The sequence below is a fragment of the Camelus bactrianus genome, chromosome 9 (assembly GCF_048773025.1).
Source record: "Camelus bactrianus isolate YW-2024 breed Bactrian camel chromosome 9, ASM4877302v1, whole genome shotgun sequence".
NCBI classification, from domain to species: domain Eukaryota; kingdom Metazoa; phylum Chordata; class Mammalia; order Artiodactyla; family Camelidae; genus Camelus; species Camelus bactrianus.
Window position 1 is genome coordinate 16,802,761 of NC_133547.1, and position 69,729 is coordinate 16,872,489.

Genomic DNA, 69,729 nt, shown 5'->3' on the forward strand with positions numbered 1-69,729 from the left:
ACAACTTCACTATGGGGAAGTTGACTTTATTGTTCCCATTTTACAGATAAGAAAACTGAGCAAGAGGGATTAAGCCACTTATCAAAGTCACTGGGCACAAGCGGCATTCAAACTGGCTGCTCACTCTACAGCCCATTTTCTTTCTCAGTCTGGCTGTGAGACACAGCTTGCAAGGAGGACAAGTTCACAGGACCAAGGCCATAGCTGGAAGAAGAAGGTGGAAGGAGTCATCTATGACTCTGATCTTGGCCCAGTCCTCATTAGTCATCCAAGTCAGAGGCTTATCCCAGCTGGGTATAGCCAAAAGAATCGACTCTAGCTAACAAGAATGAGGTCCAAGAAGAGTTCGAGAGTATGTTAGGGAGTTGGCAACATCTCTAGAAGGGCCAGAGGACCCAGTAAGGGGGCTGTGCAGCCACTTACAATGCCCAGGGCACCCCAGACCCGGTCCCTGCTCTAGCTCCTCACGCTTCTCGCTCGTGCCCTGGTGGCTCTCACCAGCGTGTGTGTTGTCAGATCCTTCCTCTCCTGCCTCATCCCAGCTGCAAAGGAAGCTGTAAGGGAGCATTTCTGGCTTCTAAATGGCAAAATGGGACATCTCTGGAAGTTGGAAGAGGGTTCAAATGCTGCTGAGCAACCAGAGTTCCCCTGATGTGCGCATTCCATGTCAGTGAGCCACCGGGCAGATGCCCTGTGACCTGCTTTTCTTCTAATAATGTCTCCCAGTAAGAGGCCAGAACATCCCCTTTCTAGGCTGCTTGACTTTGAGTTTTCCTCGTTTCGAGAAAAGCCAAACTCTGTAAGCAGACGGTTTTATGGGGGCATGACTCACGCTGGTTTTCGTTTAACTGTTATTGCACCTTGACTATGATAAAAATGACTGCATTTGGAATGTAAGCTAGATTTTCTAATTATTACAATAAAAACTGGATTCTAAAGATATGTGTTGAAACTCTTCAATTTCAGTGTCACTTCCAATTGTGGGCCAAGTAGACAAGGACGTGTCACAGCACTCCCCTGATTCCCAGGATTCTGAGTTGGGATCGGGGCCTTGGGGGTTGGGGGGGAGGTTATCTAGCCAGAAGGGAGTGTCTGGAAAGCTTAGTGGGTTATGTGCTTTCCAAGTGACCTTTGGAATTTTGACTGAAAATGGTAGAGACAGAACCAGTTGGAGGCATAACCCTGCCCTGCCTGCAGTCCCTGAACTGCTAAATCAATATGGACAGGAAACTCAATTCCCTATTTGGGGGAAATAGGCTCCTGTTGTACAGAAGAGTTTTACTGTAACTGACTGCCTTATAGATTTTCTCGGGGACAACAATAAAAATAAAGTACTATTTGGGCTTTTATGATCATTAGTTCTGTTCAGTTACATAAAAGCTGAAGTCAAACCTGTCTCATTACCGTAAGGCTGGTGTTTTCCGGGTATGTTCAGCAATCACATGTTTTGGGATTTTTGGAGCAATCTCAATTATTTATTATTTATGCATCATTTAATTCTTTTATTTATCTTTATGTATAACAAAAATTTCTCAACATCTGCCATTCCCTCTGTAGTTCCCCTGCTTACATGCCCTTCCTGAGATGTTCTAGGCAGAGATAGCACATATGTAAACCCTCCTCCTTCTTTTTCACACCCATGGAAGCACATTTTCTGCAGTGTCTTTATATATGTATATATTCATATGCATACGCGTATGTGTATTTTATAATATGTATGTATGTATGAATGAATATATCAGAGCTCTTTCCGTATCTGTTCATAGACAGATTTTCCTCCTTCTTCTTAACAGAGATACAAAGGAGTATTTAACAGCGTGCCTGTGGTTATTTAACCAGCTTTCTATTAATAGACACACAGTTCGTTGTTTCCAGTCGTTTGTAACTATAAACAATGTTTTGGTCACTATCCATGTGCACATATAAGAGTTTATGGGATTAAATTTCCGTAAGTGGAGTTGCTAGGTGAAAGGTTAACAACGCTTTCAAGTTAGATAGGCATTGCTAAATTGGCCTCAAAAGAGGTGGTATCAATATATAATCCTACCTGTTTGCCCTACCCATTTATCAGTACAGCACATTACACCTGTCCAACTGGTGTAGTTTTAATTTGTCTCTCTTTTATTCAGAGTGTTAGCCCTTTTAAACACGTTTAAAGTCCATTTGCACTGACTGATTTTTTAAAAATAAACTCTCTGACTATGTCCATTTTCTTTTGGATTATGATTCTTTTTCATATTGATTTGTAGAAGTTCTTTATATATAAGTAGATGAGCTTTTCTCATTTAAAGGAAAGATGACTTATTACATGTAGAACTAGATGTGATTCAGTGTCTATAACTAGATGTGGTTCTTTTTTTTTTGATTTTCAATTCTGGAATTTATTAGACATCATCTGTAACATTTATATTATTATGACTCTGTAAATATTATTATTATATCAAGTAGTGTACCAAAATTACATTTTTTCTCAAAGTTTAATTGTGATTATTACTGTGACAATGCAGTTTTAATGGAGCCCTTTTTCCTTATACTACATCAGTAAATCAAATTCATGCTGCATTCTAGTTTGCCAAATATTTGGACCATGCCTTTTGTGGTAACCAGCCTCCAAGATGGCCACCTGTAACCCTTGTCTCCCGCTATTCACACCTTTGTGTAGTCCCTTCCCAGGGACTGGTCTGTGTGACCAATAGCATAAGGAAAAGTGACAGTGTGTCATTTCTGAGATTAGGTTGTAAAGGCTGTGGCTTCTCTCTTAGGTGTAGTTCTTCATATGAGCAAATCCACAAATCAGAAACAATTCATGCTTAGAGCATGTTTCCAGATTTTTTTTTTTAATTTGGAAAACAGGGCCATTAAAAAGCATTTTGAAGTATTTTCAAAACTATTCAAATCATTACAGCATTATATATTTGCAGAGTCAAGTAACTTTGAAACATTTTATAGCTTATAAAACTATAAAAATTATTAAGCTATAAAATTAAAGTAACAAAATATTTTTATAGTTGATAAAATTAGAAAAGTGATAAATATACACTCATAGGTTTTTTAAAGTCCAATAGACGTATTATAAATTTAAAAGTACAAGTTATCTCCCTTCCTACCAAAGCAGCATCACTGTTAACACCTCTGTTAACAGGTGTGTATTCCTCCTAACTTCTTTATAGACACCAACAATATGTATTTAAATAATTGTTTCCCCGAAAAGTGGAAGCTACATGCTGTTCTGTAACTTGCTTTTTCCAGTTAAGGATTAATCCTGCATGTCAAGAATGGTAACCCTTGCAAATCAGTTTTTTTAAACTCCGTAAGCTGACAGTATATCACCACGGCTTCCTTTGGGAGTAATCTAACCCCAAATAATGGACTAGAACAGATAAGGCCTTTGGAGACATAGCAAGCAGTCCACTGCGTGCAGATCATTTCTCCTGTAGCTCCAATGTCTGCCCTCGGGGGATGTTTCACACACAGGGTGGAGGGGCTCAGACTTGGGAGGGGGGCTGAGTATAATCACAAGGAAAGAGGGCTAGAATTGAGGCCTTCATGAGCCAGCACCCTAAAAACTCATTTTGATTTTCAAAAGATTTGGCTTCTTACCTTATTTAAGTTTTGTTTTTGTTTTGGACGATGCAACTTGAGGCCTAAACCCTTGGAATTCACAAGAGAGGGAACGGGGTCAAAATGGTGGCTGCACAGAAGTGGGCTTCAAGGAGCCCCACCCCATCTCTTGAGAAGTGAGGCTGTCTGGTCTACACACTGGAGCTAACCCTGCCTCCTGTTCCTCTGGGTGGATCTGATGGTGTCCAGTCACCTCCGAGGATTAAGTCGCGCTCTCTCGGGGCATGGTCCCAGCAGTGCCCTGCAGATAGGGGGTGCTCTGGAGCCAAGGTGGAGGGGGCGCTCCAGGGCTGTCGTGCAGGCCTGAGAAGTTTGCACAACACAAACGAGCCCAATTCAGGAGGCCTCCACTCACCAAGCCTTGTGCCCTGGCTGGGCTGCCTCTCTCCAGAGAAAGGGGCCCTTTTTCCTTTCAACAAAGGCACTTTCTGCTCAGCCAAGCCCCCGGGAGCTGCATGTGCCCAAGGGGGGCTTCTTCCGAGTTCACCCAAAGGCACTGAGCAGACTCTCCAGGCCCTGGCAGCCTTGCCTGGCACAGTTTCAGGAGGCTCCGGATGGGTCTGTCCTGGACAGCCCTGACCCAGGGGGTCAGGTCTTCCCCAGCATCCTTTGGGGCCACCCCTGAGCTGCCCTCCTAGGCTTGGGAACAAACTGAGTTCTGGGAGGGTGGCCGGGTAGCAGTTTTCTTGAATAGAATCCATTCTGTGTTCATTCAACAAATATTTGAGGCTCTCCCATATGCCAAGGCCTGTTCTAGCTCTGGAAATAGGCAGAACAGGACAGACAAGGTCCTGTCTTTGTGGAGCTGGCATTCTCGTGGGGGAAGCCAGACAGGGAACAAGTCAAATAAGTAAACAAGACCATTTTCCAGAAAGCACTGTGAGGAAAAGAAAATGCACAATGGCCTTAGAAGCGGTGGGAGAGTTGTGCCACATGTACCTGGAAATTCTTGGAGAAGGTGAGACTAAAATGGCAGGAAGGAAGAAGTCATGCCAACGTCTGGGAAGAACATTCTGGGGAGCCAGCAGAGTAGAGGGGAGTGCCTTGAGGCTGGGAGCTCAGTGGGGAGCCAAGAAGAGTCTGCGGTGTAAGGCGAGGCGAGGGCCAACCTACGCAGGGCCTTGCGGCCAAGCCCAGGCCGAGGCGCTGCGTGTCGTCTTCCGCACGTGATGGGCCGTCACGGGAGGGTGAAGTCGGGGAGTGCCCTGACCTGAGTGCATGTTTAAAGAGTAACAGCCTGCTCTGTGGGGAGAGTTGGGGGCCAGGGAGGGCAGAGGGGAGACAGTTAGAGGCTTGCTGTGGTGGTCCAGGTGAGAGAGCATGCCAGCAGGACGTTTGCCATGAGACGGAGAGAAACCATGAACTGGGATACAGGTTTGGGATTACTGCTGACTGACATGTCCTCCAGAAGCAGGCCTGAGGCAGTGGGATCACTCCTCCCCTGCTGGCACTGAATGAGTGCTGGCCCCTCCAGGGAGCTAAGACCTTGCCTGCTGGACCCCCCATATCATCGTTCAACTCAGGTACGAGGGCCCCTGAGCTGGACCCCCATATTACAGGCTGCTCCCTTCCCTTAGGGTAAGGACCTTACAGACCAAGGAATTTCCTTCCCAAATATCCCAGAGCCAGCCTCCTGGGCCTACAAAGGCCACTTTTCAAAGGCACTTGGCAGTGTGCACAAGATCAGGGTGATGGGACAATTTTCAGGGGATACGGACAAGCAATTTTCCGGGGGTGTGGGCAACAATGAAGCCCTGTGCTGGGAACCATCCAACCATCCTTGGGGGGATGGCACAGGGGTGGGAAGAGTAGGGGGTGGCTGGCTCTCCTGACATCACCATGTTCCAGAGTCATATTCTAAATTCTAGGACATTGTGAAGATTCATTTGTCAAGGCAGGAAGGTAGAATATATTTTATCTAACCGCTTCTTCATTTGATTGATAACTTTTAATGTTTCAACAGATGGTATGGGGGCTGCCATATATAATCTCATCCCAGATCCCACAAAAATGTGGGGTAGGTCCACCCACATCCACTGCTTCCTGCAGTGTTCCCCAAATGCTGGATAGGCAGTTCTGGGGTCCATGATCTACCAAAGGAGTTTTCTACCAAAATAGAACAAAGGACATTTCCCAACTTGCTAAATGAAATTGAGATAATGGATAGAACTTTCTGAACTTGAAATTTTGACTCAATTTTCTTTTTCTAAAATCTTTGCTACCTGCTACCACTTATCTGTGAGGAGTGGCAAGCACATAAAATAAACAGGAAACACACACACATAAAAGGAACCATACACACATCAGAATAGATGAAAATTGAGGGAAAACTGGAAATAGCTGAATCTGACAATTTTTTTTTCTTTTTATTGAAGTATAGTTATTGAAGTATAGTTGATTGAAGTATAGCACCAGGACTCTCCCTTACCTCTGGATTTCTTATAGATCTGAGTACTCCTGGTTGTGATTTCATCTGATTTCCTAACAGTTAAATCATTTCCAGCTCATGATGACAGAATTAATTATGCCCTGTAATGTTCTGTGTGACTTCTAGGTGCTTTGTCTTAGACAAGCTGAGAGCTCCCTACAATGAATTATTGGCCCCAATTTACAGAAAAGAAAACAGAGGTTCAGCGGCAAAATTCAATAACTTTCCCAAGGTCACCCCTGTAAATGGGGAAGTAAGGGTTTTAATAGGTCTGAGGAATCCTCCACACCCACAAGGCCTCCTGGTGAACTAGAATATGTAATTTATTGCGTAATAAGAAAGTCTTCTCCAAGTATCCGGAGCAGACACTCTTACTGTTGGTAAGAAACACTAGACTCTTGGTTGACTGTTCCGTTATGTGTCATAACATAAAACAAATTAGTATAAACCCATTAGCCAGTGCATTTGTAATAAAAAGGAACTCTTGTTTTAAGTTTTAGGAAGGTCTTTGAGAGTATTTTGTTGAACTAGATATACTGTATGATAAATATACTTTAGATATACATTGTATTAGATATACTATATTAGATACTCATGCCCTCTAGCCAGAACACAAATCATGCCTGAAAATTATAGCTCTTTTCTTTTATCTTAATTAGTCCTGCTTTGAAGTGACCAGTCTTAGATCCATTTAGCTGTAGATAAAGTTAGAAACGAAATCCGAAGTGTTCATTCCAGCTGTGTGACTGAGTTTCAAACTTCCATGCTAATTCTCTTGCCTGCATTGCATTAGGAAGATTGAAGCAAAGTAAAATAAAAACTTCCTCGCTCTGTTTGCCTTCTCAAAATGGTTGGCGTTGTGAGTGACCCTGGAAACAGGCTCCATTCCGGAGCATCCAAACCTCAGGACCACAGTTCATGGAAGAGAGGGCCCTTGCCCACCCTCTCCCCACCAGCTCAGCAGCCTCCTCTCCTGAGCTGTCCAAGTACAATTCACACCTATGAAATGCATTTTTACTTCTGTTACTGATTTTCTCCTTTGCAAAAAGTAGAGCTAGGGCACACCTCTCCTCTCCCTGGGCCCTTGCAGTGGCAGAAGTGAGCCCCAGTGAGCTGGTGGCCTGTCTGAGCTGGGGTCCCTGTGCCCTGCACCCCACCCTGCCCCCACCGAGCACACTGAGGCCAGGGCTTATGTGGGAATGCTCCCTCCCTCCACGTGTGCTCCTCAAGGACTGCCAGGTGCCATCAATCAAGATGAAGCGGGATCATAAAGGTGGTAAGAGAGGATTTATGAGCTGCTCTTATTACTGGCTCTGTCTTAACTGAGCGTGAGACACAGAACCATCTCCTTCCCAAGTGATTCCAGCCAAAGGCTGGCTGCCCACGTGTCCTGTCAGGCCACAGAGCCCCTGCAGCCGTGGGCACCTCCCATGGAAAGTGAATCCACCAACCCTGGGGTCTCACCCAGGTTCTGTAGCCAATTCTTGTTTCACAGCTTGGACAGCACCAGGACTCTCCCTCACCTCTGGAAAGCTCATCCACAAACCCACTCCTTGCCCTCTAAACCTCTTCCTCCTCATCCCAAGGTGTTCTCTTAGATCTCAAAGGAAAACTAGAATATGGAGGTGGATATTGGTGGCTGTTTCTAGGTCATGGTCCTCTCCTCCAGAACCACATATCAGGCAGGGGAGCCCCATGGCCCCCAAAGGCTTGGAGGGGACCCTCTATTTTCCCTGCATTACATATGCTGGGGGATGGTAACCCCAGCCAGAAGCCTGGCATTCAGCCCCCACCCAGACTCCAATCCTGACATCTAGTTCAAATTCATCCCTGCCCCCTGTATCCCATCCTGGGGCCTCAGGTCTCCAGTGCTTCTCATCTGGCCATCGCTCCCTCTCTAGTCCCTACCAGAGTGGCCTTTCAGGAATCCAAACTGGATCACGGCGCTCCCCTGCTAAATGCTGTGAGATGGCAAAAACCTGGGAGATAGGCTCTCTCCTTCACCTGCAGCCGCCTTGGCCATGAACCCAGCCCCGTCTGTGGATCCAGCCTTATCTAGGCCCCTCCCAGGCAATCCCAGCACTCCAGCCTGTCAAACATCTTGTCCTTTGTCACCAGACAAGCCATGCACTCATAGCAGCTCCACCTTTGCACCTGCCGTTCTGCAAATTGCACCTATCATTCTAGCAAATTCCTACTCATCTTTCAAGGTGTGGCTCAAAAGTCCACTCCTGCATGAAGCTCTCTCCGACCTCCTGTCTCAGTCAGCTCGGGCTGCCATTACAAAATACCACAGACTAGGGGACTTGTTCAGAGCACCTTGCACAGAGCACATCAGAGCTTTCTGGTTCTGCTGTGGGAGACCGGCAGCCCTGGCTGTGGGCCCCCCTCGGTGCCTCTCTCACCTCCACACACCCTTAATGACAAGGCCTTATTCCAACAAGGCTCCCCTAGCCTCAGAAGCCTCTGTGGTTTCCCCAGATACTAAAAGGAGATATTCCTGCTGGTTGCACAGGACAGCAGGTGTATGTGCTAGAACAGGTCACTTTCAGTAGCCTTTTCTTTGTTCCTGCACTGAGACAGGCTGTTATTTTAAACTCTGCAGAAAAAAAAAAAATCTCCATCCATGTTTCTGGGTTTCCCTCCAGGGCTCCACGGGTGCATGGTGTATAAATGATCCAGCATTTACATCCAGAGAGCAGCTCCTCAGCTCACATAGGTTATTTAATATATCTACTTTTACTCCCATTCCAAAAGCATCAAGCTAAAAATACATATGAGCTCTGGACCAAAAAAATGAACTGGGCCATTAATCACCAGGACTATGTTGAATAGGAACTTGATTAAAGCACAGTATGGGTTCCCCAGACGAAGCTGCTTCTTTACTGTGACCACAGTGGAAGCTCGGCCTCCCCGGGCCTTGCTTTTGCGCTGCGCCTCCTTGAGGGCTTCTGGGCGGGTTGTGGCGTCTTGCCAGCCTTTGGATGGCCGCTATCCGGGAAGGGGTCTTGACCCGCGAAACCGGGCAATTCTCAAGTAGGAACATTTCCAAACAGCACCCAAGCGGCCTTGGGCTTCAGCGCACTTAGTCGTAAGGGGCGGTGGGGGTAGAGGCGGGAGCAACTTGCAGTCCCACGAGGCCCCATGGGAGCCGGCTGTCCCCGCGATCCCGAAGTTGAACGCTCGAGGCGCCACGTGGCTGGAGAAATGCGCTGCCACAAGCCCTTTCTCCAGCAGTAGTGAATGCAAAGGCAGCACGGCGCCCAGGGGTAGCCCAGGATTCCGGGGACCCAGCGACCTGCGAACTATCCTGCAGGGTTCTCCCAGTAGGTGCTTGAATACTGGGCCGCCGAGACTCTAAGGCCCCTGCTCCCTTGACATCCCAGCTCCCGCACTGGAGCCCACCCGAATGGGAAGCTGAGGAGAAGGCGATGGATTCCAATCCAGTTGACCGCCGGCCCTGCTTCAGGATCCCAGTCCCAGAGTCAAATTCGCCTCCTCCCTCTGTGCGTCATTCCTAGTCCCGGTACCCCAGCCCCAGAATCCAGCTCGGCCCGTCCGGCAGGAAAAAGTTGGCGGCCCCGCGCCGGGCAGCAGAGCCAACTCCGCGCGCCTAGCAACACCTACAGCTCCGGCTATAAGTAATTAGGAAGAAAAAGTTTTCCAGCCCAGGCGGATGGACCAGCCGAGTTCTCTGAACTCCCGGACTGCGGGCGCCTGCCCTTCCCTCCGTTCCCTGCAGGGTCCTAGCGCCCAGCAGTATGTAGCCCATGGGACCCCAGAGAACTGAGAGAGGCGGAGCGGGGGAGAGAGAGTTTTGCGCGGAATCTGTTGGGGCGCCTAGAAATCAGAGGGCAAAATCCCCGCTCTCCGGGCCTCTCCCCTCGGCTCCTCCACATGCTGGGCAGTGTGCACGGGGCCACACATCCAAACTGTTCCCTGCCTCCTCGCCCCTCCCAACCTCATCCCCGACCCCTTCTCTACACCGCCGCCTTCCAGAGAGCCTGGACCCGGACAGCACTGGTTCTAGCTTTTAAAGCAAGTACGCGCCACAAAAGCTCAGAGACCAAGGCTTGCCCCCACCCAACACCAACCCCCTGCGCGGCGTCTGGGTGCTCCCGGGCTCCCCGGCCGTTGGCTGGAGGTACGTGTTCTGCGGAGGCTAGAGGAAAGGGCCCCACCACCGACCACATGTGCGTAGGAGCGACAACTCCACTGAGGGTGGGACACCGCGCATGCTGTTCACAGTTCGCTTCACGGTGCAGGGGGTAGTGGGCGTTGCGCCGTGGCCCCTCCCCGCCAGCGCTGCGCTCCAGCCTCACACGCCGCCCTCTCCAGACCGCAGGCGCTAAGACCCAGGAGGCTCCGCTCTGCTGTAGCTGAAGATCCGAAGCCGGTTTGGACACTAGAGGGCGACTGCCGCCCCGGTATAAATGCGGGGCCCGCGCGGGCCTGGCCATTCGCGACCTGGAGCTGCGCGGGCGCGAGGGAGTAGGGGCTCCGGGTGGGCGGCGGCAGCAGCGGCGCCCCGCGCAGGCTGGAGGCCGCCGAGGCTCGCCATGCCGGGAGGACTCTAGCTCCCCCATGGAGTCGGCCGACTTCTACGAGGCGGAGCCGCGGCCCCCGATGAGCAGCCACCTCCAGAGCCCCCCGCACGCGCCTAGCAGCGCCGCCTTCGGCTTTCCCCGGGGTGCGGGCCCCGCGCAGCCCCCTGCCCCACCTGCTGCCCCGGAGCCGCTGGGCGGCATCTGCGAACACGAGACGTCCATCGACATCAGCGCTTACATCGACCCGGCCGCCTTCAACGACGAGTTCCTGGCCGACCTGTTCCAGCACAGCCGGCAGCAGGAGAAGGCCAAGGCGGCCGCGGCCCCGGCGGGAGGCGGCGGCGACTTTGACTACCCCGGCGCCCCCGTGGGCTCCGGCGGCGCCGTCATGTCCGGGGGGGCGCACGGCCCCCCTCCCGGCTACGGCTGCGCGGCGGCTGGCTACCTGGACGGCAGGCTGGAGCCCCTCTACGAGCGCGTCGGGGCGCCGGCGCTGCGGCCGCTGGTGATCAAGCAGGAGCCGCGCGAGGAGGACGAGGCGAAGCAGCTGGCGCTGGCCGGCCTCTTTCCCTACCAGCCGCCGCCGCCGCCGCCACCACCGCACTCGCACCCGCAGCCCGCACACCTGGCCGCCCCGCACCTGCAGTTCCAGATCGCGCACTGCGGCCAGACCACCATGCACCTGCAGCCAGGCCACCCCACGCCGCCGCCTACGCCCGTGCCCAGCCCGCACCCAGCGCCCGCACTTGGCGCCGCTGGCCTGCCAGGCCCCGGCGGCGCGCTCAAGGGGCTGGCTGCCGCACACCCCGACCTCCGCGCAGGGGGCGGCGGCGGCGGTAGTGGCGGCGCGGGCAAAGCCAAGAAGTCGGTGGACAAGAACAGCAACGAGTACCGGGTGCGACGCGAGCGCAACAACATCGCCGTGCGCAAGAGCCGGGACAAGGCCAAGCAGCGCAACGTGGAGACGCAACAGAAGGTGCTCGAGCTGACCAGTGACAATGACCGCCTGCGCAAGCGGGTGGAACAACTGAGCCGCGAACTGGACACGCTGCGGGGCATCTTCCGCCAGCTGCCCGAGAGCTCCCTGGTCAAGGCCATGGGCAACTGCGCGTGAGGCGCGGCGGCGGGACCGCCCTGGGCCGGCCTCTGGCTGGGACCCAGGGAGTGGTTTCGGGGCTCCGCATCTCAAGACTGCCCGAGGCGTGCAAGCCAGGACTAGGAGATTCCGGAGCCGCCTGAGAGCCTGGCCTGTCGCGCGTGCCCCTTGCCTTCCTCTGCGCCGGACACGGTGCGTCTAAGAGGGGTCAGGCATAGAGGGGAAGCGCCGTGGGGCTGAGCCGCGAGCCCGGCAACTCTAGTATTAAAGGAATAACCCTGTGCCTTGGAAACGCAAACTCACCGCTCCGATTCCTACCGAGTAGGGGGAGCAAATATGTGCCTTGTCATTTTATTTGGTGGGTTCCTGCCTCACTCCCGAGGCTGCAGCAGGTCCCCCGTGAGAGAAGGAGGGATACAGACCCCCGGTAGGAGGAGGGTTCAGGGAGCAGAGATCCGATAAGCCAGCCCCAGCCACTCCTCAGTGCCTATCTTTGGAGGGGAGGCAACACAGGGACTTGGGGCTTTGAACCTAAGGTTGTTCCCCTAGTTCTACATGAAGGTGGAGGGTCCCGAGTTCCTTGCCTCTTAACTCCCAGCCTGCCACCGACTGGGCTCTTCCCCGAAGAACTCATTGAGATAGGCGTCACCAGGTGACCAGTGGGAGCCTCCCACCCCCAGTCAGATCAGAAAGCTAGGTGTGGGTTAGCTATGAGGACATATGCTCATGGGAGCGGTGGCCCAATGTGAGAAGGGGAACCCAGAAATCTGGTCTGGGGTTGGAGGCAGGGCTGGTGGTGAAGGGACACTGGGACCATCAGCCTTGTCTGTACTGGATGTCGCCAGCGTTGCCGTACAAACATGAAGCACAATCAGTCCATCCCGGAGGGACCGAAGTTATGAGAAGCTTTCCAAATATTTTGCTTTATCAGCCGATATCAACACTTGTATCTGGCCTCTCTGTGTCCCAGCGGTGCCTTGTGCAATGTGAATGTGCACGTCTGTGCTAAACCACCATTTTATTTGGTTTTTGTTTTGTTTTGGTTTTGCTCAGATACTTGCCAAAATGAGACTCTTCGTCAGCAGCTGCAGGGAGGGTCTGCGGCTCTCTTTCCTTTTGGTTTTGGGATTGCTTTTGCTCCCAGGGGAACCAAAGAGGCGAGGTGGGCTTCCCCTTTCCCCTCAGCTTTCCCTGGGGGTGGCTGTGGGCCTCAACCTGCCCCCCCCCGGCCCGGGTTGCCCATAGGCTTGTCCCCCCCAAGAGGCCCTGGCTCCCGGTCTGAAAGGGAAGCGGCCTCCAGCCAGCACACACAGATCAGATCACTGGGCCTGGGAGCAGGGAAGGCCAGCTTCTTTGGGGAGAACAGAGAGTTTCATGCTAGACGTTTTATGTATTATATCTATAATATAAACATATCAAAGTCAGTTTTGGTGTCTTTTTGAAACTAAAAAAGCTATGTCCAAGGTTTTCTGTGGGCCAGGTCACATTTGTAAATAATCACAGCGTATTCTCTGGCTGAGATCCTGACTTTCATTAGCTCTCCACCCATCCTGAGCCCCTCTTTACATTAAGGGGGTGACTTCTCCCAATCAAGACAAATAAATGGCAGAAGGAGGGCAAGGCTCCAAGCTGAGAATGCCAAAGCCGAAAGAGTGTCCGGGGGGGGGGGGTGGACAGCAGGGGTGTGACGGGGCCTTGGTGTGGCCTCTCATCAGCTGCTGGGAGGAGAAGAGGGACTCAGAGAAGGAGCCCTCTGCCTGAAGTGGCCGCGGCCTCTTTGGGACTCGGGCAGGCCTGGCCCAGGAGTTACAGTTTCCAGGGGCCCTTTGACCAAACTCAACCAGATCACTCACAGCTCCAGCTCTGGAGTGGCCTCACTCACACCTACCTGCCTTTGCCCCAGCCCTCCAGCAGGACTGTGGGCGGGCAGGGAGAGGCCACAAGTGGGAGCACCCTCCATCCCTTCCCACTTGCTCTGGGCCACGTGGCTGCAGCCAACCTCAGTGGGGCCCTCCCCACCTACCTTGCCCAGGCCTACCCAAGAAGGGGCCCACGGTAGGCCTGCACTGGGTATCCGGCCCTTCCACAGTTACGGCCCGGCAAGGAGCCAGTCCCGTGTCCACCACCCCACTGTGCCTACCCTGGACCAAGCCCCTCACACAACGACTGCCTGGTGAGGAGAGGCACCCGGCACCCCCTTGGCAGCAGTGATGGCCACCTGGGGGGGAGTGGTGCACACCCTCATGTCTGAAAGAACAGGGCCTGGGAGGAAGTAGCCTAGGAGGCTGGCAGGGCTGTCAGAGTTGACTCTCTCTAAGGGTAGAAAACTCTTTACCTTCTGTTTTTACCCCAACAGTGTTCACCTGAGCAGCGGACAGTAAATGCCAATGTGGGCTGGGACTGTTTCGAGAAATTATACATTCTTTTAAAATTCTGAAAGCTTTTGCTTTATCTGCCTATGTGGTTAACGGGGTGACTTGTCCCCTTCCCGCACACCACACCCCCCCCACCCTCTCCGTCCTGTGTCTTGCCACCTCCTCACCCATGGCCACCCTTGGCGGAGGAAAGGCCACAGCAGCCCAGTGAGGAGGCGGCAGCCTGCCCTGCCACCTGGGAACCAAGGAGGCAGAGCCCCACTGCCTGCCTAGAGGCCTGGGGCAGGCCACAGCTTGCTAGGCCCCAGCAAACCCTCTCTGAGTTCAGTGCTAATTCCAGTTTTTCTTGTTTGAGGGGGCCAAGCCTCGGCTTCCCCCTTTGCCCCCAGAACAGATCCCAAGACAAGTGGGGGAGGGGCACCCCTCTTGCCCTCACCCCTCCCCCTCCCATCCCACTGTCCCATCTCCAGGGGTTTCCTCTCTCAAAGCTGTCAGTGCACAAAAGGGCACCCCTCCTGCCACAGATCCTGAGGTCTAAGACAGGCTTTGCTGGGGACAAGACAGCCCCAGGAAAGGGATGGGGCTGGCGAGGTTCTCAGTGTGGCCCCCAGTAGACAGAGCAGCCTGCTTGAGGGGGAGGTGGCAGCTTGGGGTGAACTGCCTAGCACGTGCTCTGTGTCCAGCCAGAGGGACCCTCAGGGAATGCCGCTCCTCACCACCCACTGCAAGGCCCCCCACAGTTCTCCTGCAGGCAGCCTTCGCTAAGACCTACTTCACGATCCTGGCACTAAACACACCTCAAATATTTATTGGATGCCTACTATGTCCCAGGGGAGTGCACAGGCTGGTGGCCCCAAGATGTGCATCAAGGGTGATGGGGCAATAAGGGGAAGCTCAAAGTATGAATAGAGGCCACCAGGGAAGGCTTCCTGGAGGCAGTAGCTTTGACCCAAGACCTGGCCACAGACCAAGTCCAACATGCCTGGATGCCTCTGCCTTGCACTTTCCCACCAGAGGCACTAGGGACCTCCCTAGCTCGGTAGGCCACTTGAGCCCAGTGTCCCCTGAAAGAACTGTTCAGGGGAGCCAGCGTCCAGGGAAGGAGCAAGGGCAGAAGGGAGAGAGGGAGGTGGTGCCCCTTTGCGCCAGATACTTCCTGATGGTTGAGCGATGTCACCCTTATCTCCTGGATCTCCTGGGAATCTGTGAACATGGGGTTTGGCCATGACACCTGTGATGAGCCATTGGGACTGGTGAGGAGTGTCTGCCCCTCCCAGGTCTCCCGCCCCCTCCTTCCCAGGCAGGAACCTGCCAGGCCTCCTCCGAGATCTGCTGATTTCATGGGAGGAGAGGGGGCAGTGGTGGGGGAGATGTGGGAGGCCACTCATGGAGCAGGTCAAGGGGGAGCAGAAACCCTGACCTTGCTCAGCCACAAGGCCTCACCCTCCAGGCACCCACGGCCCTTCCACAGATACAGGGCAGCATCCCACCTGTTCCTTCCCTATGTCAATGGGTGGGTCAAGGCTTTTCTCTTCTTTTCTTTAAATAAAGCAAAACCACCAGCACCTTTGAAAGTCCTTTCTTGTCTCTGTGAAAGGCTATTGCTATCTGCCTTCTCTCAACACCTCCACTTCTCCCCTCCCCCATACCCCTTTCTGTGGATACAGGATTTGACGTAAGCGGAGACATAGGAAAGATACCAATTCATATCAAAGCATCCTAGCCCCATCCCAGAGCAATTAAAAAGCCAGATGGACTCTCTGGGAAAACGGCATTAATAACTCGAACAATCTGTGCAGGCCGGCAGGGACCCAGGAGCTGGGGGTGGGGGTGGGGGTGTGGGGAGGCTGGGGTGCTGGAGCATGAGCTCAGAGCAAGGTCTCAGCCGCGTTGTGGCCAGCTGGGGATGGGGCCATCACAAAGGGATGCCTAGGTCTGGCCACAGCTGGGCTGTCCCCTCCAGCCCCGGCAAGGCCCACTATACACCCTGGATCCTGGTCGCTGTAGACGGAGCCAGACAAATGTGGAACCCATTACTCAGGCAGCCACAGCCTCAGCCAGCCCCATTCTGGCACCCAAGAGCTTTCTGTCTCTTCACTTTTGTTATTTATTATTTATTATTTTTCTAGGTTTCTGGCCCCACCCACCTGAAACAGGCCTCCCTGGGTGCATGTCTCTCCAAGATGCCCATTCTCTTCATTAGCTGTGCCCAAGCCTACTGCTCATCCCTGAGAACAGCCGAAGATGGTGTTGGGGACCCCAAGGAGGCCTGAGCCCCAATGAGTTTCCCCGTAGATGGCAGAATGGCAGACACTTTCGGCAAGACCAGCTGAGCTCTCAGAAGCTGGCATGATTGCTAGGGGAGCAGGGAGCAGGGGGTCTGCACTGCCTGGCTGCCTTGTGGGGCCCAGAAGGGGCTGAATGAGACCCACAGGAAAAGAACCTTCTGCTGCTCCGAAGACTTTTCTAGGCAGAGCCAACAAGTCAAACTCTTCCATCGCCCCATTTTTCAGACGATGATTTGAAGACCCACCTAGGGTGGACTTAAAGACATGGTTTCCTTATCTCCAACAAGTTGAGTTGGGAATTGGTGTTTAAAAAAAATCCTCTGTGATTCTTACACACCCAGAGAGCCGTTTGCTGAACTTCATCCTCCCTGACTCCATCTTCCCTGTCTCCTTGTCCCCAGCCTCCACTCTCACCCTCACCCTCCCTGGAAAATGTTCTCCCCAAGGTCACCATGTGCTCCTGGAGCCAAATCACAGGAACTCGCCTGGGATCCTGCCTTTCTTGGCCTCTTGCTGGATTTGGCCCCAGTGGACATCCAGAGTCTGGTCCACAGCAGGTCTTCAACACGTGTGTCTGAACACACAGATCTCATTGCAATTCATCTCCTTTAAAAAAGCATCCACACCTTCTCCTCTCCATTCAGGGGTCTGTTGGGTTGGCCTGAGGTCCACAAAGCAGAAGTTTGAGGGTTTAGAGGCAACAGAAGGGCACCGAAAATAAGGCCCCTCTGTGCTGGCTCACTCTAGGTTGAGTCTTTGCTTCTACAAAGTTCAGTTTTAAATGCAAGAATCCTAAGAAAGGTAATCTCTCCAGCTTTAGATAATCCTCAATACCTCCATGGGATGAGCTTACCAGCAGGTTTAGCCAGGCCCCAAGGAGATGGTGCTCTGTGGGGAGTGTACCAGGAGGAGGGGAGAGGGTTGGGGAGAGGCAGTGCAGTGCGCCCCAAGGCTGTCGGACCAAGCTGCTCGGGGCTCTAGGCTGCTGGAGTCACGGCATTGCTGCTGTAAAGGTCTTTCAGCCCTTGTTTCCCCTTTTGCGTCTCTTCTAGGCTGACTGGCAAAGTTGTTATTGAGGGACAATGGCCCAAGAGTCGGGGTATCAGTGGCCAAATGTGATGTCGTAGGGCCAGGCTATGTCACCCAGTGACCCAGACAGGGTCTAAAAGGAGCCATCGTGGCCTGTTCCAAGCCCTCTTGGATCTGATGCTATTTCTGCTCCTTGGCAAGTGGGAGCCAAACTTTCACCAGAAAGCAAGCCTCTGCTTCCTGAGCAGCCCCTGGCCCTACCCTACCCAGCCACGGAAGCCCCAGCAAGTCCTCCCCCTCCCCCAGCCAACCCAAACACTCTCCCGGCACCCCCCAGGAATCCGAGCCACTCTGGCTGGTAAGGAAACGTGGCTGATTTATGGCGGCCCTTCCCGCACATGTTGGGCAGTCATCTCAGCTGAATGTGGCAGCAGAGCCCCAGCTCAGAGAACAGGGGGCCAGGGGTGTCAGGGATGGGGTTCCTGCCCCAGAGGGAGCCACCCGTGACCTTCAACATCAGGTTCAGACCCGTCTGAAGTAGCCTCCTCAAGTGATTTACAATTTGCAAACACGTTTTATTTGATCCCTCAGTTTTGCTAGAGCAATTACAGTGACTAAGCATGACAAATCACTCCCAACACGGTGTCTCCACGCTGTTAGGAAATGTGTTTGCTTCACTATTTTGCCTGGTGCGGCAACATTTTAAAAATAGACTCATTCACTGTCCTTGAAGGCAATTTGTTCCAAATTTTCCCACTAATTTGATTTTAATCTGATATTTAAAATTCGTGTGACCACAATCCCACTAATTTATAGGGAATAAGCCCTACCTGGCAGCAGTTTAATTGGCCTTAACCCAGGAGGCCACAGGACGAAGGATTTATCCTAGGACAACCTGAAGGCGCTGGTGGCCTCACTGCTTAACTAGACGACTAATTCAGCGTTGCAAGTGCCACTTGCCTGGAGCCAGTAACAGTGAGTGTGGGCTGAAGGCCACAGCTGCCCTCCTGCAGAGCCTTGGCACATAGTAGGTCAACGGCCCTCACTGAGCAGATGCAACCAGCCCAGGTGTCCTGGCCTGATGCACCCACTGCTGAACTGGGTGCTGGAGGAAAGCAGTTTGTCCACAGGTTATAAATAGCAATGTCCTCTTTCTCCCATCCCACGGTCGGAATGGGCCATCAAAGTTGGGCCTGCAGCCCTGGCACCAACAGACTCCAGACTTCACTTCTTACCGTCTGTGGGGCCTTCACCACATCTCTTCATTTTTCTGAATTTCAGTTTCCTTATATGCAAAAAGTATGCAAAACAAGCCCCACATCATCGAGTTGTGAAAGGTAAACAGGCAAAACTTGTGAGACACTTGGCCAGGGCAGGAGGCAGAGTGGGCGCGGAGGCCACGCCTGGTCCCTGAAAAACTCTCCTGGAAGGAGACAGCCGTCTGAATAATTTAGGGCAAAATCCTTGTACCCAGAATAACCCAATTTCTGAAGTCATTTTAATGTTGTCTAGATTTCTTTCCCCCCAGGATGTCTTCTGTTTTCTTAGGAAGCCCTTAATGAGTCCCCCTTGGGTGCAGAGCCCCCATGCCAGTGACCTTGAAGGCTGACCCCAAGGTCAAGCCCTCCTCCCCTGCTCTCGGCAGAGCAGGCAAGGGTGCCCCATGGCTTGCCTTGGGTTCTTTTTTTCTTAAATTTTATTTTTTATTGATGGTAGTCGATTGACAATGTTAGTTTCAGGTGTACAGCAAAGCGATTCAGTTATACATATACATATATCTATTCTTTTCAGATTCTATGTTATCACAAGAAATTGAATATAGTTCCCTGTGCTATACAGTAGGTCCTTGTTGTTTATCTATTTTATATATAGCAATGTGTATCTGTTCATCCCAAGCCCTTAATTTATTCTGCGCTCTTTCCCCCTTGGTAACCATAGTTTGTTTTCTATGTCCGTGAGTCTGTTAGTAAGAGGTTCTTGATACAAATGCGGAATCCCAGAGGACAATTCCTGGTCAGTGAGGACAAGCATCCTCATTTTGCGGTGGGGGAGGGGGGGTTCAGCTTCCCCAAACTCTGAGAGACCAACCCCTGTTACTGGTGGATGGAAGCAGGAGGATCTGCTGTGTGTGTCGGGGGTCGGGGGACACTTACCACCCTCCCAGCCTCCCTCAGTTCCCCACTGGGTCATAGCGGTGTTTGGCCGACCAGCTGGTTCCCGTTTGTCGACCCAGGAAGTGAGGCGGGAGCCTTCCCTCTGCCCTGTGGGGGCGGCCTGACTGGGCTCACACAACCAGGACAGCTCCTGGGGTCCAGGAGGGGTGAGGAGGCTTTGGCCAAGCTTCCCCAGGGCTGGGGCCTCCGGCAGGAAAGAGCTCGGGAACCTGTCCTGCTTCTCCCTTCGCTGCCGGGAAGGCCACCACGAGAGGAATTTGAGTTAATGAGCAAACTCCTCGGGCAAGTCCTCGGGCGAGGAAGGAAGGCGGCCTTCCTCTGGGGCACCTCCACCTCACAGCTCAAGCACAGGAAGCAGTTGGCCGCCACTTGTCAAGGGAGGGCAGCAGGGATGGAGAGGGGCCAGGAGGCCTTAAATCATTGCTTTGTTCACAGCCAGGTCAGCCGGGCTTGGTCCCAGGGAAGCAGAAAGGAGGGAAGGCAGGTCCGGGATGGGGGGCCTCTCCCTGGGGAGAGTGTTGTCCTGTGCAGAGACGGGTGCAGGAGTGTGCTGTGTGCCTCCAGACTCGGGGCTGACTCTGGGCCGCGGGCTGGAGGAGCGTTCAGGCCCAGGAACAGCAAAGGGTCCTCCCAAGAGCGATTCCCATGTTCACCAAGGCCCGACCTCTCTTTGAGCAGCAATCTCATCTGGGAGAGGTGGAAGCATGTGAGTCATGGGCCAGGCCCCTGAGCCCAGGGGAGGTGGGGACGATGGCTCTGAGCCCAAAATGTGTCAGAGGCGAGATGAGCATCTTGAGTGATGTGCCGTTTATGTAATTATGTGGAGCAGCACTGCCCAGGGTGTGTGTGAGCCCGACCAGAAAGGAGAGCAGCTCGCTTGGGTCCTCTACTCACTGGGCTGCACCCCAGGCCTCCCCAGAGGCCCAGATGCTCACCAAGGAGCCCATCTGCCAGTACCAGTGATGAGACCCGGGCAGGGGCAGGATCAGCACCTGGGTTCCTACGCTCCGTATCCAGTGGGAGGATCTAACTCTCTCCACCCCCAGATCCACCCAGGAAAGTAAAACGCTCATGTATTCCCAATACTCTCCCTACTGGCTTTAGTCCCTGACCTCCTCCTCCTCCTCCCCCACCTCCACCCAACATTCCTCAACTTAATTTACTTTAGTTTTTAATGTTTAAAATTAAATCAGCTGCATGTTGTTTGGAACATCTTTGGGAATTTCAGAAGTTGGAACAGCATGTCGGAGACATTGCAGAGCCAAGTTTGGGGACCCGCACCACCCCACCCCCATCTTCCCTCATTGTGGAAGAGAGCGCCCTCTCTGCTCTCCCCAGGAGACAAGCTACTGGGATGGTACCCCCGCAGCACATTGGTTTTGAAGGACTTGCTGCCGGGGGTGGCAAAATGGTTACACAAGCGCTGGGCCTGCCTTCCCACCCACCGGGGGCGTGAGACCGTGAGTGTCCTCACCTCATCACACACCTGCTGTGTGACCAGGCGCCGATTTGGCAGCCTCTCTGTTTGAGCGTGTCTGAGAGGTGTGCCGAGATTCCCAGAGGCAAGATGATGAATGGGTGTCCCTGCAGAACAGAGCAACCACAAGAACCTGATCCCAGGACGAGTCACACTGAGGAGGACCAGGACCAGGCCACCTGGCAGCCAGGAGGGGAATGTGAGTCAGAAACCAGCTATCCACCTGCCAGCCCATCACTCTCCTGCGCAAGAGAGCTCAGGCTTGGAAGCCAGAGGGCTGGAGGACCAAGGGTTGAGGGTTTCCCCTCCCGCTTCTGGAGCCCGGCGTTTAGATCCATGCCATCCAGGTCGCGGGTGATGCTGGTGGGCTGGCCAATGAGGGATATTAGTGCTCCTTGGCTCATGTTGGGATGAGCATGAAGGCTGGGGACCCTAAGATGGTACCGGCATCATCAAGGCATCTTCAGCTTTGGCAAAGGGGAACTCTAGCATTACCTTCTCTTTGAGATCCCGCTCAGGAGACTGCAGCTGTGGTCATCTCAGGGCTGCCCAAATAGCTCCTCAGAGGCAAAGGTGAAATCCAGCGGCAGGAGACAGGCAAGAGTTGATTTTTCACCTTCTTCTTGTGTCCTTTGCTACATTGATCTTGGCATTGTACACCATGGCCCTTGGTCAAGAGCGGGCTGGGACCAGAATCTCTCATCAGTATTCTTTGAGCTCTGGGTTGTCTGAAACACGGGCCCGTATTGCCAAAGCACAACTAACCATTAAATGGTCCGGTGCAACCTTTCATGCATTCATTCATCAGTTCCAGAAAATTCTTACCCATTAATCCTTGAAACATTGCTTCTGCTGCATGTCATCTCTCGTCTCCTTCGGGGAAAATGTTAACCATAGGTTATACCTTCTCTTCCTCTTTATCTCCTATCACCTCCTCCGTAGTTTCTTTTTGTCTCTATGCGCTACATTTGCGATTTCTTCTGACTTCTTTTCTCATTCCCTTATTCTCTCCTCAGCTACATTTCCTCGGCTAATAAACCTCTCCATGGAGTTCTTAATTTGGGTGATTGTCATTTTTATTTCTAGAGACTCAATCCTTTTTTCACTTTTTATTGATTCCCATTGTTGTTTTTTTTTTATCATTTTTTATCGATTCCTATCCCCTGCATTTATTTTTAAGCATGTCCTATTTCTTTAAACATCATATGCACACTTCTTTCCTTTGAATTCTGCAGGGTCTATTTCTACTTCCTGTTTTCTTCTCCTAGGTTTTGCTGTAGCGCCTTATTATCTTGTGTGTCTGATCTTCTTTGAGTCTGTGCTGCTCACTGGGTTAGGAAAAAAATGTTTGAAAAAAATTTCAGGTTTAGGACCACAGTACCTTCCACTGGAGAGCATTTTTATTTGCTTCTGCCAAGCATCAAAGACACCTTAACCAAACACCTTAACCAACCTTGAAGGCTGGAGGTTCCCCAGCTCACCCAGGGCATGAGACTTGATTGCGAGATCATGGGAAGGCTGGTCTACTTCTGGTTCACCCTCATCCTCAGGGTGTAGCCCTTTGGAGTTCCACATCAATGTGGGATGGTGTCTTATTATCGGGCCCCACCTGTGTGAGCGCTGGGATTTCACTTCTGTCTCTCTCATTTCATGAGGCTGTCAAAATAAAATTCAAATCTGTCAGGATCAGACAGTGCCTTGGGGGAAAACTGTGGCTTCTCCTCTTGCTCACTTGTCTGGATTCCTTTTCCCCCCAGTTTTGGCCTGGCAGTTCCCTTTGGCACTGCTAACTCTTTAGTGCTTTTAAACTATGTTAACATTTTTATCCAGTATTTTTAGTTGTTTTCAGTGTGAGGATGGGACCAAATCATCTAGCCTGCCATTCGTGGAAGCCAGAAGTGCTCCCTCAGTCACTCTGTGAGTATTTGTTAAGTGCCTACTGTGTGCCAGGCACTGTTCTGGGGCAGAGCAGTAAAGCAGACAGACAGAGCAGATTCTCGTGGGGTCACTGTCTCTCTGGGGAGGCAGACAATAAACAGGAGTTACTCAACCGATTAGTTAATTACAGCTGTGACGCGCATTGGGAAGTAAGGAAACTCGGGAGTGATGAGAAGAAGCCTTGCCCGCTTCTTGGGCTCAGGGAAGTCATTCTTAGGGATGTGATGTTTCAGCTGAGATCAGAGGAAATCGCTGGGATTCGTAAGTAGCGGGGCTGGATTGAGAGAATCCAGGCAGAGGGAACAGCACGTACAAAACTCAGCAGTAGGATCGTGGCATTCTAGGGATTGAAGGATGTCCATGTGGCCACAGCACATGGAGCAGGGCAGAGGGGGTGGGGGCCAGGGGCAGGAGGTGAGGCAGGAGGTCGGCTGGGTCAGACTCTCAGGCCCTCACAGGCAGGAGTTCAGACTTTGGTCAACACGTCGAGAGCAACAGGAGCCACGGAGAGCATAGAGGTCAGGCTTGCCTGTTAGGATCTCCCTGCTGTGGTGTGGGGGCTGGATCACAGTGGGCAACAGGGCCTGGGTCAGGCCAGTGAGGAGGCTTTGTAGCACAGAGGTGGGCGGATTTGAGAGATGTTTCGGGGGTAAGAGAAGGATTGCCATCAGGTTTGACTATAGCATTGTCCCAGATCATGCTGGTTAATCTCCGTTTGGTCTCAGATCCTCACTTCACCTGCTGTCTGCCCTGGGCGTCTGGCCTGTGTGGGACACACTGAGGGCCTCCCGGGCCTCTGGCTTCCTGTTGGGTTTGGCCAATGGTAAGAGATCAGAGGAAGGAAGAAGCAAGAGGCTGGGGTGTCTTCTCTCTCCTCCCTTCCTGCTTCAGCACTCCATCTGCATATCCATGAGACTCCAGCTCCTCTCAGGCACCCTGTCCTCTGCTCTCCGTGATCCAGTTCTCATGGGGCTCTGGTGGCACAAATGCCTTTCCTCCCCCTGGCCCCCAGAGCTCTGTGGTGGTGACCACTGCTGCTGTGGCTGGTCTTTGGGGGCCTTGACACCCCTTCTTGATTCCTTCAACCCTGGTCACACCCCACAAGCCATCCCTTTGTTAACATCCCTCTACTGGAAGCATCAGGGCTGAGTCTGGTTTTCTGCCAAGGACCCTTGAGTGATCACCAATATTCAGGTTTTTTCGCTTTAAAGAATCCGGAGACACAGATCTGTCTGGGAATCCTGGAGGGGGGCCAGTCCCTCGTGGCAGCCAAAGGGGTGGTGTCGGAGCCACATGAAGTCCCTGCCGCCATCTGTGTTCTGTAAACAAACACCCGCGTGCGTGCAGGGTAAAGCCAGAGCCCGGTGACAACCACGGCTGTGACAATTTTATAGAGCCCCAGTATCAGAGAAGACAGAAGTAATTAGGAAAATCATAAACATATCTAGTGTCTTCCGTCTGGCTGCTGCGCGTTCCAAGGGCGTTCTTTCCAGTCCGCATTCACATTCAGGTTCCAGACACTTCTTAAAAGAAGTGTCAGAGTGGCTGGGGTCAAAGTACATCTGATTTCTGGGGTGGGCGTGATGGGCCCAGTGCTGAGCGGAGTTCCGGCTCCCTGCTCTCTTCCTCCCTCTCCTCTGCCTCCCACTTCCCTGCCTCCCTCCGGAGCTGAACTTCCTTCCCTTCACTTTCACTTTGGACAAGCCTCTCCTCAGAGGTTGACAGATGTTGAGAATCGTGCTTCCAAACATTGTGGGTTCATTCCTCGCTTGCTCACTCCCCACCAGCCTCTGTGCTGGAAGCTCAGGCACAGGGCCGAGTGCAAGGAGAAAAACCGAACTCCATCTCCTGGCAGAGGTGGGTGGTCAGGGAAGGGCCCCCGAGGAAGCAGCATTCAGGGGAGACCAAGGGGACAAGAAAGATCCCGGCACTCAGAGGACTCCTCCAGGGAGAGAAACAGACAGAACAAAGCTCCAGGTGGAGGCCAGCGAGCCAGATGAGCGGGAGGGACAGAAAATGAGGCAGGAGAGCGGGACAGAGATCAGCCCACTGGTGGCCCTGGACCGGGGCCGCCCTCCATCCCGGTCGGCTTGGGGCAGCCCTGGTTTACCCCAACTTCTCCAGCATAACTGTTCATAGCCTCCCCTTTGACTCACAAAGTGCCACTGCTTATTCAATAAATGATATGGTCACCCTACTTACAGGGCAGAGCATTGAAATCTAGATTTTTTTTCATATTTTAACAGCAACGGGAAGTGGTCAGAGGATTTCGAGCAGGAGAGTGACAGGACCCAAGCTTTTCCCTTCAATCACCAAATATTTACTGAGTGCCAGTTGTCCTCCTCAGCTCCAGGGCACAGCCATGAGCCACATCTGGAGGAACTTCTGCCCTCATGGAGCTGACATTCCACTGTTAGACATGCCGACAAATGTCTAACAAATTTAACTAACTCTCCACCACTCGGTGCCCTCAGCAAGTCGAGGTGCCCATGGAACAGATAGAAAGATGAAGCCAACCTGCTGGCTCTTTTTCTAAATTTAATAATTGGAAAATCATAAGCTACTTCCCATGAAGTCTGCTCCCAAATTTACCCCTGAGGGAGGTCTCTGGGGTAAGCCGCTTGCAGTGTGGGTTGCCCTTGATGCCCCGCTAACCCACATGCCTTGGCTTCCATGGTTGGTGAGCCTAGCTGTGTGATGGTTGCTCTGACAGGGCCCTTACGCCAGGCTGGTCCATTGCTCTAGGTAACAGGTTTACAAATGCCCACAGAATCCTAGCTTGAGTGGTCTAAGCAGAAAGGAGCCTATAACACTGGCATATGTCACCAAAAATCCTGCCTCTGTGCTAGGGACTCAGGCATAGAGCCAAGTGCAAGAAGGAAAACGAAACTCGGCAAGATGTGTCTTCAGGCATGGCTGGATCCAGCAACCCTACTATGTCATCAAGAGTCCTCTCTCAAAGGGACCCCTCCTACACTGCTAGTAGGAATGTAGTTTGGTGCAGCCATTATGGAAAACAGTAAGGATATTCCTCAAAAAATTAAAAATAGACTTACCATATGATCCAGCAATCCCACTTCTGGGTATATATCCAGAAGGAACTCTAATGAGAAAAGATACATGCACCCCAGTGTTCATACAGTGCTATATACAATAGCCAAGACATAGAAGCAACCTAAATGTCCATTGACAGATGACTGGATACAGAAGTTGCGGTATATTTATGTAATGGAATACTACTCAGCCATAAAAAAGAATAAAATAATGCCACTTGCAGCAACATGGATGGAACTAGAAATCGTCATTCTAAGTGAAGTAAGCCAGAAAGAGACAGAAAGATACCATATAATATCACTCATATGCAGAATCTAAAAAAACAAAAAAGGACACTATGAACTCATCTACAAAACAGAAACAGACTCACAGACTTAGTAAAAATTCTTATGGTTACTGGGAGGAAAGGAGGTGGGAAGGGATAAACCTGGGAGTTTGAGATTTACAAATGTTAGCCACTATATAGAAAAATAGATTTTTTAAAAGTTTCTTTTGTATAGTACAGGGAACTATGTTCAATATCTTGTAATAACTTTTAATGGAAAAAAAATATGAAAACGAATGTATGTATGTATATGCATGACTGGGACACTGTGCTGTATACCAGAAATGGACACGTTGTAATTGACTGTACTTCAATTTAAAAAAAAAAAGTCCTCTCTCACAGCATTTCCTGGTTTTGCCATCCCTTGTGCTGCCTTCGGTCTCCTGTTAGAGGCTCCCAGTGACCCAAGAATAGAGCTTGCTGGACCCAGCAACACAGAATAGAGCCTCAATTTTTGGAAAGTTCATCAAAAGTCCTGGAATTAGGATCTCTTGGACCATACACTCCTCACTGAACCAGCCACTGTATCCAGGAGGATGGAAGATACTCACTGGCCAGTCCTGAGTCATGTCCTCACCCCCACAAACACTTTGGGAGGGAGATCAGCCTCACTCATACTGCATGGAATGAGAGTGGGAGTTTCTCCCAGGAAAATCCAGGTGTCATGACTAGAATGAGAGAAAATGAGGCAGGCAAAACAGTTAGTGTCCACTGTATGGGTGTCTCCCAAAGAAGTAAAGCCTGTGGAGAGTGAGGACGACTTCAGGGTGACTCCTATGCCATTGCTTCCAAAGTAAAAGCAAGTCCACCACCCTGGAGGAGGGAGTTGGTGGGTTTCTGCAGTCAGCTGCTGTGATGGGGGCCCCAGATTCGTTCCTGACATCTGCCCCATGTCAGGCTACCAGCAATCTCTCCCTACAGGCAACAGAGGTCCTCTGGGCCTCAGGCTCTCTTGGAGATCTGTGACTCTAGCCCATGGAGGCAGGGCTGCAGGGGACACACGTGGCGATGGACAGCTGCCCCAAGAGAGACCTCAGAGTGGCTCCAGGCAGAGGCCCCTCCTACTGCTCCCACCCAACACCTGCCCAGAGGGGGATGAGGGCTTGGGAGCTGTAATCAGTCCTCTGAATCCAGTGGGTCCTGTTCCCCGTGGGCCCCTGGAACTCCCTGACTTTAGGTATTCTGAGGCCTCCAGCCCTAGGGTGGGGATTCTGCCTCCTGATCCCTGAGACCAGAGTTGGGGGAGGGGAAGGAATTTTGTGGGGTGGGGTGATGCTGGCTACAGGGGAGGTTAGGAGGGGACTTCTGCCTTCTGGTCTTAGGAAGAACCTCTGAAGAACAGATTGTCCCTCATGCCCCTTGTCACCTAGACTCAAGGATGCTGCTTGGTGGTGGGGAAGGAAGCGTCTCGCTGAGCATCAATGGCCTGCAGCCGCTTTTGTACGTTTCTCAGCTGCTCTGTCAGGGGGCAGGGTGGGGGTCTCACCAGCCTGTTGATGGGGTGAGGGGTAGGAGGCTCCTGAGGTCCACTGGACTTCATCCAGATTCTCCAACTATAAATGGCAAGGCTGGTACCTACCACGAGGCCACTGCCCTTCTCAGCCTCACTCCTACCATAGAGAGGCAGTGAGGTCAGGGAGGGAGAGGCAGAGGCCTGGGAGGTGAGGAGCAAGGCCTTTGGAAGCAGTACAGCACTCATCTCTCCTGGGAGGGTGAGAGCCCCCAGCTCAGGAAGAGAGGGAGACACTGTGGCCCAGGCTGGCGAGCGGGGAGCCCTGCCAGGGACCAGGACGAGGGCTTCCTCTCCGCATCTTCATGCCACAAGATGTAAAATAATCCCCTCGGCTCAGAAAAACACATTTTATGGCCGTCTGACTCATTTCCCACAAAGCTAGGTTCAACCCCCCTCCCCCCTTCCCCCCCACGTGTAGAGCTTTTGTTTTGAAAAATAAAAAATATGTTGAAAATTTCAAGATGACTTTTAGACATAAATAGTTCCCTTCCTCACCCTCGTCCCAGACTCCCCTCACCTAATTTCCCAAACACTGGCTGCCAGAGCCTCAGGAGGACCCAGTCCAAGTGGGTGTGGGAAGGCCCTGAGCGACACAGCCCCCGGGGCCAGACCAGTGGGTGCCTGGAGCAGTGGGGCATGGAGATGGGCCGAGGGGCCCTTCAGGGAGGTGGGCCTCCCTCTCTGGCATCTGCAGCAGTGCCTCTGATCCTTCTGGTCCCACGTGAGCCCCAACAGCACTATCACACACTCCAAGCCTTGCAGTCTCTCCAGGTCTGAGTCCCTCTCGAGAGTTCCTGGGGCCGCAGGTAATGCCTGGCTGTTTCCTTCCCACCCCGGCTCTCTGGGCTAAAGGTTGTCCCCGAGGTGATCTCACTCAGCTGGGATGCACCCCCAGCCCCAGCGGCTACACCGCTCCTCCCCAGGCCAGTGAGGAGCTGTGCTGAGTCTCACTGCCCTTTGGGGTGGGGGGACCTACAAGTGAACCATAAAGGGGGGCCTGCCTTCCCCCATATACATCAGGGCTTTTGATTCCCCCACACACGCACTGGGGCTTGGCCTTCTGGCTCTCTCTGACTCTGCCATTCCTTTAATTCCCCAACAATCCCAGGCCGTAGGTATCAGCGTCTCCATTTCTCAGACAGGAAACGGAGCCCCAGACAGCATGTGACCCATGTCAGCTGAGGGAAGGCCAAGGGCAGACAAGTGGGCAGCCTCAGGGCTCCCGCTGACCCCCAGAAAACTCAGGAAGAGCACCCCTGTCGGAAGCCCAGGGCTCAGTCGGAGGGCCATCCCAGGAGGCTCCTGGTTTCTGGCATGTGGCAGACACACTTGGAGGATGTGCAGCCCGCAGAGCCGGCCTCCCCTCCCTGCCAGGCAATGGGCACATTAAGGCCCTGCACACAGTACTCAGGGGGCTGCTGTCCCTCCATCTTCCCAGAGGACAGCCTGAGGAAGCTTCCTCAGGGTCTCCAAGGGAGGGGCAGCCACCTGTGGCCAGGCAGGGGCACCAACAACACCAGCTTCCATTGAACTGACAGCCCCAGATAGACAGGAACCTGCCACCCTTGGGCCAGGCACCCCAGATCAGGATAAGACAGAGGCTCCATCCCCAGCTGCAGCAGCCTTCCTGGGGCCCAAGACAGAGGGCCAGTGGGCCAGTGGGCACCCAGAGCCCAGCCCCCTGAGAGCTGCCCAGGTCATGGGTCTGCCCATTTCTTGTCCACTGTAGTCCACACTGGGAGGTGACCTGGGCTCCTGTTTCTCCAGGGCTCTGCTCTGCCCTCCCACCCAGGAAGCGGCTGTGGTGGGGAGGGGGCGGGCGGTGTCTCACTGTCAAGGGCTCCACTGGGATGGCCCTGGGGTTAGCTGGAGACAGGCAGTGGGGTCATGTGGGTTGGGGTCCCCCAGGCTGCCTGGGCCACGGACATCAGGGGAAAGACCAGAGGTGACCTGGACTTCCTTAACCACAAGAAAATGACTCAGCTAAATTGAGGAAGATTTCCGTTTCGGTAGACTACTTTTTCCACTATGGTAAGAGTTTTTTACCCACAAGCTCCAGAGGAGCTGGTACCCCAGAGAAGGGTTCGGGGAGTTTCGGTTTGAATAGTCGATGCTGATTCTTAATCATTATTTTGAAAAGGCAGCTCTTGGTTTTCCAGCAGGTGGCTGGGTCCTGGGGAGTGAAGCCAGGTGTGCGTGTGTATATGTGTGTGTGCGCGCACAAGTGCACACGTGTGCCTTGAGGACACTGGGGCCCAAGAAACGGAGATTTAATCAGGTATGTTTCCCTTCGCCCGGTGGCAAGCCTTGCCCAGATCTGCAGAAATGACCCCGATTCTGCGGCCCTCTGAGCCTGTTGACCTGAACGAGTCTAAACGGCTACATGGATTGAGGGCTCAGTCTGTGTCAGGCAGCAGGCTGAGCACATACCCACGCTACCTCAAAGCCCACTCCAGATTTTAGCTGAGACTCCTAGAGGGAAAAACACAGCCAGATGCAAACCCAGGCAGCCTAACGCCACCATAGACACTGATCACTGCCCCTACCTGCGCTTTCTCTGGCTCCTGGCATCTCCTGACACTGTCCTAGCTCATCTGCTCTAGAAGCTGGCAGCTCTGAGCCCAGCAAGGGCTGAGGACTTCTCTGCAAGGGCCTTGCTCAAAAGCCAGCCCATCAGTGATCAGAAGCTGGGCCTTGCCCTGGATGCTGAGATGTCAAGTCAGGGCATCTCCAATGCAGCCTTGGCTCCCAGAGACCAGCCCAACACTGAGCCCGGGAAGGCGGAGCCTGGCAGATGGGGTCTTCCAACAGCGAAGGGCCCGGCCCTGTCCCTGCAACTTGCAGCCTAACAAAGGTGATGAGGGCAAGTCTTAGTCCAGATGCTTGATGAAGAAGAAGGCCAGTTGCTCTGGGGTCCTCCCACTTCTGGTTCAGCCCAGGGGCTTTCTGGAGGTGGGTACCAGCAGGCTCTAGCCTGGATGGCAGCACTGAGCACAGTAACAGCCCAGTTTGGAAGACACTCCTCCCCACCCCCAGTAGAGGCCTCTGAGTCAGCTTCCACTCTGGCAAGATCCACGGCGGTGAGAGGGTCCCTGTTTCTCACTCCCACTTCCAGGGCAGACCCCACTGAGGGGGATGACAGGGTGCAGGGTCCTTCCCACATCATTGCTGGCTGGACCTCCGTTCTGCTAGGTGCCACTCGACATCTTGCTTCCCCCCTTGACTCCTGCTCCGAGCCAGGGTCTGTTTCCCAACCTGGAGCGGGGCGGGAGTTCACAGTTGCCCAGTGGAGGAGTCTTGCCCTCCGCTTACTCCAGGGATTTCAGGGGACAGAGTTGGGCCTGGCCAGTGTGGCTTTGCGGCCAGGGTGAGGGTTCTGCCTGGGGCCAGGACACGTGTCCTGGCTCTGTAGCTCCCCGCGGTCCAGCCCGCTGGCCAGCCTCCCGGGGGAGGAGCAGGGGCTGTAGAGGCTGGGGGAGGAGGCGAGGCTAGTGGCCCCCTCGGGTGCTGGCAGTTCCAGGACAAAGGGCAAGATGTTCTGGCCAGAGCAAGGAAGCAGGGCAGGGAGCAGCAAGAAGATGAGAGTGGGGCGGAGTGACTGAGGGGCCTGAGCCCCAGCTCTCGGCTCGGCCCCTCCCCTGGGTACCCTCTCTGGGAGACAGAAATGAGAGCAGTAGAGAGAAGAGGGAGCCGAAGATGGGGAAGGGGCCAAAACAGGGCAAGGCCAAAGCAGATAAAGGAAGAGGAACGGAGCGAGACAGCATCAGAGGAGCAGATTGGGGAGCACCCCAACCCAGCAGGTCCCAGCTATTCTTAAAGAGGCTTTGCCCCTGCCAGAGCCCAGGAGTCCGGCAGGAGCCTTGGAGGTGGGGTTCCCTCTCTGTTCCCTGCCCACACAGAGGCCCCCCCACCTTCCCCACCCCAGGGCTCATGCTGTATGGCCCTCTGTGAGTGTGTCATCTGTGTGCTGTTCCTATCGTGTGTGTTTGTGTGTGTCTGTGTGCGTGTATGGTGTGTGCCATGTGTCTGAAGTCCTCTGCGTCTAGGACCCTCAACTGCCCAGAGTCGTGGAACCCCATGAGGCAGCCTCCTCCAGGGACCCAGAAGTCCCTCCCGCCCTACGGGGGAGCAGAAGTGGCAGCTCCTTCTCCTTGGATCGCCCCCACTCAAGTAGTCGTTGGGCTCCCAGGAACCACCCAGTTCTGGGTGGAGGGGACCTGACTGACCAGAGGCCTCTGACCCACTCATGTGCAGGGTCAGCTCCAGGCCTCTGCAGGGAACAGGGACTCAAAGGCTCCCAGAGAGGGCCACAGAATGTTGCATACAAAGTTCAGTGCATGTGTGTGCACGCACGCACGTACCTGCATGTACAAGCATTCACATTTGTTCCCTGGTTGGTGAGCTCTAGCCTGTCAGCCTCACCTACCTGCCCATTATCCCCTCACCCAGAACCTCCAATGACTCCCAGGAGACCTGGGTACCAAGCTCTCTGCCTGTCACCACCTGGCCCGGCCTAGCCCTTCCTTGTTCTCACTAATTCTTCCTTTAATTCCTCGCTGCCGCCAGGCCGGCTTCCTCACTGGCCCCCTTCTTCATTCACATTTTCTCTGCAGAAGTTTAGCAGCTTTGTGTACGTGCAGCTACTGTGCGTTTGTGGCATCTTCTCTACATGGTCTGAATCGGGTGTGAGAATGTGCAGATTGGGAAAGAAACGCAATTTGCACTGGTTTGAGCAGAGGAGACATTTATCAGCTCTTGTGATGGAAGAGTCCAGGACGGTACCAACTTCAGGCACAGCTGGATCTCAGCTGTGCTAATCCGTGTCCCTCTCCCAGCTCTGCTTCCCTTTGTGCTCATCCACCTTCCGGCAGGCTCCCAGCAGGACGTCCTCTAGGCTTACATTCCCCTGCTTTGCCACCTAGGGAAAAGAAAATGATTTTCTCCAGTATTTCCAGGAGAAGCCTCAGGGCTGACGCCCATTGGCCAGGCCCAGGGCACGTGATCCACTTCCGGAGGCCCAGGCTGGGGCAGCTCTGCCTGAACCACATGGTCTGAGAGAGAGAGGAGGCTGGTTCCCCAAAGAAGCACCAGGGCTGCCCTAGAGGAAGGAGGTAGACAGACGCTGGGCAGCCCGGAACACAGGGCCCCAGATGGCTCTGTCCGCGAGTGGGTATCTGAGGCAGGGTGGGACACGCAGTGTTCCTGTCCTAAGTCTCAAGTCAAGCCAGAACGGGATCTAGAATCCTGCAGCTGGCAGGCCTGGGATTTCTGTGCCGTTTCTTACCATACACATGGGGTAGCTGAGGCCTGGAGAGTCACGGGACTGGCCCAGGGTCACACACGTCAGGGCAGAGCTGGAGTTAGAACACGAGACTTTTGACAGCTGATCCTGACTTGTCTACATAGGGGTGTTCATGCAACTTAAGCCGCATGTTGCCTGCCTGCAAGAGTCTGACTTATTGGCCTGGGGTACCCAACCCAGGCCGACCGGTCAGTCTTGGGAGGCAGGTCCCACACATCAGTGTCCACAAGAATCGTATCGAGCCCTTGCTCCAGCCACAGAAGTTCAGTGCTGACGGACTCACAGCTGGGCTGGAGGCTCCCAGCTTAGCAAGCCCCAGCGGTGCTAACGCAGGGACTGAGGAGGGAGGCCGAGACACTTCATCGGCAGATCGTAGTCCAAGAAGGGGCACCCACCTCAAAGGCCGGAGGCATCGGGAGAAGGGTGCAGAGAGAATAGTTGTTGGGGCTGGAATAGGGAGTAGGCCGACCCCCGGTGGGGGTCAGAGGGGCCCAAACATCCAGACCACTGACTGCTGCGCCAGCTCGGCAGAGAGGAGGGGGAGGGAGACCTGGACCACGAGGCCAAAAGAGGTCAAGGGGCGGAGAGGCCATGAGGGGCCCAGCGGGCTCCAGCAGGCTGAGGACGCTTGGCCAGAAAGGCCTGTTTACTCAGAGGCCCACGAGGTCAAGGCCCAGGCCCTGGGTTAATTATTAACGGCCACCTGGCTCGTACGGCCCGGTGTGGTGTAGGCCGGAGACTGGAGCCCAGGCACCACCCCCTGCTGCCACTCTGCCCTGGGGTGCTCCCTTCCCCTCGGCTTCAGAAGACATGGCCTCTACAGCCCCCAGTGACTCTGACACCCTCCTCCCCGACTCCTGCCAGGGTGAAGCCTGTTTCTCTGGCCAGGGACAGATTTGGTGGCAGTATCTGTGGGGGACAGGCACCCTGGGCCTGAGCTCACCCGAGGACTGGAGTTTCTCTGAGGACCCCTCATCAAAGGGACTGTTGCTTGTGTTGACCCTGCATAGGCTCAGCTGAGTTCCCGGGCATCGGCTGAGTCCCCACCGTCCCAAAGGAGCCAAGACAGGTGGCTCCCTGTGCCCTGGGGAGAGCATCTTCCCTCTCCAGGGAGCAGGCGCTGACAGAAGGGCTGTAACCGAATTAGCAGCCTTTGGGCCGCAAATCCCCGCTTTGTCCTACAGATTAGGCCCTGACACTGTGGTTGGAGAAGGGAGAATCCACCTCTCCGGATTCAGCCAGGCCTCCCAGGGCCCCGCCCCCTCAGCCTCCTGGCCCAGAGCCGCCTAGCCCCCATCCTGACCCCAGACGCAGGTCTCACCAGGGGGACTTGGGTGACGGGGAAGGAGGCTCGACCCACCCCGTGCCTCTCTTGGAAGGTGACAGCAGCACCTGGAGGGGACCTTGTTGAAGCCCAGGGACTGACTCAGCAGGTCCGCACATCCCAGGACTCTGCATTTCTCAGGAGCCCCCAGTGGGGCCAAAGCTCCTGAGAGAGGCAACGCTTCAGGCGGGTCCCCCACGGTGGAGCTGTCCTGGGGCTTCTCACTCACTCTTAGACTGACACCATCAGCCTCAAAGATTTTTGTTTTTATGTTGAGGCTTTGGTGGATGCGGCTCGTGGAGGGATAAAGTGGGCAGCGGAACCAGATGTCCTGACCCAGCCCAGTGAGGGACCTGGGACAGCCAGTGCCTGGGGGTCCTGGAGGGTCCCCTTCACTCGCACTGTGCCATCCTCCCCTTCAGGCTATCGAGGGGGCATCTAGGCCCAGAGCCCCCCACCTGTGTGGCCCCCATGCACAGAGAACTGGGAAGGGTTCTAGGGCACATCCTCCACACCCACTCAGGGGCAAAGTCTTTCCTGCCTCTGGAAACCCAGCCCAGGCAGGCGCGCAGCCTTGGGCCCCATGGAGCTCTGCACAGCCCAGACCCTTCAGCGGCCACTTCAGGGTACAATTGTTCCCTTTTCAAGACACCACTTTCCCAACCAGGAAATCCTGAACGAAGGCTGCCCGTCCCTCCCTGAGTCAACACTTGCCGAGAAGGAGGGCGGGGGAAAAGGAAAACAGGCCACGGGACACGGCCTGAGCCACACCAGCCCCGGGAGCGCAGACCACACACACACACACACACACACACACACACACACATTCACATTCACAGACACAGATCTGCACACAGGTGCACACAGACCCACATCACATGCTCACAGTCACACGTGCACTTGAAGACACCCTACTTCCAGTCTCACACACACCCACACTCAGACACGGATACACACACACATGCACACAGATACAGAAGCCCCCATGCGTCATCACAGTTCACATGTGCGCATGCACAAGCACTTGGTCACAATTACACATGGACACACGCACACACCCCAGGCTCCCACACATACACACAGACGCAGACACACCCACACACTCTGCTCTCTTACCCGTGGCCTTCCCATTGTTTGGTGCCCTCCCTTTAAGACACCAGCCTCAGGGCACCCAGGAGACCAGTCCCGGCACCCCAGGAAGTTTGAGACCAGGACTGAGTACTCGAACTTCACACAGTGTTCTGTCTTTGGGGCCAGATACTGCCCAGAATGTACTGGCACCACTGGGGAAATGGGGACTGGCACCCCTCAGCCAGGATTGGGCTGGAGCTAGAGGTGCCCACTGCCCACCTGTGGGAGGGGACCTCCATCAGATGCAAATGACGCACCCATCAGACCAGAAGCAGATACCCATTTCCTGCAGGTCTGCCTGGCTACACAGACCCTGGGACAGAGCTGTGTCCGGCCCACAGTGGGCACTCAATGCGGAGGGGCTGGACGGCCAACAACAGCCTGGTGAGGGTGGAGGAGCTCTCTGTCCTCTGGGCTGGCTTCCAGGGAGGCCCCTGCCACCCTGCAACCTGCCTCACTCCACAGTGCTGAGATCCAGGCTCAGGCGAGCCAGCCTGCCTAAGGCTCCTGTCTCCGGGGCGGCGGGCGGGCAGCCCTGGGACGTGCCCACACACAGCTCCCCCGCGGCCGCACGCCAAGCCAACGCCAGAGCCAGGCCAAGAGCAGGAGTCTCGGGGCCTGCCCACCGCCCACGTCCCGCCCAGCCTTCTGCGCCTGCTCCAGCAGGAGACCCAGCCCTTGAATCCCCAGCAGGACTCAAACTCCTATCCACACACCAGCCTCCTAGGACACCTGAGGACAGGCGTCTTGCCCGCCGGTTCCCATTCTCAGCAGCACCCGGGGATCTTTGCAAATGTCAATCTGATCACATTCCCGGCCTGGCCTCCCAAAGATTCTCCACTCCCTTGTATCTGCTGCCCTCCCCACAGAGCCCTGTAAGGTCCCATGTGGCCTGGCCACCGCCCTGCCCCCGTGCTCCTCATCTGCCCCTCTCTTGGGGCTGTCCCTCAAGCTTGCTCCTGCCCCAGGACTTTGCACTGTGGTTCCCTCTAGGTCTGTGCTTGACTGGCCCTTTCCCTTGTTCAGGTTTGCATTCTGCTGCCCCCATCCCAAGGAGGCCCTCCTGAAGCAGCCCCCAGTCACTGCCCAGTTACATCACCCTGCTATGCGGTACTCCCAGTCCTCGTGCTCTTAAAAATGGCCCTGTTCTTGGCCTCACTTACTTGTCCATCATCTGTCTTCCCTGCTGGATGGGTGCCAGTTCCAAGAAGCCAGGACCATGTCTGTATTATTTGAAACCTGAAGGGGACCTGTCAGGCAGGTAGTTGGTGGGAGGTACACCGATGTTTGTTGAATGAATGAATGATCGAGGCAGGACAATGCTGAACCCAAATGCATGAGCCTGAAATAGGAGGGGCCATGAGTCAGGTGTAGGGGCAGGCCTATGACGGGCATCAGGTCCTCCTGGGGGCCTCTTGGTTCACTCACACCACACAGGCAGGCCTAGCAGAATGGGTCAAGGCTAGGACCAAGATTAGGACCCACACCCTTGCTCCTGATGGGATTAGACTCTATCCTGGCTGCTCCCAGCCCAGTACAGAGAGGAACCCCTTATATCCACTCCCCTGGGTTTACTGTGGCCATGCACTCTGACAGCTCCTGCTCCCAGAACCTTTATCTAGAACACCCTGCTGCCTGAAATTTGTCGTCTGCCTGCCTGGACAACCCTGCTCCACCAGCAAGGTACCGCCAGAACCCCACTCTCAGCTCTGAAGACCTCTCCCCAACACACACAGTCACCCTGCCCTCCTCTGCCAGGTGGCACTTTTAGCCTGGGAGAGATGAGTGCCTGTTAAAACTTTCTAGGCACTTCCAGTCTTCTCTTCACCATCTCGGGCAGCTCGAGGGTTGATGAGAGGCCTGGGCAGATTTCAGAAAGATGGGGGTTGGGCAAGAGGTCAACAGGATAGGTCAGCGGACAAAGGATCAATCAGGTCTAGAAAGCCCAGCAATGGGAAGGGGTCACTCTGAACCCAGGAGATCAGGACTGAGTTAACTGGTTAGCTGGTTGGTTAGCTCCCTTGTTTGTTTGCTTTCTCCATTTATGGTGCACACACCATGTTTGAGTGGGAGGGTCCCCAGGGGGTGCCTGACCAGGCTGGTCTCAGAGCGGGGAGAGCCTGGTTCTCACCCTGGACCAGGGATCGGCCAACCCCAGGCCGCAGCCTGAGTCAGGCTTGCTGCTGGTTTTTGTACAGCCTATGAGCAAATGATGTTTTACACTTTTTTAATGGTTAGGAAAAAAAAAAAAAGAAGAATCGTATTTCGTGACACATGAAAATGATATGAAATCTATAAATAAAGTTTTATTGAAACACAGATATGCCCCTTCATTTATGCCCTGTCTGTGGCTGCTCTCGCCCTGCAGTCACAGCAGAGTGATTGTTGCCGCCACCAAATGGCCCACGAAGTCTAAAAAATGTACCACCTCGGCCCTTTAAAGAAAAGGTTTGCTGCTCGCCGCCCTGGACTCTCCACCCACTGTCTGACTGGCTGTGGGCAAATCTTCTCTGCCCCCAGCTCTGTCCTCCTCTCTGTAAAGTGACATGAACAGTGCTTCTCTCAGAGAAGAGCGGTGATGAGGACCCCAGGGTTTACACTCTGTCACTGGGTGACATGGCTGCCCCTACTCACTCTTCCTTTAGTTTTTTTGTATCTAAAGAATTGAGTGCTTACAAATTCTGTGCCAGGCACAAGGCTGGCTTGACACCCAGACCTCCTTCACAGGACACACACCCAGGATGCATGGAGACCATTTAGCTGGGGGAATACAGATGAGGGTCCAGGAACCCGGCCTGGAGTGCAGAGAAGACTCCAGCAGGGAGTGATCCCCAGGCAAAGTCTTAAAATATAAGTAAAAATTTGCTGGGGAATAAGGAGCAGGGAAAAGCATTGTGGGTGGAAGGAATAGCTTTAGTGAAGGTGCAGAGGTTGAGACAGGGGCTGGCCTAGAACTGGCAGATGTGGCATGGAGTTAGCTAATGAAGGGCTTTGGGCAATCAGAGGTCACCTCTCAATGCCAGCCGCACGTCACCCCCACCTGGGTTTGGCTTCAGGCTGGCTACAGAGCCCACCGAAGGTGGATGTCAGGATTTGGCAGGGTGAAGTGGGGCATGGAGGGCGGGGGAGGGGGCATCCTTTGGACCCCACTCCTGGGGTCCTGCCCACAGCCAGCAGAGGAGGAGGAGCCAGCTAGTGGGCAAGGCCTGGGGGCTCAGCCCAGCAGGATGGGGGCTGCAAGGGCTGGGGCCGCCCGGTCCTGCCCCTGGCCTGGGGCAGCCGCTGGAGTCCAGGGACCAGGCAGGCTGCCACAGGAGGGGAGCTGGCAACAAAGGCCTATTCTTTCAGGGCTTGAAAAAGTCTTAAAACCCATCCAACTTTCCTTCATTAGATGCTCCAGGATGTTTCCTCTTCAGAGGCTCCTCAAGATACCCGGCAGATAAACGCCTGATTCTTGCAGTCTTCTTAATTATGGCCCCGAGACCTCGGTGTAAACAATCAGTTGAGTGTTTGTTTTACTGCCTCCCTTCCGTACTAATGGGAGCACAAGCCAGGTGCCGAGGAGTGGAACCTGGTGACCCAGGGCTCTTGAGTTCCCTACTCTGTCTCCCTATGGGGCCATCCCCAGGGAGGGAGGTGGCCAGGTCCATCGTGCAGTGTGGCCACCGTCTTTGGGTCCTGGAGCCACAGCCTCCTGACCACGTGGCGTCAGCCTGCTCACCTGTACATGACAATCACGGTCATGGACAGTGAAGGAGATGCCTGGTGTGCATGTGCTCAGGAAATGTTGCACAGAAGCTTTGGGGGCGTGGCACTGTCCTGAACTTGACCCCTGCCCAGCCCCTGGGAGGCAGCATCAGAATCCTCAGCGCCATCCCAGGTCAGCACTGGGTGAGCAAGGAAGTGGTTGCAAATTCAGCCTCTCAGCAGCTCTGCCCGCATTCACCCCCCCGCCCCACCCAGGCCCGGGGTACTCTTGAGATGCCCATGACCTCACGTCCCCAGTGGATCAAGGTGGTCACAGGTGGCAACTTGAGGACTGCCCTGCGTACCCTTCCTGGCAGCCTGTCACACACGCCTTGAGCCTTCCGCATGACCATCCCCCACATTCACGTGAGGCACCCCTCAAAGGGTCCCTCACCCTGGGCCCCTGAGGGTGAACTCAGAGACTCCACTGGACACAATCCAGCTTCATTTGCAGGAAGAGGCTCTGCTCATCATGCAGGATGCTGTTGGGCGGAGGTGATGTGCCCCAAACACGCTCACCCAGAGAGACCCGCACACACCCCCCCTCACCAAGGGATGCTCACACAGGGCCATTCCCCACACCAGGCCAGGCTCCCTGCTACCTCAGCCTCCAGGAGGCTGCAGCTCTGCCCCTGGTGGGGCCACATGTGTGCATGCGTGCACGTGTGTGTGCGTGTGCCTGGGTGTGAGTGCATGTGTGGGTGCACCGTGGGCCGGTGTGGTGCTGCCCATGAGTGCCTGTGTCTATTGTGAGTGTGCCTGGGAGGAAGCAGGAAGAAGGGGAGGGCAAGAAACCCTCTGGGTCCCCTGTCTGCGGCAGGAAGGGGAGACAGTGACTGCGCAAGGTCGCTCCAGCAGGGTCCAGCCAACTTGGCCTCTAGCCACGCTCACACCAGAAGCCCCAAGGAGCTGGGGAAGCCTCTAGCTGGAGTGCTGCAGGAAGGACCACAGTTCACACATCAGTGGGCTCGCCATCCCCCCAGAGGCGCAGAGGCCCCCTCTCCCTCTTCTTGTGGATGTCCCTTGGTCTGGGGCAACCCACCTCCCACTGGGCCTCCAGCTGAGACCAGCAAGCCATTTTGAGCCCTGATGAGAAGAGGAAGTTTCTGTAGCCCCAAAACAGAAACAGGAAGCTAGGAGGGGGTATATGGATAGGGAACGGGAAGGGGGACACAGGCACCCGGCAGACGCACCCAGAGCGCCCCAGCCTTCTTGGGCTGGGCCCGGCAGCCATGTCCGGGTATCTCTGCCTGACCCCGAAGCCACTGGGCCCATCCGCCGAGCTACACACACCCAAAGGGCAGGCTCTCTCAGGGTTTCTCAGATGCTGGCTAATTGCCCACCTAGGTGTGTTCAATTGTCCAAGCGTATCTGGTTCTGACTGAGAGGACTCTGTGGGTCTGCTCGAATCTTCCCATCCACCCAAGCACCTGTGTCCGGCCATACCACTTCTCCCCGACCCCTGCGTGTGGCCATGTGGGACTCTCCACGGGGTTGGCCTGAGTCTCTCCAACCCGCCGTGTCTGTGTGACCACCTGACCACTCCCCTGACCTAGCTCGCGGACGAGCCAGCTGTCTCCTTGGCCGTGAATCTGGTGACTCCCAGCCCCAGCTCTGTTTTCCCAGCTGCCCTGCAGGACATGGCAAGTCCCCAGCCCCACCTTCACTTGGTAACTAGACACAGGACTGTCCTGGCCCCCTCAGAAGAGGCAGGAAGTCAGGGCTCTGTCCTACACACACCACTGCCTCATACCATGTCCTGATGCCTTAGCCTGCCCTCTGCTATGTGGGTGGGAGATGTTATGTCTGAGGACACTGTGCCCTGATCAGAGGGACGACAGCGTGCAGAATCATGTGCCATCCTCCAGGACTGGGGAGCGTCTGGCTCACACAGGGCTCAGGCTGGGGTGGGGAGTGTGGAAGATGGGAGGGTGGCAGTCACTTGAAGAACGTGGCCTGCTGTTCCAACCAGGGTTTGGAAGCTCCTGCAGAAAGACTCTGGGGTGAGTGGGTGGAGGCTGGAGCCAAGGGGCCAGAAAGGCAGATGTCACCAATTTCAGTTCTGCCCCAGCTGGCCTGAGGCAGCTTGGGACTTCCCAGAGTGGAAGGACAGGCTGGGGTGCCAGGCCACTTGGAAGCAGAGGACCCCTTCCCCACCCCAGCTGGGTGCTGTCTGCTGGGGAGGCAGCAGAAGTTCTGGGGAGCCGAGGTGGGCTGGGTGTGCCTCCCTGGGGTCCCCACTCTCTCCCTGAACAACCAGAGCAGGTCCCTCCAGTACCTCGTGCTAGTGAGCCCCAGCCCAAGATCATGGCAACAAAAGAAATTCTTGGCCGTCTGATCCCCACAAATAAAAGCTTTAAGGGCATAGCTGCCCCAGAGGCATCTGAGAAAGATTTCCAAGATGGGAGTGAGGGATGCCAAGTGGATATCGCTCCCCATGCCGAAGAACGAGGCAGAAACCACAAGAACCCCCCAACAAACAGCTCCATCTTCTTAGCTCCTTGTGCTCATCCCTCAAAGAGGGAAAGCGGGGAGCAGGTGGGGCAAGCGGGTGGGTGCAGCCCCCTTCCTCGGCCTCGGCCCTCCCCTCGCAACCCGGCCGGGCGGGCGGTCAGCACCGGAGCCAGCAGGGAAATGGGCCCCCGGGCGGGGAGCACATCTGACTGGACCATGTTCTTGGGAGATCAGTTGTGAAACTTGCTTCAAACCCCCAAACCACAAAAACGGCCAATTTTCCCAGCCCTGTTCTCACGTTTCTCAGATCAGCCGAGGAGGAGTCGTCAGTATTTCCATCCGAGAGATGCTAGGCCAGCTAGCAGTCCCCCTGGGGGACGAGGAAACGGTGCACAAGAGACTTGGGTGCTGTGGACCCCCCTCCCGCCTTCCCCAAAGCGAGGCATTTCCGCCAACGCGGCTGGGGACGTGGGGTCCGGGGAAGGGCGAGGACTGGGCCTGACGAAGGAAACTGGAAATTCGGATAGAAGGACCCAGAAGCTGCAGGCTGCCCTGGAAGGAGAATTCAAGAGCTCCCTTCTTGGGCAGGGGAAGGGGTGTTTGGCTGGCGGAGGATCAGATGGTGGGTAACTAGGGAGATGCCCTTTGATTTGAAAGCAGGTCGCAGCGGCGTCCCCTGGTGTCGTCCCTGCATGACAGGGGTGCAGCACACATGGTTCTAGTTCTCTCTTGTGCAAGGCTAGTGACAGCAAAGAAGCAAGCTCTCACCAGACAAGGACTGATACGGGGAGCCTCAGAGGTGAGCAGAACCCTGAGGAGGGCTCGCTGCCTTTCTGAGCAGGGTCGCTGTAGTGGGGAAGTCACCTTGGAGAGAAAGAAGCTGTCTGTAGGTGCTTTGGATGACAAGCTGCCTTGAAGCCTCAAGGCCCCATCCTCTGCACCCCACTTCTGGCTTCCACCCCTGCCCCTGGATGAAGTCAGGTGAGGCCGCCCCGAGCTTCTGGGCTCTGCCTGCTGCCCTCCTGCCATCTGCCCTCACCAAACTCGCCCTCTCCATGACCTGCCACCCCTCACCCTGATCTGCCACCATGGCTGCCTGTTTCCAGCTGGAACCTCCTTGAGCCTGGGACAGAAACTCTAACCGGATTAACTTCAGCAGTGATTCCAAGAGCAAAATGCTGCTGAGAAAAATACCAAGCTTTAGCTTCGTGTGTGCTGATCCAGCCCTTTTCCCGAAATGTAACTTTTCTTTAAAATGCCATGTAAGAGGTTAACCAGTGCTCTGCCCTGGTGTTAACCTCCGTGTGAGTTCATACTGGCCGTGGTGCTACGCGTTGGGCCTGAAAGCTACCTGTTGTAAGAACTAATACTTTGAGACCCGCTATCAGGGCCCAGAGAACCCAGCCTGGGGAGCCTGTGACCTGGGTTCCCTGAAGCCAAGGCCAGGGCAACAGAATCCAGGAGGCCCCCACAAACAGGGGATCCCACTTGAGGGGCAGAACTGAGGGCACCCATGAACCAGGTCACTGGGGTGCCCACCAACTGATGAGAAGCAATAAGCCTATAGGGGACAGTGGGGACATGTGTGTGTCTCGGTCTCTCTGGGTCTCTGTGTACTTAGGTTTGCAGGCCCATGTCTGTGAGTCTGAGTGTCTCTCTGTGCAGGAGTTCCAGTGCATTGCTGTGGGTGTGGCTGCGTTTCCGTGTGTGTACCTGGGAGTGTCCGTGTCTCTGGGTGTGTTTATACATCTGTTCACTTTGTCTAGCGTGCCGGGTCCCGGGCCAGCTACTGGTTGGGTGGGGAGGGCGTGATCCCTGCCTCACCATACCCACTGTGAGGAGGGGTGGGCAGTACACACGCGTAGCCCAGTGGCCTGAAAAAGCGTAGCCTGGTGGTAACAGGGAAACCCATGCCGTGAAGGCAGAGCACAGGGGGCCAGAGCCCCTGAGACAGGGCACTGATGGGGACCCTTGATGCTCTGAGGATGGGACATGAAAGCTGAGTGAGCTGGGACTGTGGGAGTCAGCCAGGTGGGTGAGAGAGGAAAGTTCTCCAGGCACAGGGAACAGCATGTGCAAAAGCTGGGGCATGGAGGAGGGGTAAGGAGGCCAGGGTGGCAGAAGCAAAGAAAGCTGAGTGGCGGTGGGAGGTGAGGGCAGGGAGCAGGACAGCAGCTGGACATAAAAACCTGAGGGCCACATTGCAATGGTGGGCTGGTCCTCAGCACGCGGGAGGCCTTGGTTAGGAGAGGGGCCACCCCACTTGCTAAGAGGAGAATGGGCTGAGACATGGCCTGAGGTGCCGTCCAGAGAGGAGGGTGGAGGGATGAGGTAAAAAGCTTGGCGATAGGAGAGGTGTGCAAGGGTCCAGGAGGCTCCAAGTGTATGTGTGTGTGTGCACGTATGCATGTGTGCACATGCCCTCCAGGGGCTGGGGCCTGGCCCTTGGTCCTCTCCCTCTCCCCCTCCAACCTTGTGCCCACGTCCCCCACCGCCTCACCGCGGACATGACAGTGACGGTAAGAAGGGGGTCGGTGTTGCAATTGCATTTCCTCTCGAACCCAGGGCCACCAGAGATTAGCTGAGAGCCCCGTGTGCGCCAGGCGATAATACCCCCACTCCCCCGTTTCCTAATCTCTGATTCATTTCCAACTGATAACAGGACGAGGGCCCGTGGGCGACTAGGAAAGGCCCCAGCAGGTCCTGCCAAGGCTTCGGCCAGCCGAGCTGCCTGCAGGGGTTCTGGACAGCAGAGCCTCAGGAAGATCAGGGGGGAGGGTGAGCTGGGAGGGAAAGGGAGAGGGCCGGGGAGGAGAGGGAGAGGCAGAGAGAAGCAGGCAGACAGAGAGATAGAGACACAGGCAGACGTGGAGGAGCCAGGTCAGGTAGGGTGATGGGACAGAGAGATAAGGGGAGAGAAACACAGAGGGCAAGAGAGACAGGCTGACAGATGAATAAATATAGAAAGAGAGGGGCTGGGAGTCCTTGGGGGTGGAAGGACTTACGAAACAGAGAGAAAAATAGAAGAGACAGAGAGAGACAGAGAGAGACAGAGAAGAGGTGACCTCAGGTCAGGAGGGACGGGGAGAGTGAAAAAGGAGGGCACAGGGAGAGGCCAAGAGTGTGGGGGGTGGGCTGACCTGGCCGTCCCCGGGCACTGCCCACGTGGCCCACACACCCTGGGTCAGAGCCGGGACTGGTCTTGCGGACCCAACCCCTGCCGGGCACAGGCCCCAACTGGGAGCAGGGAGTCGGGAGCCACAGCTCCAGACCCCCCCGCCACCGCACACCCACCCCTGCTGGCCTCAGGGCCTCTGGAGGGGCACCGGGCTGAGGGCTGCATCACTGTGGGGCTGATGGAGCCATGCTCTCCCCACCACGGGGCCCAACAGAATGGGGCCTCAGCCAGGGCAAAAAGGACAGAATAGTGCCCCAGCAGCGTGCTTTTCCTGCCTCCTGCTAGACCAGCACAGGTGCCTTGCAGAGGTCCCTGTAATTTCATTTTTAGAGCACTAGTGTGATTTGTTATGACCGTCTAATTCTTTATCCCATCACTAGACCTCAGGCTCTAAAAGGGGTACCAAGTCTGTTTGGTTCACTATTCTATCTTTAGTTTATTTGTATCCTGCTGAGATCTGGGGGGGTTGGAGTGAAGCTGGACAGTCAGGTGGGATGGGAGGGACTCAACTTAGAAGGAGGTCGGCAGGGACCCAGGGGAGCAGTAGGCCAGCAGCCCTTTGTGCTGGGGCTGGAGTGAGGGGCTGGTCTCCTCTCTGCTCCCAGGCCCAGCTCTCCTCTGGGATCAGAGGCTGGGCTCATGCTTTGTCATGCTTCGAGGAGGGAAGGTGGGTTCCAGGAGCCGTGGAGGCCGGGTCCCCTCCCTCCACCCTGGCCCCGACTCCAGGCTCCTCCCTAATAAGAGACACAAGGGCACAGACAGCCACCCACTTCAGCGGCACCAGGAGCTGGGCCAGCTCGCACAGGCTGCTGGGCTCAGGTCTTTGGGGAGGAAGGGGGTTCCACAGAGCAGCCCAGCCATGGGCTGAGGGCTCCCCAGAGGGGACGGGGAAGCAGGCCTCTGGGGAGGCCCTTCCTCGGTGCCTGGGAACTGCGTGAGCAGGTGCTGGATGGGCAGCGTCTGGAGATCATGAGAGGTGAGGAGCAAGTCTCCATGCCCTGGTGACCTCATTCTGAGGGCAGAGCCGAGCACTGGGAGACCCCCAGTCAGGGGCCCCTGGCCCTGTGGGCACTTCAGTAAGTCCCTGCATCCCAGGGCCCCCAGCCCTGGCCCATGGAAGACAGCAGCAGGCTGCCTAGCCGTGGTCCCCGGCCCAGACCCGCTCAGGAAGGCTCACTCGCCCCCTTCCTGGGGCAGGGCAGCCGCCCCTCTGATTTGCCATGCCCGCCCCGATGCCCTGACACGGCGACCACAGGAAGCGCTGCCCCAGCTCAGCACTTCCCTTTTCTGAAATCTGCCCCCAGCAGCCCGGTGGCCAGGGAAGGCAGACTTCCCGCTGCCCCCACCCGGAGCTCGTCCCACCGGTCACAAGTGGTTTGCTCCTGAGCTTCCCTGGGCAGAGGTGACCTTCTTGCCTCAACCACAGATCAGTTATTTATCAGAAAAGGAAAGATGGCACCAGAGATATGTCCTCACCCCCGCCTCCCAGTAGGGCCTGGCCTGCTCCAACGACGCACGCCTGCTCCCCACATCACACAGGCGCGTGTGGCTGGCGCGTGCAGGCGGCACTCGGGAGGGAGCCGAGTAGAAGGCCTTGTGGCAGTCAGGGCAGACGGTGAGGCATCGTGGCTCACAGGCCCAGGTGAGGCTTGGTGTGCGAGCTGGGAGCACTCGGAGCATCTGGGGTCCCTTCGGTCTGATGAGACGCACTCTTCCTCCAGATACACTCTCAGCCTAGGGCAGGACTCCTCGGACCCCCTGCCTGGGAATAGCCTGGGTCAGGGTCTCAGGCTGCTCCTCTGTCCCTCCCTCCCATCACAAACACAGGGCTCAGCCCCTGGGATTCAGGACCCAGTCCTGATAGAGGAAAGAAGCGGCTATCGCGATTCCTCAAGAGTGGCGCTGTTATGGGAGGGAGTCTAGCTCAAGTGGTAGAGTGTGTGCTTAGCAGGCATGAGGTCCTGGGTTCAATCCCCAGTACCCTCATTTAAAAAATAATAAAATACTTAAATCTAGTTACCGCCCTCAACCCCACCCCTAAAAAAAGACGAAAAAAAAAAAAACCCACAACAGTGGCACTGTTGACATTTTGGGCTGGAGAGTCGATTCTGTGTTGTTGGGGGCTGTTCTGTGCATGGTGGAATATTTAGCACCGTCCCTGGCCTCTATCCACAAAACGCCAGTAACATCCCTCCACCCTCACTCCCTGGCCCACCACTAGTCACAACAATCAAAAATGTCTCCAGACATTGCCAAGTATCCCCTGGGAGGACTAAATTGTCCCAGGTTGAGAACCAGTGATCTAGGTACATCAGAAGACCCTGGCTTCCATGGCTTGAAAGTCCCAGGTCTCCACTGGCCTGTTTTGCAGTTTTGTGCTAGAAGGTCATGGACGAAAGAGACCATAACTGGTCAGAGTTCCTGGGAGTTAAAGGATGTGCCTGCCCTCTGGGGTTGTGGGCATCACTGTGTCACAGAACCTGGAGCCAGAAAGGGAAGCCCTGGGACGGGAAAAAGGATGTTGAAGCTGGAAAGTTTCATTCAGGGGAAGGTCAAGGAGGTGTGCTTGTCAGGTATGAATCGAGTCACCTGGAGGCACTCAGGGTCATAAACCGGAAAGACTGGGAAGAACTACAGAATCAGGCAGGACACAGGGACAGGATATGTGTCTTGGACTCTGAGATGGTGAGCTGACATCCTCATGTAAAGCCCAGGGCTGAAAGGGCTTCCCAATACAAAGGCTTGGAAAGCTGAGCCAAGAAATAAAGCTTTCTATCCTCCTGGGACAATGGGTGAGAAAAAGAAGTCACCTTTAAGAAGCCAAAACTCTAGTGGGGTGGGTATAGCTCAGTGGTAGAGCGTGTGCTTAGAATGCACAAGGTCCTGGGTTCAATCCCCAGTCCCTCCATTAAACAAACAAACAAACACCTAACTATCTCCCCACCCCACCCAAAAAAGAAGCCAAAACTCTAGCCAGAGCCAAAAATGGAACAGGATTCACATTTATGCAATCCAGGGATTCTAGAGCTCTAAATCTAGAAATTAATGTAAAAATGATAAAGGACCATGAGAGAAACTTACTTCTATTCACTTTGTATGGACATTTCTACCCAGGATGATTACCACAGAGGAAAAAAAAAATCCCTGGTGAAGATGAGCTCACGATAAAAAGAAATTATAAATGACCCCAAAAAGCAAACCACTGCATCAGCAGGAGATCTTAGATGCAGGGTTACTAGAACAATTTGATAAAGACTACATAGTAAATATATTTAAAGGTATTAAGGAGATAAAAGAGAGTGTGGAAGACATGATAATATGACAAAAATATTACCTAAAAATAAAGAACAGATAGACTTCAAAGGAAATCAAATAGTCATCACAGTATAAAATAAAAGCTCAGTGGATGGATCATACAGCAAATGAGTTATGGTGGGAAACTGGAAGACACATCTGAACAAATATCTTAAAACTTAGCACAGAGACATAAAAACAAGGAAAAATAAAAAGGCTAAGACTCTTGGAGGATAAAATGAGATGGTCCAAGAAGGTCCAACATGCATATAACAGGAATTCCAGAAGGTGAAAACAGGAAGAATTCAAGAGCTAATGGTTGAGAAATTTCCAGAATTAAGGAATGAGTCCTATTGAAGATGCACACCGTGTCCTAAGGAGGATAAATAAGAACCAAGTCACATCATAGTTAAACTACAGAACATTAAGCACAAAAAGACAATCTTAAACGTCCCAGGAAGAAACAAGGAATTACCACAAAGGAATGAAAATGAGACTGACAACAGACATCTCATTGGTAGCAGTGGACACCAGAAGACTGGAGAATCGTATATTCCAGGTGCCCAGGGAAATAATTCTCCACCAAGAATCCCATACTCCACTACACTAGAGTGAAATAAGCATTCAGGGTGCAAAAAGTGGGCTTGAGGCAGCATCTGTGGTAAGAAGACAGCGTTTGTTAGATCAAGAATAGGACTGAGGGTCTTCAAAGCAAGTCATGACTGGTGGGGCAGAGTGGGGCAGTGGGCCAATCTTGCCTTCTGGAGAACGGCTTCACTTTGAATTGACACTTTGGACGGAAAAGTGGTAAAAGCCAAGGTCAGAAATTGAAATTTTTCTTTGCACTCACTCTTCCCACTGGTACACCCTTTCCCCTTATAGTCATTGCGTTGGCTCCTTCTTGTCATTCAAGTCTTGGCTTAAATATCATCTCGCAGAGAGACCACCTCTGACTCCCTTGATTAAACCCCCACAGCCACTCCCATCTCCCTCGTCACTCTGATTCATGTCCTGCATGGCCTTTCTCAAAAGCTGAAATTACTTCATTTCTTTCTTTGTTTATAGTTGATGGTTCTCTCTTCACAGAATGACAGCTCCCCAGAGGCAGGGTTGAGCCTGTCTTGCTCACCACTGTGTTCCCAGGGCTTGGCACAACACACAGCGCACAGTAGGTCCTCAAGGGATGCTTGGGTGGTGGGAAGTGACCTTCAAAACCCAGAAGGCTCTGGGGGTGGACAACACCAGCCCCTGACTCCAGCCTCAGGCTGCCCCGATGACTTCCTACCCCACAGGGCTCACTCGGCCTCACACTCCCAGCTGCTCCCTGGCCCAGGCCTTGGAGGCTGGACCTCACTCACCTCACAATTGGACCCTGGGCCCAAATCACCCCAAGTTCAAGTCCTGGCATTGCCAGTTATTAGCTGTTGGGACCCTGAATAGACCTCTGGGTCTTGGCTTCCTCATCTGTTAACAGGGTCTGCTTGGCAGGGGTCCTGGGAAGATTCATAGAAATAACAAGCAGATGGCTTCAGCATGGTTTGGTTCCTGATGGGCACCCCGGGAAGTGTAGGCCTTTGAGTCAGCCTCAAGGGGTCCAGCTGGAAGGCCAGCCGGCAGCGTTTCCCAGAGGCTGGGCGCAGGGTTCCCGGTAGCCGTTGGTGGGTGACTAAGGCCCTTCCTGCCCGGGAGGATCCACCCCCACACCAGGGAAGAATGGCCGGCGGGCACCCGCGTGGCACTGGAGACCACTTCCTATTTTTATCCTACCCTGGCTGTGAACATGACTCCTGCCCGAACAGGCCCCTCTGCATCCTCCACCAGGGCCTGAGCCTGGGGCTGGGAGACGGTGGCCCGCTGCTGACCAGGATGAGAGCTGGAGTCCAACCAGACCCAGGCCAGGGATGTGGGCTTCCTGAGAGAAGGCACCCCTCACCCTCAGCACCCCTGAGGACTGTACCCTACCCCAGGCTCTCTAGTGGGCTGCTGGCAGTGAAGGCTTGTGGGCACTGACTGGGGCAGACAGTGGTAACCCTCGGGGGACAGTGATGTCAGGGGGCAGTGACTGCCCAGGAGGGCTGAGGCTGCCCCAGGGAACACTGCAGGAGCCGGAGCCCAGTGCTGGCTCCTTTTGCAACCCTGTCGCCGCCATTCTGGGCCCCGGCCAGGGAAGGGTGGCAGCCTTGACACTTGTGGTGAATCCCACTGCCCACCAAGCCTGAATTCTGGGAGGAGCCCCACCAGGACTGGCAAAAACCCACTCCTCCCAGGAGCCCCCCTCACACGGGCCCCACTCACCCTCAGCACCCCACCCCCTCCACTCCACAAACGGCCCAGGAGCGCCTTGGGCACTTTACGGCAGAAGAATCCTGCTCCAGTGGTGGAATGTCAGGCCGACGCAGTGGGTCAGAGGTGTCTGAGGCCCTGCCTGCTCCTCACGATGGGACCTCTGCTCCGACCAGTTCAGGGTCACGGAACCGAGGCTGGCCTGGCCCCGGGATCTGGGGAAGGAAGGCCTTGTGCCCTGTAGTGGATGGTGGGTCTTGGCCCAGGCCATGAGTGACCCCTGTGGGCCAAGCCCCTTGTTCTGGGCGCAAGATGTAGGGACGCCTCCATCAGAACACCTGTGTTCCAAGCCAGGAGGGCAGCAGGATGGGGGCCCAGCAGGCCAGGCTGGCTCAGCTCTGAAGTGGTGGGTGGAGAATCAAAGACCAGGGCTTCTTGCGCCCACACATACCCCAGGAGGGTGGAAGGAGGCATTTGGTCTGGAAGCGGTCCCAAGGAGGTGACAGATCCCACCCTGAGGATGCAGGGCGTGCAGGGACACCCCTCCCACCTCAGGCCTCAGCATCCAACCCCTCCACCCTAGAGCGCACCCAAAGCCCCTCACAAGTCCCTGCCCCGCAGGATGTGCCCCTGGAAGCCCTGGCTTCCCCTCTGAATTTCTCCCATCAGGCATTCGGCCGAGGACACCCAGCTCTCCCCTGAGCTCTGGCTTCTGCCAAGTGGAGGCTGAGGAACCTCTGGGGTGGGGGAAGGGCTGTGTGGCCCCAGGGCTCCTGCAGGGTGACTTGTCTGGCCCTGTGAGTCTGTGCGCGTGGTGGGGCTGGACGTGTGGCAAGCGGGGGCAGGGTCGAAGCATGGTCTGCGTGTGTCTATGGGCTGTGTCGCTGTGTGGGGTGTGGTGTCCGGGCTGTATCAGGTATGAGAGGGCCTGTGTGTGGTGTGTGGGGGCCTGTGTGTGGTGTGTGGGAGGTCCATGTGTGTGTTGTGGGGGTATGGGTGTGTTGTGGGGGTCTGTGTGTTTTATGTGGGGGTCTGTGTGTATTGTAGGGGTCTGGGTGTGTTGTGGGGGTCTATGTGTTTTGTGTTGGGGTCTGTGTGTAGGGGGCTGTGTGTGTGTAGTGGGGAGTCTGTGTGTGGTGTGTGCATGTGTCAGAGTGAGGCTGACCAGTTGGGTGTAGACACTCCACAGAGTGCAGGAGGAGCCCCAGGAGTGATGGCTAGAATTAGGAAGAACCTGGGTTCTCTGGTGAGGCCACCTCCTGGGGGTGCAGCACAGGATGGGCACGCCTCAGGGACCAGGGTTCTGGCACTCTCTGAACCCACATGTCTCCCTCCCTCCAGATGTTGCCCAAAGCCCCAGGGGCCTCGCAAGCCTGGGGGAGTTTCCCCTCTCTGGCCCAGACCCACACAGCCCACGTGCCAACCAGAGACTGGTGGGGTTTTGTCTGCTCCCACAGCAGGACTTCCTACTTGTGGCCTGCGATTCCCAGCCTGGGGTTCAAGTCCAGCTCCATCCCCTGGGTTGGGTAACCAGATGCCAGGCTTAGCCCAAGGCTGGCAGAGACAGGTCACCCAGCACATGTCACTAGTGCCTCTGATCCCCCCGCTACCTCCTCCAGTCCAGGACCCCATGGCTGGGTTGAGGCAGGCACTTCCCACCTGACTGGTCCAGGCCCCCAGCCGAGAGGAAACTGGGGGGCAGAGTGGCCAATGCACGTGTGGGAACTGGACCTCAGATGCTATAGTGGGGCCTCCTGGACACCCCATCCCGGCCCTGCCTGCTGACCTCAGGGCTTGCTGCCCACACACCTGCCCAGCCTGGGCCTGCACACCCCGTCTTCAGCCCCAGGCCTGGCCTGGCCCGGCCTTCCTGGCACCTGAGAATGCCCCAGGGAGGCAACCCTGGAGCCAGACCCACCTGAGCCCACTTCCTGGCTGCTCCTCCTACCTGCCTCTCTGAGCCTGTTTCCTGGTCCCTGCCCACCTTAAACAGCCCTCAGCTGCATCTCCCATCTTCGGGGGCAGCCCCTAGTCATCCTCTGTTCCTCTCCCCACTTTCTTTCCTCCTCACTCTCCCCTTCTCTCCTTCTTCTCCTGGGGGCAGTCTCATTGCTAGACTTTCTGAGCCATTGCCCCTCCCACTATAGCAGACCCAGACAGACCCAGGTCAGAGGGCTGCTGGGCCCCGTGGCCCTCAGGACACACATATGGGGGAGGGGTTTACCTCTTAGAATCAGGAGCCAGTGTGGAGGCACTCCAGGTGCAAAGAAAGGTAAGGAGGTAAGGGTCAAATGGTGAGTGACTGGCAGGTTCCGTGGTCCCAGCCAGACCCTCTGGGGGCAGTCTTGGGATAGTGGTGTCCACCTGGGAGCCCAGGACTCCCCAAATTGCATTCCAGGGTGGCTCAGAGGATAGGACTCCCAGGGTCCAGAGGAGATTTTGCTGGGACAATGGGGCAAATAGCCCCCAGGCTGGAGCAGGCCAAGCGGGTAGGACAGGGTGGCCAGAGTTGTGACTCTTGAGCCAAAGGGGACAGGACCCAGGTAGCACGACAGGGGCCTCTGACAGCCTCTTCCTCGATCTCAGCTCTGGGCTGGGGGGACAGCTGCAGGGAGGTGACCTGCTGGGTGGAGAAGTCAGGTCCCTCCATCCCCTGGAGGTCTGCAAGCAGTGCCCTGGCCATGGGGCCAACGTGGGCTGCAAGCCATCCCTGGCTGCACCCCTCCTGTCCCGGGGCCCTTCTCAGCCAGGACCGTGCTGAAGGGAGGGGTTCTGAGCCCTGGCTGCAGGGCCTGGTGCATGCAGTTTGCAGGGGGCAGGGAGGCGGGCGTCTTAGAAGGCCTCAGACAGGAGATCGGAAGCCCAGGGCCCTTCCCTGATGGCTGGACCTCCAAGGTCCCTTAGCCCCAAAAGAGCCACAGATCCGTCATTCACAGCCCGCGGCTGGTCGGCGGCGTATGCAGCTCCAGGGCCCAGCCCCTTGCCCTGCCCGGCAGGGCCCCCTCACAGAGCCAGCCCCGCCCTGCCCCAGGCCCGCAGCTGACTGCAACCCTGAGTGTGGACTGAAGGGAAGAGGCTGGGCCATGGAGACTGATGGCCTCACACTCCCTCCCCTCACAGCCTGGGCTGGAGCCAGGGGTCACCCCTCATCCACCCCAGAGACCAGGGCAAGGATTGGTGGAAAGGCCGAGAGGTTCAGGGGTCACAGTGCATGGCTGGGTCAGAGGTCAAAGATTTGCTGACAGCAGCCTTGGAGGTATTGATCGGGTGGGGGAGGTGACAGAACCCTGTCCCCTGCCAAGGGCTGTGGGCATGGATGGGTTGGTCAGCAAACTGGACTCAGCAGAGCAGACTCTTTGGGATGAGGGGCCGGGGGCTACAGAGCCCCCATCATGGCACCAGGTCCCTCGACAGGCAGGGGACCAATTGTCATACCACAAGTGACTTCAGTTATCGTCCTTGGGCTGATGGTCCAGCATGCCTGGGCCTGTGTGGCCAGGGGACAACAGGGACCTAGTGGCGGCGAGCTCCAGCCCCCGAAGCCCTCACAGGTCTGAGATGACAGGCTTGGCAGGGCTCAGAACTGAGGAGTCAATAAAGCCAACGTCCTCTCCTAGAGAATGGCAGGCTGAGGGCCGCTGGCTTCCTGGCGGAGGGGGCACAGCTTCAATGAACCTCAAAGGCCTCCCCCAGGCTCACCTGCTCACCCCAGAGTCAGGCAGCCCCCCAGGTCCTAGCCCCAGCTGGCTTCTACAGGACGCAGGCACAGTTCCAGCTCCCTCCCACCCCAGGAAGATGTAGCGCGTCCACCCCACTCGCATCCCCAGCCTCTGCCCAGAGCCCTTCCAGAGGCGGCCAGACACTCCAGCTGCCCATAAATCCTCCCGCACATACACATACACCCACCAGTCCAGGCTGGGATGAGGCTGGCCTGGAGGGAGGAGCCGCCATGACCGAGAGGATGGAGAAGGGACACCTTCCCCAATCGAACTCACCCCAAACAGGTTGGACCCAAACATATTTCTCCATCCATCCTTGAGGCTGCCTGGGGAGGGAGAGGAAAGAGTGTGTGTGCCTGTGTATTCATATGTGTGTACATCCATGTGCTTGTTGGTATGTGTGTGCATGTTATTTGTGTGTTTATGTGTGCTGGGCACATGTGTGAACATGTGATTGTGGGCACGTGTGAACTGTGTGATTATGCGCACATGTGGGAGCTCTGTGTGCGTGCGTGTGCCCGTGTGCGTGTACTCACATGTGTTTGGCTCAGGCTCGAGGCTGGGCTGGCCCCTTTCCAGGCGCTGACTGCAGAGACACTCCAGCTGTCCCTTGGAATGGCTTGATCCGGGCTTAGCCAGAAACCTTTACCGGTCCCTATGGCCCTGGCCCTGGCCCTGGCCCTGGCAGCTGTCCTGGAGCTGAGGGCTTCTGATCAGCCCCCGCCAAACTGGCAGCATGGCCAGAGGGCAGCTCTGTCCACTGGGAAGGCATGTGGTGGCCCCTGGATCAAAGCATACCTAGGTTCGAGGTCACTGGCACTGAGGCAGAGGCACGTGGCCCACTGGTGTCTGGAGCACTCCTCAATGCCACCAGGGCCTGGTGGGGTGTGTGGCATGGGGTGGGTGGGGAAGTGTCTCCTCAAAAGCAGTGACCCCTGCTGGGAACATCAGGTACTGCAGACTGGCTCTACAAGCCATTGTCAGGGAAAGGGGTCCCCTTCACTGCCATGGGATTGCTCCCTGAAATGAGCAGTGGGTTGAGATGTATGGTTTTCACACTCTGCTCCAAAGAACCCTGGGGTTCCTTCAGGTCTCTCCAAGGGCTCCCCAAAGTTGATGTTCCCAGCTCCCCCACCTTCTTCCTCAAAAGAGCATTGCTTTTAAGTATTGGGCTTTTGAAGACATTTCTCCAAAAATATTTTACATCTCCAGGCTAGTTTTGACCTTTCAGCTCAAGGAGTCTATTTCTGAGTGTGTCTCAGTCAGATCTGCTTTTAGGACACTTCATTGGGCTTTAACCCCATCATCTCCTGCCAGGAGAACAATATTACTTTAGGTTGGGTTCTGATATAAATACCTCTTGGAAATCAGAAGAGGCAATGAGGAGAGAGAGGGTCCAGTTCAGAGCTAGGCAGCCTTAGGGGACCCCTGGGGCCCGGGCTTCTGGTGAAGGCTGACCTCACGCCCTCCAGTAAAAGGGCATATATGTAGGGGGCCCCCAGGGGAGGTGCTGCCTCACCACTCCTGCCTGGACACAAGGAAACCCTGGTAACAGGGCGTCTCCACCTAACAGCCCACCGGCTCCTCCCCCGGGGGGGTTGGGGGCAGAACCGTCACAGCTGGTCTCTCCCTGACGTGTGGCTTCCTGCGTCCTCCTGCACGACCTCGGTGCCTGCACATAACACACGGGCACACCGTGACGCCCGCATCCCACACCTTGCTGTGTTTGCCTGAAGCCATAAAATGTGATTTGCTGGATGTAAAACACAGTTCACTAGGGCATAAGATGGGCCAGCAGGGCCATGGGTGGTGACTCTGCCACCCTGGCCCCAGCCTGGCCCACCACTTCCAGCATAGATAGGCCCTAGGAAGTTCCCTGGAGGGGGCCATCTCCAGGGGATGTGGCAGGATCCACAACAGGCCAAGCAGAGCACAACAAAGTCTGGGAACCTCTGGGACAGGCACACCTTGTTTAGTCCTGTGGTTCTGCTCCAGAGGGATGGAGGCTAAAGCCCAAGGATGGTCCTGTGGTGGCCAGATGAGGTCAAGAGGGATGGGGACAGCCTTTGCCCACTCATTCCCATTCATTCATTCATTCATTCGACAAGTGTTCATTGCTATATGCTGGCACTGGGTGAGGTGGGGTGAGTGCTTCAGTAAACAAAACAGACCATTCAACTCTGGTCTAGTATGGGCAGTAGGGGAGACAGCAATAAAACTAAATAAGTAAAATATACAGAATTTTAGAAGGTGGTCAAGGAGAAAAGCAGCACAAAGTAGAGAGAAAGTATGGAGGTAGGAGGCGTGATTTGCAATGGAATAGTCAGAGACTGGCTTCCTGAGAAGGTGACATTTGAGCAGCCCTGAGGGAGGTAAGGAAAGGGGCTCTGAGGATGTCTGGGAAGAGCAATCCAGGCAGAGGGAACAACAATTCCAGAGGCCCCAAGGCAGAAGTGTGCCGCTTAAGGAGCAGTGTGGCTGGAGCCAAGAGGGTGACAAGGAGAACCATGGATGAGGGGAGCACAGGGGATGCATAGAAGGTCATTGCCATCCGCAGGTCTCTGGGTTTACTCTGAAGGGTGCAGAGGCACTAGAGGGTGCTGAGCGGTGGAGAGACTCCAGACAGGAACTCTGTTGCCGTCCCCTCTGCCCTGTCCACTCTGACTTTGCTCCCAGCCAAGAAGACCCTGTCCAGGAGCCTATCCAGGTGCTGAGACAGGCCAGCCCTGCCCTGCCGTGGGGAGACCTCGACCAGCTAGGAAGGGCCCTCTGGGGTTCTATCTGCTTCTCAGCCCACAAAGATATGAGACCTGGGTCCTGCTGGATGCACCACAAGCTGTGACATCCATTCCTCATCAGCCACTGCCCGCCCCAGATGGGACCAGCCCTTCAGCCACATCCCAGCAGGAAGTCTCCACTGCTCTACAGAGGAGATGGCCCTTAGGACCTCTCCACATCGAGTGTCTTTGGGGAGAAGAGGGCAACATGGCCAAAGGCCCTTTGTAGTCTCTTTTTTCTCCCACCCTCCAACCTCCATCACTGAACCCCATCCACACAGGCCTCCGTGTTTCACTAATAACAGTTTCAAGCTTGTTCCGGCCTCAGGGCCTTTGCACATACTGTTCCAGCTGCCCTGAATGTTCTGCCCTCCGGTGTTCACATGACTGATTCTCCTGATTACCAACTCACAAAAGCCCTCCCTGGGGACCTTCCAAAGCAGCCATCCCCATGGCCCTGCCAGTGCCTCCATGATTGATTTCCTGTGTGAGAGTGTCCCCATCACAAACTCTCTGGTTCATTCACTGGCAACTTTAGCATTCCACAGCAGGAAATTTCTCTGGGGTGGAGTCCAGTTGTCTTGTTTGTGGCTGGATCCCCATTGCCTAGCACACAGTAGGTCCTTGCTGAGCATTGCACAAGTGAGTTCATGGCAAGAAAGGGGGGACTGGGCCTAAGGGGGCAGGGGAAAGGCTGAAGAAGGCCCAAAGGGGCCAGAGTGGGGCTGTGGGAATCTAACTGCCGAGCTGGACCTGCATGGGGACGTGGTGGTAAGGATGGGTGACAGGTATAAGTGGGACTCTGCCCTTCTCCGTCACCTGGCAGGCAGGCGGACGCATAAAGTGCTCGCCTGGAGGTGCCAGCAGGAAGGGCTCCCAGCCTCCAACCCCCGCAGCAAGGCATCTGGGCCAGGGAGGAGCCAGGTGGCCAGGAGCTGGTGCTGCTTCCCCACCATTCACAAGCTCTCTCCTCAGCCTTGGATCTGTGTGGGCAGGAGGTGGGGACAGGGTAGCCTCCATTGAGAATATCTCCTGGATAGGGCAATGACACCCCACAGGCCAGACATGGCTAGTGGATGGTCAGATGCCAGGGAGCTCCTCCTGCCCGTGGGAGGGAGCAAACCTGGGGAGACGAAAGGCTCTGGTCCCTCACCTGGGGCCCTTCTTCTGTCCTGTGGGCTCCTGGTGACACCTAGTGGCCAGCATTCCTGTTGCACTGTTCCCCCTATTCCCTGAACTCTGCTGGGGGATGTCCCAGTTAGCAAGGGCACCCCTGTCCTCCATCTCACCCACTCACATTCTCATGCTTCCCATCTCCCACACTAGCTCTCAGGGCCACACCCACACGCTCACTCTCACACCCGCTCTCAAAGCTCAGCCCTCCCACACACACTCACAGAGCCACATGGGGCCCATGTGGTTTCCCTGGGCCATCTAGGCAAAGGGTCTTCTCTGGTTCCCCACCCACACCCACCTCTGGGTGCCCACGACCAGATCGTGCCCTCTGGTGATAGAGGCCCGGAGGGAAGGCTGTAATGGCACTGTGGACTCCCTGCCCACCCCTTCCCTCTGGGCTCCCCAGATGCTGCTGATAAAAACAAACCAGGGCAGGGGCACAAGACCAAGGTCGAGAACAAGCAAGAATCCAGGAGGTCGCCATCCTGACCAGAAGCCCAGGAAGAACCAGCCCGTGGGCAAGGCCTGCATGGAGGAAGGTGGTGATCGTTGAGGACACTGGGCGGGGGAAAGGCCCCTGGGAGCCAGGCCAGGCCCAGGAGTGGGCACGTCCACATTGGCCAAGAGCAACCTTGGCTGAGCCAGGGCTGGGCTGCCTGCGTCACTGACAGGAGCCTGAGGAACTAGGGGAAAGGCCTGGTGTGCGGGGTGCCCAGACCCTGCCAACTGAGGCATGGGGCCTGTGTGGTCAGCAGCACAGGGCAGGGCCTGGGGCTGGGACCCCCGACCCAGTGGGCCCAGAGGGACCAGTTTCAGGTATTCCACCAGCCTTCTCCAGTCACCACCAGGAGAGGAGCGCAAAGGTCTCCTTCCCATTTCCCAGTTGGGAGCACTGAGGCCTGGCACGAACTGACAGGGACAGGAGTTGCTGTGCCTCACTTTCTAGGCTGCAGGGCTTCAGGGCCTCCTGGTACTCAGGCGTCCCTCACCTCTGTGCACTCAGCTCTGCCAGCTTGGAGATGGCCTCACCCACCAGCACTCCCCGTCTCCAAACCCCCCTCCCCCTGGCCTCCAGCCCTGGCATGGCACGGAGGAGGTATCCCAGAAGCCAGGGCACCCACAGGACAGGATGCTGTCTCTGCCAAGGGCGGAGGGGTGGACAGGTAGAGTAGCTGCGGCCTTTCCCTGCCCTGCCCTGCCCACAGCCCTTGCCTGTTGCCTGACACGAACCTTGGTCGGGGACAGGCAGCCTTCGGGGGAGATGGAGAGTAGGGTGAAGGCCAGCCCAGATGCCCTTGGCTGCTCCCACGCCCAATGCTCATGCCCCAGGGGCACCTTAGGAGCTGGGAGCTCAGGCTCCTCAAGGAGTAGATTCCAGGAGCTGGACTGGAGGCTCGCCGCCACTGCCTCCCCAGTGCTCTCCCTCAGCCCAGCTCCACTGTGGACTGGAGCAGGCCTTCCCCAGTAGACATTTTTGGATGGAGACATTCCGATGTCCACTGAAGCCTCCCCCCGCCCCCACATCCCACAGTCCTGTGGGAGAAGGAGACGGAAGCTCTGGGCAGGGAGGCGAGTCTCCAGGTCCCTCCCAAGTCGCTCCTCTCCAGGGCTGTCACCCACTGCCCTCTCAGGCCTGCCCCTCAGCACGCACCTCCTCCAGTCTGTGGAGGCCATTAGAGGCCTCCGTGGATGAAACCAGAATTGAACTGTGTCACAGTTTCAGCCACACCACCTTCTTGGAGCCAGACTCTGACGACATGGGGTTGGGGCAGGGGCAGGTGAGAAACGTGTGATGGGTGGATGGGTGGCGGCTGGGACTCCCGCGAGGAAATGCTGGCCCAGCCCCTGCAGGAGAGGGGGCACTCCGGGAAGGCTCCCCGGAGAAGGCACCTGGGCTGAGAAGTCTCCTCCAGACCAACGACTCCGACGGAGTTCCAGGGTTACACAGAGGAAAAGGCGCTGAGAAGGACTAGATCCCAAGCTGCTGGAAGAGGTCCCAAGCTGCTGGAATAGGCCCCAAGAAGCAAGGGCAAGGCGGGCAAGACTGGAGCATGGAGGCCACGGGGGCCATGGTGGGGGTGGGCCAGATGTCCCTGCAGGGCCAGGGGAAGCAGTGGTGACTGGGCCCAATGGATAAATCAGGACACAGGTCTCACAGTGTGTGCAGGGAAGGGGGAAGGGCTTCTCAGCCTGGCTGCCCCCCAAATCAGAGAACCAGGTGGGTGAGAGGCTCTCACGGTGGCTCTGTTTCTCCCAAGGGGTATGTGAGAAACGGAGAGGGAAACTTGGGAGCTGTGGTAATGGGGAGGCTATAGATTCTGCCAGTGGGGGCCTGGAGATGGGGGCCGTCTCTCCCAGCAGTAAGTCATCCTGTGCATACACAGTGTCTGAATATTCTGGACACTCGGATAGGTGAGCAGTTCCCAATCAGTGGTGATTTTTGCCCCCTCAGGGGACCTTTGGCAATGTCTGGAGGCATTCTGATCATCCCCACCTGGAGCAGGAGTGCTGCTGACATCTAGGGGGTAGAGGCCAAGGATGCTGCCCCCCAGTGTACAACAGCACGTTGGCAGCACTGAGGCTCAGGGATCACGGCGAAGGTGAAAACCCTGTTGGTAATGATCAGACTCTGGAACCTGCTTTTGTTTTTGCCTGGTTTCCAAATACAGAATTTCCTGGGGATGCAACAAGCATGAAAAGCTAGGGAAAATGGAACCTTGTTTCATTTGGATGTCTACCCAGTTGTTTGCCATTTTGGAAAACCATGTCCCTAAGCCGTGGCCCCGGCAGCCATCTAAGCCTGGAAGGATGCTCCGACCCCGGTCTGCATCTGCAGCGGTTACAACCTCAACGATTCTGCACAGCCGGCATCTGAGTCCTCTGCAGATCAGACAGACACAAGCATTTTTCAAATCGAACACACATTATGAAGTTATAAATCCCTTTTATTTCTCTTTTGTTTTAAAGTTAGGATATTAGATTGATTTTTTTTAAATTATGACTGCAGGTTATATTCTCTATGAATGTTATTCTGGTGTGGCAAGCAGATATTGTAAGATTCTTTATATAAGGGGCAATGAATCTGAATGGATTGACCAGATGTAGGTGCTCACAGGAGGTGGGGAGTAGGAAGGAGACAAGGAGGGTTCTTGCCTGAGCAGCAGCAGGCGAGGGTGCCCCCTGGGTAAGGGTGGTAGGGGGGCCTGGCCCTGAAGGAAGATCCATTGGCTTGAGGGGAGCTGGGTCTTTGGGTGGGCAGAGAGGAGTGGAGACTGCAGACAAATCACTGAATGTGGGAAGGGGGCCCTGGAGGGAGCCCCGGGGGCATTGTGGGGGCAGGTGGAGGACAAGGGCCATGCTAAGTCCAGCACAGGGGTCTGTGAGCAGCTCCTTGAAGGAGGTATGAGCAGTTCCGGATCACAGTGCAGGCACAGCAGGGGCCAAACGTCCCTTCAAGACTATAGGCAACTCTGGGAAGAAATCATCTGGCCCTGTTTGAACCCACAAGGCTGGCCATGTCAGGCCATCAGCAGACCAGGGTCCCTGCCCATCAAACCGACAGGCGGAGATGAGTACCAGGAAGGACCCCAGGGTAGGATGGAGGAGAGGAGCCCCAGGACCAGGAGGCCCATGCCTCCCAGAAGTTGCTCCTTCCGGATCTGAATATCCCAGCTCCCCACGCATCAGCTATATGACCTTGGGCTGATTATTTGTACCCTGTGCCTCAGCCTTTCCACCTTTGAAATGGGGAGATAACAGTACCGGCTCTCCTCCTATCTCCCCGAGACAATGCCCTAATCCTATCCCATTGCCTGGCCAGGCCAGCACCTTCCCCCGGGCAGGACCCAACCTTAGCCAGGCTGATCAGTGTCCCCACCCATGGGCAGCCTGGAGCCAGCTGAGGCCCTAAGAACGGTCACCTCACATGTCTTCCTCCCTGTAAGATGGGCCCAAGAAAACGTGCCATCTTCCTCTGAAGAAAGAGTTCCCACAGATGTTGCTCCTGAGGCCCTTGGTGATGGTGCTGAGTGGGGCCCAGGCTCCCAGCCCCACTGGTGACTCATGTCAGGACAGGGGTGGCAGGGCCAGATTCAGACCCTCCTCTCATAGAGATTTCAGCCCAGCCCACACAGAGAGGCTGGTGTCTTGTGTCCAGGAGGGTGACCAGGGGCCAAGGGTGGGGAGACCCCTCTGACATTGAGACAGCTCCTTTCCAGATCCTTCTGAGGGCACCCGGGATCCAGCCGGCCCATCTGGACAGGGTCCCTGGAGAAGTGGGCCTGCGTTTCTCCAGAGTGGCTCACCCCCCACAACCCAGGAGAGTCAGACCCCCACCCTCCCCACCAGCCTGGCATCAGTCAGCACAGGGAGTGCCCCCACAGGAGAGGGGGGTCCAAGGTTAGGAAGTGGTGGGGGCACCCAGCAGGTCATCCTGTCCAGGGCCCCATGTTCAGACTTTCTGTGTGGTCCCCTAACAACTATGCACACGTGGTCCCCAAGCTGCCGTCAAGACTGAGGACAGTCCACGCCCTGCCAATATGTCCCAGCGGCTGATGTGTCCTCAAATCCAAAGAGTTATCTGGTGATGTGCAAAGTCTTGTTTTCACATCAGAAGTGTTACAAGTACGTGCCTAGATTGCGCCAACGTTTTGTCACTGGTTTTGACATTTCCCTGTGTTTTGAGGCACCGAGCCTCGGAGGGGCCTGCCTGGGCAGCCAGCCCCATGGTGCCCGCTCCTCCGCCCGCACCTTTCCCAGGCTCACTGCCTCCGGCCTGTTGGGCAGCAGGGGAAGCTGGGCCCACCAGGCCAGGCTCTGCCTGTCAGGGCAGCTCCACTCAGCTGTGAGAAAGGCCCAGGCCATCAGATAAGGCTCTGGGCCCTCCCCTTGTCACCGCCACCGCAGGAGGCTCTATCCTCCTAGTCCCTCCCCAGCCCTGCCCCGAGGCAGGTGTGCTGCCCGGAATGAATTTCACTACGAGATCTCGCTGGTTTCACTATGAGTTTCCTGACCCCAGCCAGCACCCACGGCACCCGCCCAGGGCCTCTCCTGCATCTCTAGGGCCAGGAGGCAAGCCTCCCCAACTCAGGCAGCAGCAGGAGGAAGCCTGGTCAGCCCTTCGGAAGGACTTCCTTGGCTCCCAGCCGACGCTGGCGGTCCCAGGAGAGGCTGGGTCCTGGTCCCAGGAAACCTAGACAGCCCATCCCAACCCCCTAGGACAGGGTCCGGCAGGGTACTGGATTCCCTGATGTCTGAGAGAAGCAGGGCACCAGGGTCCATTCCAGGGACGGGGATGGCTGCCCTCTGGTGGCATCTTCTGGAATGGCAATTGTCCTTGAAAGAAGGCCAGGCAGAGGGTGTCCTGATCCAGGAGGCTGGCCAAGCAGGATCTGGGACAACCAGATTCCAGAGTTCCATAGCAGAGGCCCAAGCCCCAGCTTCTCATGTTCTGTACTGGTCCCTGTTACCCACAGCCCCCACCACCACCTCAAAGCTGCACAGGGCTATGCCTGTGGGGGCCTCAAGGGAGAACATGGGGTGACATAGGAAGACATGAGAATCTCCTACTCCCCAACAGGTCACCCCTCCCCTCCTTTTCCCTCTTCCTACCAGTGGGCCCAAGAATAGCAGGGCCAGGGCAAGCTGCCCCCAAAAACAGCTGTGGGCACTGAGGGATCCGGAGCCACCCTGCTCTCTCTCCCTCACAGACGTTAAGTGACTTCAGCTTAGAAGTCGGTGGCAGAGCTGGGACTCAAAACTGTATCTCTTGGTTCCCCATCAGACACCTGGGAATGGGAACCTACACTGAAGACCTACTTAGGTTGTGCTGGGAGGAAGGCCAGGCCTGCCTCTGAAGAGCATCTGGCCCTGTGGAGAGAGAAGCAGTGAGGAGAGATGGCAACGTGGGCACAGAAGAGACATGTCATCCAGTCTGGGGACCAGATGTCCTCCTGCAGAAGGTGGTAAGCAGACTGACTCACAAGGGACAAATGAGCATAACGGTGTATGAAGGGCATGCAGGCCAGGCAGACAGCATGAGCAAAGATAGGTGGGGAATGACATCTAAGCATGCAGAGCCAGGGAGAGTGGCTCTGAAGAGTGTGACCACACATCCCAGTTTGCTTGGACATCTGGTTTATACTTGTTTTCCCAGTGTAATTATCAATAGCACCCCCTTTCATTTCCAAAAGGGCCCCAGTTTGGACGGTTAGTTAAATGGCCTCCCTCCTGAAACATCTCTGTGGTGGCCAGGGGCGGGGTGTTGTTGAACCTCACCCCAGTGGCTGCATCGAGCAAGGACAGTTCAGGGTGAAGGAGAGAGATTCAACGTGCACTTTACTTTGGAGCAATCCTAGGGCAGCAGAGAAGCTGTCGTCAGCCTCGAGGAAAGGGTGGGTGGTGGCGAATATCGGGGTGCATGGTATGGAGGGGTGGAGGCCGGAAGTGGGGACAGTCAGAGCTCTGGGAGTGGAGTCTGGGATCCGGGTCCCCATCACAGGAGGCAGTGAGTGAGGGCGCTGTGTAGTGACACTCTTCATCTGATCATTCTAGAAGCACCGAGCGTGCAAGACTGGGCTCTTAGCCCTGGGCAAGGTGGTCCCTACCGTGGACCCCTAACACCGTGGAGAGCCAGAATGTCACCAGCACCAAATACAGATTTTTTAAAATATTTTTAGTCTCACAGAATATTTTAAAGTTTGATAACTAATTGAAGAAAGGTGAATTCTGGGAGAGGTACAGGCCCCTCCCGCTGGCTGGAAGATGCTGGGTTAAGAGTGGTAAGAGTGTGTGTGAGTGTGAGAGTATGTGTGTGTGTGCACGTGTGTGTGTGTGTGTGCGCACGCACGTGTGTGCACAGGGGGCAGTCACAGCCTCCGCCCTGGGAAACGAGAAAAAGAGAGAATGCTTTCATCTAAAGTTGGCTGCCCCAGATTACCAAGGAGTGTGTCCCAGCAGCCTGGTTTCCCCATAACTGAGTTTCCTCCATTCTGAGCCATAGAGACATTTGGAGAGGGGATTAGAATGGCCAGGAAATCCCAGGTGGGGAAAGCGAGGTGGTGGGAATGATGACAAGGCCAGCCTCCATCCCAGGAGCCTTGGATGCTGTCCCCTATCCCACCCCAGTTGATAGTGGCCGTCAGGACTGCCTGCATGCCCCTGGGAGAGTTCTGCAGGGCCAGGGTGTGAATGAGGGCTGGGTCGTGGCAGAGTTTCACTGGTAACTTTTAGTTCTGTTTAGGCATATAATACATGGCGCTTTCATTTGGACTCCTGCCCTAGGCCTACCCGTGTTAGGGCTGGACATGGGTGAGCAGGGGTGGTCCAGGGAGGGTGCACAATGGGGAGGGTGCACGTGAAGAAGCAGCAACACTGTCCAAAGCTGGGAGTCCCGGGAGACAGAATCAGAGAGGAGTCCCCAGGAACTATCAGCAAAGAGAGACTTGAGATTTGGACCAGAAGTGGTTTGGGAACAGGATGGTGGAAACCAAGGAGAAACTGAGATTGCCTGAACAGCTCCCTAGGCTGGAAGGTGAGGAAGGAGGAGAAGAGGGGTTAAGGCCGCAACAGATGCAGGGGCACCAAGCAGGTCTGCCGCCCACGAGGAGCTGGTGGAGAAAGAATAGATGCAAGGACCCTACATGGCGGATCCTGTCCCACCAGGGACCCTGCCCAGGACATGTTGAATGTCCTATTCTTGTTGAATTCAGCATAACCTACATATAAAATATTGTACAAAACCTAAGCTTTGCGCTTGATGAATTTCCACAAACAGAACATAGCCGTATAACCAGCACCCGGATCAAGAAACAGAACATGACCAGCACCCCCAGAGCCTCCGCGTGTGCCTCCCCAGCCTCTACCTCCAAGGTAGCTCTATCTTGCCTTTTAGTATCATTACATTAATTTTGCCTGTTTTAGCACTTCACGTGAATGGGAATATCCCAGAATGTTATGTCACATTCAGATTCTCTTGCTCAATTCTTATGATCCACATTGTGGCATGGTAGTAATTTGATCATTTCCTTTGCAGCACAGGACTCCAGGGTTTGAATGTACTCTGATGTATTTCTTTCCACTAATAATGGTTTCTGGTTTGGGGCAACTAAGTGTGAAGAGTGCTGCTATGAACAGTGTGGTAGATGTCTTTCGGTGCATTTCTGTATTTATTTATGTTGGGAATATTACCTGGGAGTGTAGGTTAGCCTGGGATCTCCAGAAACAGAGCCCAAGGCAAACGCTTAATCAGGGGGTGCAATCACAGGGAATCGAGGGGGAGGGGGTGAGGCAGGGAGGGAAAGAGAGCCAATAAGAGGGTGAGTTTCTGAACTGGCCACAGCGTGGCACCAAAGCATCCGATTGCTGGGCGGGCGGGACCCTCCTGCAAGAGGCTTTATAATGAATGGGATTCATGACAGCCCACCTGGGATGAGGAACTGGGGAGAATCTGTCCACTGGTTCCCACCTGCCACTGTCAAAGGATAGGTCCAAGTGTGTTAACGCCCCTGCATTTTGGGTTACAAATTTGTGGATGCCAGTTTCATCCCTCATCGTCTCAGGCCTCAAGGGGTGGCAGAGAAGCCCTGGGGAGTGATGGGAAGTGCCAGCAGGTTGTACCAGAAATGGGAGAAAAAGTAGCCAAGGCCTCCACAGTCAGGTGAAGCTGGAGGATCTGAACTGGTACCCAACATGTGCCCGATACAGAACAGAGATGCTGGGCATCATAGAGATTTAGAAATCCTGCCAAATAGTCTTCCAGACCGTCAGTACCCAGGCCCACTCCCTCCACAGTGCATGAGAGCCCTAGGTTACTCCACATCCTTGCCAACACTGGTGTTTAACTTTAAGCACTCTGGTGAATGTGCAGTGATATCTCATTCTGGTTTTAATTTGCATTTCCCTGATGACTAATGAGGTTGAACACCTGCTCAAGAGTTTACCAGCCATTTGGACATCCTCTCTTGTAAAGCACCTATTTAGTCTTTTTCCTAGTGACTTGTAGTCGTTTCATACTTTTTAGATACACGCCCTTTATCAGATAGATGTACTGAAGTAACTTCTCTCCAATGTGGCTAAATTTTCCCTCTCTTAATCATGCCTTTTGATTAACAGAAGTTTCCAATTTCAATGGAGTTCAATTTGTCACTTTTTAACTGATGGTGCTTTTTGCGTCCTGTTGAAGAAAATGAATCTATTCTCTCCACTAAGTCTTCTTCGAGCAGCCTTGTCATTTTACCTTTCACGGGTACATTCGGCTTTCATATGTACATCCATGGAATTAGTTTTAGGGTATGGCATAAGGCAGAGATGAAGTATTTTTTTTTTTCAGTCTGAATACCTAACTGATGCAGCACCATTTATGGAAAAGTCTGTCCTTTTCCACTGCTCTTCAATGTCAACTTTTTGGTGATAACACAGGAGTCCAAAGATGGATGGGTCTGTTTCTCATTTTCTGTTTTGTTCCATTGGTTGATTTGCCTATCTTTGCACCAACACTGCCTTCCTAACTGCAGTATAAGTCTTCCAACTTTGGTCTTCTTCATATAGATGTCAGTATCAGTTACTTTGCTAAACTAACTAATTAACCTTACATTTACTTATAATTAAAAAAAAAATTTCTACCCATCATGTCATGTGTAAATGACAATTTTGTGTCTTCTTTTCCTGTCTTCATACATTTTTGCTTCTTTTCAGATTGGCTTCTTTCACTTAGTAACATGCATTTAAGTTTTCTCCATGTCTTTTCACAGCTTGATAATGCGTTTCTTTTTTAGTGCTGTGTATTATTCCATGTGTGGATGTACCACAGTTTATTTACCCATTCACCTACTGAAGGACATCTTAGTTACTTCCAAGTTTTGGTAATTATGAATGAAGCTGCTGTAAACATCCATGGGCAAGTTTTTGTGCAGATATAAGTTTTCAGCTCCTTTGGGTAAACACCAAGGAGCACAACTGCTGGACAATATGAAAAGAGTATTTTAGTTTTATAAGAAACCACCAAACTGTCTTTCAAAGTGGCTGTACCATTTGGACTGAATAAGAGTTCCTGCTGCTACACATCTTCAGCTGCCTTCGGTGTTACCAGTATTCCAGACTTCAGTCACTAAAAGGTGAGCCTCATTACTTCTTTTTCTTGCCTTATTGCACTAGCTGGGACCTCCAGCTAGAATTCACCAGTGCTAACATTCTTCCTCATTTTCAGTCTCGGTGGAGAGGCATTCCACATTTCACCATCAAGCATGATGTTAGCTGTAGGGGTTTTGTCTGTTGTTTTCTGTTTCTTGGAAGGTTTGGGGTTTGGGCAGAGACCTTTATCAGACTGAGAACGTTCTCTTCTATTTCTAATTTGCTAAGAGTTTTTTGCTGTGCTTAAACCATAGATTTTTTTTTCTGAATCTGGTGAGAAGATCCTATGGTTTTCCTTTCTTTCTTTCTTTTTTTTCTTCTGTTAATGTGGGGAATTACACTGATTGACTTTTGGATGGTAATCCAGTCTTGCCAACTTTTTGTTCCCATTGGGGTTTGCAGGTTCTGGTTTATTCCACTAAAATGACCTGAACTGTGGGCCTGGGCAGTAACATGTATATTTCACCCTGTGCAGTACCCGAGAGTCACCCCTTCTCCTCAAACACAGACTCCACATTTCAGGTGCCGTGAGAGGCTCACCCCCAGAAAACCACAGGCCCCTGGCCAGTGAGGCTCATGCCAACCACTGGGTGCACCAGCCCTTGTGGGACCCTTTCCCAACAGACCCTAGCATTGCAAGGGCAACTGGGTCAAACAGGAGACTCAAACAGGTCAGACCCCAGCCCACTCTGCTGCCCCCGCCACAATTAAGCGTCTCCACAGCTGGTGCCTCCTCCTCCCAACCCTGCCGCCTGCGCGAGGCTCCTTTAAGAAAGTCGGCGCTGAACGCGTCTCTGGGGCTGGAGGCTGAGGTCGCCAAGAATGCGGGACTCCGACGGGAGCTAAAGCTTCGCGGGGCGGTCTCCCCCTCCTCGTCCCCCCAGGGTCGTCCGGCTCTTACTCCCAGGTCCCCGCCCCCAACTTCGAAGGTCCCCAGTCTCCCGCAAACCCCCTGCACCTCGATGCTCCGCCAGCCGGCAGCGGAGGACCGGGCCCCAGCCCCACCTCCACCTTCCCCCTCCCACCCCTGCCACCTCCACCCCCGTCCGCTCGTCGGACCCACCCGGGTGGCGCGCCCCCACCACCACCGCCACAGCAATCCCAGAGGCCGCGCGGGCGGGGGAAGGACGGGGCGCCCCGGGCGGCCTCATCCGCATGCAGAGGATGGCGCGTCGCGGCGGCCGCCAGGAAGGGACAAAGGCTGTTCCGCCGCCGGCCGCACCGTGCCAGGCTCACCCCGCCTGCCGCCCTGGTGGCCCCCGACGCGGACCCCCTTGTGTCTGCTCCGCCCGCCGGGTCTGCACAGTCCGGACGGCTTCCGGGTGGAAGCAGCCTCCTGGGACCCTGAACG

The 69,729-nt window shown here is 55.1% G+C and overlaps 1 protein-coding gene, 1 long non-coding RNA gene and 1 other non-coding gene across 3 annotated transcripts; 2 read left to right on the top strand and 1 right to left on the bottom strand.

Annotated features, from left to right (window-relative positions):
• The first annotated feature begins 10,498 nt into the window (after window positions 1-10,498).
• On the top strand, window positions 10,499-13,116 carry CEBPA (CCAAT enhancer binding protein alpha). The gene has a single exon (XM_074369838.1). The coding sequence runs from the start codon at window positions 10,634-10,636 to the stop codon at window positions 11,708-11,710; it is 1,077 nt and encodes a 358-aa protein (XP_074225939.1). The 5' UTR covers window positions 10,499-10,633; the 3' UTR covers window positions 11,711-13,116.
• Window positions 13,117-32,423: 19,307 nt separating this feature from the next.
• On the bottom strand, window positions 32,424-55,042 carry LOC123615366 (uncharacterized). Its single transcript, XR_006722941.2, has 3 exons — window positions 54,834-55,042; window positions 54,574-54,623; window positions 32,424-32,783 (listed from the first exon to the last, which is right to left on the bottom strand). It is a non-coding gene; the product is annotated as an uncharacterized LOC123615366 (long non-coding RNA).
• TRNAS-AGA (transfer RNA serine (anticodon AGA)) lies at window positions 47,837-47,909 on the top strand. Its single transcript has one exon. It is a non-coding gene; the product is annotated as a tRNA-Ser (tRNA).
• Window positions 55,043-69,729: the final 14,687 nt, after the last annotated feature.

Excerpts from the sequence above, each read along its gene's own strand:
- CEBPA (XM_074369838.1), top strand. The coding sequence starts at position 10,634 with ATGGAGTCGGCCGACTTCTACGAGGCGGAGCCGCGGCCCCCGATGAGC.